This window comes from Abramis brama (assembly GCF_963993115.1).
Source record: "Abramis brama genome assembly, chromosome: 11".
NCBI lineage: Eukaryota > Metazoa > Chordata > Actinopteri > Cypriniformes > Leuciscidae > Abramis > Abramis brama.
In genome coordinates, this window is record NC_139973.1 from 39,974,782 (window position 1) to 40,046,870 (window position 72,089).

Sequence of the window (72,089 nt, forward strand, 5' to 3'; positions counted from 1 at the left end):
AATAATGACACAATGGCACAGAAAATGTGTGTAGACTGTGATCATGATTTGTTTCTTTCTAAAAGTACTGTACTTATTTCTACTCAGTAAAGACCATTTTGTTTTCTGGCAGATAGATAGAAAAACCCTGTTTACATTTACTCATAGAATCCAACCAATCAGAAGAGAGCTTGCCAGATCGAGTAAGTGCTAAACATTTTTGTTTGCAATATACATTGTATAGTTGAGGGAAATTATAGTGAAAAGAGCAGGAAGTGTTGAAATGGTCTGTAGTTCTCTCAAATGTGTTCAAATTCCCATTCATAGACTCTAAGACAGCCAAAGAGTAAACTCCAATTGTTTTAGTCAAATATATTGTTTTAGTCCTTGGAATCCTGTTAATTCTGAACTGTCATAAAAATCACGAACTATTTGATGCAAACTTAGGTTTTTAATTTGGCAGCAGATCTGGTTTACTGTCAGATCTTGACACATACAGTATTTATCAGGGCTGTTTCAAAAACATCAGAAAAATGCTGAATAAAGAGAAAAGACAAGAATAAAAAGGCAAAGGCCAGAGGAAGGGTGTGATACCGCAGGCAAGACAAGCATGCATTAATATGCTTTTCTGTTGGTATATCTATATATATAAATAATATAAGCGCATTTTGTGCACATAAATATATCACTCCCTTATAAACACAACTTTCATGTACACGCATGCAGACATGTTGTTGAGCAGAGGTTTATAGTTCTCAAGGTGTTCCACAGTGAGCACATCAAACCTTATAATGAAAGGAGACAGATTGAGGTCATTTTGACTCTCTCTTTGTTTCTAAGGGTTTGAGGGAAGAAATAGACACACTGAAGCATGAAAAAATCAGTATGACTAACAGAAAGAGTGACTAGATCTGTGTGTGTTTGAGATTGTGCGAAGGACGTGTTTGTGAGCGTCTTGGCAGTGAATGTGTTCACTGGGGAGAACATGCAAACACACTTAGATCTGTTATAACACATTTTTTGTTATTATTCATCTTTTTCCTCCTCGTGCCAAAATAATCTGCAAAAATCAAGCAAAACACTTTTCTGTTCTATCACACGTTTTGGAAAAACATCCACATATTTTTCACAATATCCAGTGCTGTTCTCTGACGGCACCTTATGCATGTGATAACTGCGCTGGAGAAAAATCATATTCTTCATCAGTGTTTTTGACGTGTTTTGTGGTGATAATGTACCAGACATTACACTTTGCAATAATGTTTCATTTGATAACATTTAACTAACAATGAACAATACAGCAATTTAATAACTAACATTAACTTTTAAAATCAAATGTTGTATCTGATAACTTTAATCCACTGTGAACTGAAACAATGAACAATTGTAATTTCTATTAACTAGCATTAACAAAGATTAATAAATGCGGCCTTATTATATAGTGTTACCAAGTTTCTAAACATCATTAAAACAAGAAAGTTGCTTTAAAGCAATTTTGAAAAATTTAAATCCTGATCAATGTGCAACATTTTGTTGTCTAATCCTTAACCATCAGAAGTGAACACTTGGCCAGTTCAGTGCAAATGCACCGTTGTGTTATGACAGTAACGCACTTCAGGACTGATAGATTCCTTCAAATGTCTGTCATTAAATCTGAGGTAGTGTTCATATTCACACGCTGCTATAACAGCAATTTGACAGTAGAAATCTCAAACTGAGAACATTTAATATTGAATTTATTATGAATAACGTTTTTTTTTTTTAAATCATCAACAGGCAAACCTCGCTCACATGATTGTGAGATATTGTAGGAAACATTTCAAGGTATTTCTGCATGTTTCTTACACAGCAGGCATGCTTAATTTTTTTTTTTCACGTTTTACTTGACCAACAGCGACCTCCAACTGTCTCCATTTTTTTCTCTGTAATTGTCCATCTCTCTTTCTTCTCTGTGTCTGTCACATTGGATCTGCATTTGCACAGATCTCCATCTGGGTTTGGGGTCCAGACTGCTGCTTTACTCAGACGGTTAACATCGACTGTTCCCCCCGACAGTGTGTCAATACTCACCAATTTACAAGCACATTAAAAATCGACCCCAGATAAAAGGCAATTTCTGCTGTTCTGCTAGAAATACATTTGAGCAGAGAAAGAAACTGAAAAAGGCGAAATGCCTTGAGTCTTGTTTTTTCTTTATAAGAAAGGTTTTTTAGCAGCACCAACTGTTTTGTTTGACAAACAGATTTCTTGTTGATTTGTGTATGCTGACTGAACATCACTGCGGACTCTAAAGCTAGTGAGATGCCTATGTAAGCAGCATTTTAAGGCATCGTAGGTGCACTGTCGAGAGATGCACTGCTTAGTTATTAGTGCAATAACTTCTTGAGGTCAAATTTAAGAAAGCATTGCATGCAGTCGCTGCGAGGGAAAACTGAGAATGCGTTGTAACAAGCTGAGTGAAAACATCCATCCAAGATGGTGGATGAGGCGAAAGAAATGTGAACTATAGAAACACTTATTCATTCGGTACTAAAAATATAGAAGTGTACTACTATTTTACACAATATTTAAGTGAATACAGTATATTAGGGTTCTCTTACGAGAGGTCTCTTGTACTTTTCCGCGAGATATTGAAGCCAAAAATTATCCTTAATTTTGTAATAATGTAAAACGCGTTGCGGCAGCATGCAGACATAGGCAATGTGCATGCCTATTGGCTGACCTGCGGCAACTGCAGCAGCCTATCGAGAGAGGCCTCTCGTGACGTCAGATCCAATGAGGGCGCTTCGCGCCCACTGCGTCACGTCCCGCCGAAACAGGCGTGGCTTAGGCTTATAAATACGCTCGACAGGCTGATATAATCTGATTTTTCATCTCTTCAGCGAAGCTCACGCATCGCTGGATCCGGAGAGAAAGAAGCTGCGCCGTCTGAGAAAGCTCTTCAGCGGGACGAGCCACTGCATCTGAAGCCGCTGGCCGCGCCGCCTTCAGTCGCCGTTCCTGCTGCGCTATCCGGCATTATATCCTTTTCTTTGCTACTGTGTTTTGTGTGTGTTCGCCGCCGCGACACACACTCTCATTGCACTAAAAGAGCCGGGCGTCTTTTTCAAGATGCCCCTTTCCTGTGGCTCGTGTCGAGCCCCACTCAGCGACGGGGATCGCCACGTGATCTGCGTTTCCTGCCTGGGTGAGGATCACGCAGCTCTCGCGCTCGCTGACGGCGGCTGCCCTCACTGCGAGCTACTGCCTATGGTGACTCTGAGGACTCGCCTGGCATCCTTCTCTGAGACTGCACCTCCGCCCGCCGCGGTACCGCACTGTAAAAGCGCCGTGCTCAATGGGTCCCGGAACCTCCCCCAACCCGCAAAAGCTCGCCGGTTCGTCCCGCCTGCTTCACCCGCTTCGCTAAAGTCTCTTCCTGATGGACAGCGGCCGCCGTCTGCCGCCACTTCCGTCGTGGATATCGACCAAGAAGTCGCGTCTGTGGGGGATGATACCTGCTCTCCCTCTGTTCGAGCCGCGCAAACTTGCGCCGTTCACAAGGGAGGTCAGAAGCGGACGGTCACGAGGCTAGTTTTCTTTACGTTACAAGTGTAGTGTTTTTAGTCCCGCCGAGGCCGGACCATTTCATATGCTATGTTACAGCATACCAAAGCTCTCCGGTCGCCACCATGTCGCGGCCAGAGCCCAGATCTCATTCAACCCCTAGCTATTCATGCAAGTGCATGGGCAAAGCTTCCTGGGGTATCAGAATGGGTGCTGAACACTATAAAAGAGGCTATTCGCTACAGTTCGCTCGACGTCCTCGCCGTTGCGCGGCGCAAATCGAAACTACGGTAGAAAAGGAAGTAGCACATCTACTTCGAGCCGAAATAGCGAAACTGTTGAGCAAAGGGGCCTTAGAGCCTTTATACAGTCTATACAGCAGATATTTTCTGGTACCAAAAAAAAAAAAAAAAAAAGAGACGGGGGTCTCAGACCCATTCTAGATATAAGACGACTGAACAAAGTGCTTTCGAAACGCTGGTTCAGAATGCTCACAACCAGGAAAATCCTCACGCAAATTCGCCAAGGGGACTGGTTTATGTCAATAGATTTGAAGGATGCGTATTTCCAAATACAAATAGCGTCACGTCACAGGCGATTTTTGAGATTCGCCTTCGAGGGCCAGACATATCAATACACAGTCCTGCTGTTCTGCCTGTCCCTAGCACCCCGTACATTTACAATGTGCATGGACGCGGAGCTTGCACCCCTGAAACTTCGGGGCATGCAAGTTTTGAACTACTTTGGCGATTGGCTGATTCTAGCTCGATCACACTCATAGCTCATAGAACACAGGACCATATTACTCGAACATCTCGAGAATATAGGTCTCAAAGTCAATTGGGCGAAGAGTTCACTGTCTCCCAGTCAGAGAATATCTTTTCTGGGCACAGAACTGGACTCGCTGTCTTTGACAGCACAACTATCGCCACAGCACAGACTGAATATTCAGCGCATGACGAAATCCTTCCGCTGCGGCACTATAGTCCCACTCAGAAAGTTTCAGAAAATGCTGGGTCTTATGGCCTCAGCATCATCAGTACTCCAGTTGGGTCTGCTTCGCATGCGCCCACTGCAGTTCTGGCTGAAAGCGCGAGTACCGCGTCGAGCGTGGACCTCCGGCCTTTTTTGCCTCAAGGTCGATCAGAAATGCGTCTCAGCTCTGAATCCTTGGAAAGCAACCGACTGGTACCAATCAAGTGTAAGCCTGGGGACTTCCTCGAGTGTGAAGGTGGTGTCTACGGATGCCTCCACCTCGGGATGGGGAGCGCTGCTCGAGGGCAGACCGTTCTTCGGCCAGTGGTCAGAACAGGAGAAGCTTCTGCATATAAACTGCCTGGAAATGTTGGCGGTAGACAACGTGCTAACGCGCTTTTGTCCCCAGATAAGAGGACACCACGTCTTGGTCCGCTCGGACAACATGTCAGTGGTAACTTATATAAATCGCCAGGGAGGTATCAGGTCCCGAAACCTTTACAGGCTGACGGAACGCCTCCTGGTATGGGCTCAGCACAATCTGCGCTCGCTGAGAGCAGCACACGTGCCAGGCCTTCTGAATACAGGACCAGACAGACTGTCCAGGAACAATGTTCCGACAGGAGAATGGTCTCTACACCCGCAGACAGTCCAACTGCTGTGGAAGAAGTTCGGCAGAGCGAAGGTAGACCTGTTTGCGTCTCAAGAAAACGCTCACTGTCCGGAGTTTTTCTCCAAGAGCAGGGATGCGCTGGCCCATGTCTGGCCCCGCTGCCTGCTCTATGCTTTTCCCCCCGGTTCTCTCCTTCCTACAAGAGCTGCTGGATAAGGGCAGGACCCCATCCACGCTCAAGGTTTACGTGGTGGCCATAGCAGCGTTTACTAAACCGGCGCTCGGCCAGTCACTTGGAAGGAACGATTTAGTCATCCGCTTCCTTAAGGGAGCTAAGAGGCTGAATCCTCTTAGACCTCCTTCAGTCCCCGTGTGGGGCCAGTCACTTGGAAGGAACGATTTAGTCATCCGCTTCCTTAAGGGAGCTAAGAGGCTGAATCCTCTTAGACCTCCTTCAGTCCCCGTGTGGGACCTTTCTACGGTTTTGGAAACCATGAAAGGTGCCCCATTCGAGCCAATCCAAACGATAGATATTAAACACTTGTCTTTCAAGACAGTGTTTCTTCTGGCTCTCGCTTCAGTGAAGCGCATAGGGACTTACAAGTGCTCTCAGTGAGCGTGACGTGTATGGAATTTGGGCCAAATGACTCGAAAGTCATACTCAAACCAAGGCACAGGTACGTTCCAAAATCCCTCAACACACCGTTTAGGGCGCAGGTGATTTCCCTGTCAGCCCTGCCGGTCTCTAATGAGGAGAGAGACGCGAGCTTCCTTTGCCCGGTCAGGGCATTAAGGGCTTATGTGTCTCGCTTGACTGTCTTCAGACAGACGGAGCAGCTCTTTGTTTCGTTCAGCGGACGTTCTAAGGGACTAGCCGCGTCGAAACAGAGTCTATCCAGATGGATAGTTGATGCTATAGCACTGGCTTACACTTCTAAGGGCCTGCAGTGCCCGTTAGGTGCCAGAGCGCACTCTACAAGAGGCATGGCCTCGTCGTGGGCCTGGTCCAGTGGGATTGCCTTGCAAGATATATGTATGGCGGCAGGCTGGGCCTCCCCGTCTACATTTATAAGGTTTTATAACCTAGAAGTTCCCACCTTACAGGCCAAGCTGCTGTCAGTCTAATAAATCAGTATTGTCTGTTCTGATGCTATCGGCTCAGAATACTGAAACTGCTGAGCGCTGCTCGCTGATCGACTGAATAACTCTATGGGCAGTGTGTAAGACCCACAATATTCATCAGTTCAGGCCGAGTCTTTCGCCCTGTCTGTATGGAATACTATTTATGTAATCTGCGCCTTATAGACCCTTTTACTGTTTGTACACAACGGTGACGTATGCGCGCACATATTGGCAACGGAAGTATGGCGAGAATCAGCAGCGTGTCAAGCTACGCGAGCGGATTAAACAACAGACGCGAGCATTTTTTATTATGTCCTCGCTCCAATCAGCACGTTTAATCGCCTGCAGCCACTATTCTGAAACGGCCGTGATCCTGTCGGAATCCTATAAAACTTAAGCCCCTTGGTGGAATATCGATTAGTGCAACCGTAAACGCAACAACCAGACATTTTGATGCTGGGAAACCGTTTTGATAAACTTTCGGAGGTGCCAACACGTTAGAGCCAGTGGGGAAAAACACCACTTCCGTTGCCAAAATGCGCGCGCAACTATTTGATCACGTGGGCTGTAAAAGGGTCTATAGGACGCTACTAAATCTGGGAAAAAATGCTGTTCTAGTTCTGTTCTTTTTTCCCAGACTCTGTGAGTTCCCTGGTGATCCTGCACTATATGAGCCCCGGGCACCTGCCCTTGGGACTTTGGTGTTGGATCTCAGCACGCACGGCGTTTTACATTGGGTTCCCCTAGCGTAAGATACTTAAGCAGTACGAGAGACCTCTCGTAAGAGAACGTACTCGGTTACTAACGTAACCTCGGTTCTCTCTAGAAGAGGGAACGATTACTGCGTATCTTAGCCGTGCATGCGACACGCTCTGGTTCGCTTCGGCGATGAAAAACCAGATTATATCAGCCTGTCGAGCGTATTTATAGGCCTAAGCCACACCTGTTTCGGCGGGACGTGACGCAGTGGGCGCGAAGTGCCCTCATTGGATCTGACGTCACGAGAGGCCTCTCTCGATAGGTTGCTGCAGTTGCCGCAGGTCAGCCAATAGGCACGCGAGCTGTCTTGCCTATGTCTGCATGCTGCCGCAACGCGTTTTACATTATTACAAAATTAAGGATAATTTTTGGCTTCAATATCTCGCGGAAAAGAGATTTTCCCCTAGCGTAAGATACTTACGCAGTACTCGTTCCCTATTCTAGAGAGAACCGAGGTTACGTTAGTAACCGAGTACGTTATTATAGTTAACAAAAACCATAGAACTTTCCTTACTTGAAATAAATATAAAAATATAAAACTTAAACTTATGTTATTTCAGTTAGTTGCCGACATTTCTCATTTTCATTTAGTTTAAGTTGATGTACTAAATTAATAAAAACTATATAGAAAACTATAAAACTATATAAAAACACAACAAAATTACTAAAATGAAAATGAAAACAGAAAATATCAAATTAAAACGCAAAGAAAAAGCAACATTTTGAACAAAAAAGTGAGAAAATTGTGTTTTTGTCAAAGACTTTGTCCGGACAGGATTCAGAGCGATGATCAGAACACAGATGGAGTCGATCGAGTCCATCACACCTCAAAGCTTCACAGTCGTTTCCTCTTCATGTGTTCAACATTTCATTCAATAACTATAGACAGTTTTGATTTATATGATGTTTAATGCACAGATTTATTTTTCATGTGTGTCAGCAATGCTTCTATCGCTTGTTTCTGTTTCTTCATCTGTGTTTTGATCCAGGGATTATGTATCTCTTTCAGAAGAGGAGTAATAGCGCCCCCTATTTTTTAAACTGAAAAAAAATGATTTTCAGAGAATTTCGTCAATAGCAGGGTAAGAAATAATTAAGCAAGTGGGACCCTGTTATCATCTGTTAACAATTATTTTATTTAACTTTTTTTTTATTCAGTTCAAATTCAAATTATAATTAATTGTAATTTTAAAATAAAATCAGTAGCTGATATTAATTTAAATATTTAATATTAAATAATATAAAAATATATATATATATATATTAATTTGTCCACCATAAATGGCTGGTCAAGTGGAGTGCATTGAAATGTGTTCTGGTTGTGTACTGCATATTTTGGCAATGTGGTAAGTAGGTCATTTGGGCATTTCATGTAGAAAATCATCATACTGTGTGCAGAATACATAATGCATTTCGCAAAAATAAGGAGTCAAGTAAATCTGAAGACCTCCCAATCCGCAGCTGACACCTTCATATGTGGCCTTCAGGATGCCTGAGAGCAAATCAGAGCTTTGCATGACCTCAATATTGCCTTTAGAAGGAGATCTGGGAATGTCTTCTGTGATGATTTATTGATCTGAATTTATATAATGAATTTTATATCTATATCAATATGTTTATAATGATTAATTCATTTACGACTGTGTTAATTATGCATGTGTCATGAGGGAAGGGTCTTGTCGTTAGGGGCAACGTTTTTGCTATGATCAGATGTGTTGGGGGTTGATGGAGTCTCTAAAGTGTGTGTGTGTGTGTGTGTGTGTGTGTGTGTGTGTGTGTGTGTGTGTGTGTGTGTGTGTGTGTGTGTGTGTGATGATTAATTTATGGCTCCTGAACCCTTGAGACCTCCTCTAGTCAGAGCAGAGCGAGTCTTAGTCAAATAAAGAACAACTCAGGAAGATGAAATTCTCCTCCAGAAAGAGCAGCGGGACTGTAGTGCGAGTCTGTGTGTTGGTCTCAGTCATTCCGGGATTACTTTTGATGATGGAAAGCCATTTTCTACGGGTTGTAATTTGGGTCACAAGTAATAGTAAATAGTTTTAATAACACAAAAAGTGCCATAGTGTTATTTCCCATTATTTTATTGTACCACTTGTAATATCATGGTTACTTTGAAGTATTTTGTAAGTAAACTATACATATAAAGCTAGACTCTTAGTGTAGTGTTTTACCTGGTGGCCACTAGTTAGGTGTTCTTCATTAACAGTTTACCAGTCACAAAAAACACATGTCTATAAAGCATATGTTTATACAACCAGCAGATTTTTTGCTCTGCATATTCAGTATAATAATGCCATATTAAGTATATTTTTTGCTTTGGAATATCAGACAGGTAGCAGTTTAATAAGAGACCGGGAACATGATCTGGAAGGAAATTAAAACATTTCTAAAGAGAAATTTGAAGAAGTTTGCAAGAATGTTTCAAGGTGCAATTCATGAAATTGTAATGTGCCTTGTGTTACAAAAAAAAAGTTTTTTTAAAGAGACTGTCTGAAGATTGAGCGTTCTGTTGAATTCATTTGTAAATTAGACCTCTTACTTTTGGGGATTTAAGACAAGCTGGAGGTTTTCTAACTTTAAGAGGTAATTTACGATGGTTTTTAAGAACATTCTTTTCAGAAATTCAAGTCTTCCTTATGTTTTGTCTTTAGAACAGTCTTACGACAAAAGGTGAAAAATATTTTCAAGAAATGTTTTTGGCAATATAAAATATTCTTGACTTTATTCTTAAGTTAAAAGATATGGCAGTTAAGAAGAATTCTGTTCTTAAGAATGTTTCATGAATCCGGCCCCTGGCTTTAATGAAACCTGTTTCTGTCTGATATTTAATGTAAGGAGTAAAATACATAGCAATCAAATCACATATATGATATGTTTAAAGAAAATCATTTTAATTCAGATGGAGAGGCAAAATAAAGTAGCTTGAGTGACTCTGCAGATTGCACTGTAAAAAATCCAACTTGCAAATTGTTTACTCACCTTAAGATTATAAGTTGAGTGGGCAAATGTTTGAGCGCAATGTTGAGTTAACTTATAAAAACTATTTAACTGCATGTTTACTACTATTTGTCCAATGAACACAAAAAAATAAGTTGAGAAAACTTAATGTTTTGATTTCTGTGCTGGAACGTTTAACTTCCCACCATCGCGCATGCGCAGTCTGTCTCTATGTACGTTACACGGGGTTTCCTCCTTCAACCACGCTATCGAAGGGACTGGATTCATCTCTGAGGTAAGTTTTATTTTGCTTTATGAATGAAAATAAGCTACATTGATTGCAGACATATGTTGGTAAAATATAGTATTATGTTAAAAGATATTTTCTGTGGAGACGATAAGTGTCTATTGTTAGAGATTATCCGCGTAGCACATGGTTAACTTACTTAACTATTGACACCTAGACTAACGTTAAAGTGAGGAAACATGCTTGAATGAGAAAAGACAAGAACGTGCACGAAGTTTAAAATGTTAAGCGCAGTAAGTCGTTAAAAAAGACTCAAATCTGGTGCTTGCGCTGATTGAGACAGAAGAGAGCTGTTTATCTCAGACAGAATGTGAGTGCGAATTCAGTTATCTTTCACGGCTTATTGCTAATTAATAGTGAAATAACGTTACACACAATTATTTAAAAAAACCCACTGTGTGTGTAGTATTCATGTAAATACAGTCGGCTATGTCTTAAGTGAACAAACAATGTTGTAAAATCCAGATGTTTCAGTATTAAATCTGTGCAATAGCTCTTAAAGTGACAGTAGTCTATTCGATTTAAATTCAATTTCAAGTTTATTTGTTATATAGGCCTATATACAAATGTCAGTGACAATTTGTACATGCTTAGGTTGAGGCTCAGGCATTCTACAGTAGTGCAATATAATTCAATATAATACAATTTAGAGGGGAAAAAATATAGGCCTATATATGCAAAACAAATGTTATGTTAAAAATACGCATGTTTGCTTTGTATATTAAATAATGTTTAAAGTGAAAATATGTTATCTGCCGCTGTCAGTGTCCTTCCTGTTAATCAATGAAAGACAAAATCGCTCACTGCTCTTTAATAACTTTTGTATTTTTAAGGAAAAAATGAATTTATTTTTTTTCACATTTGATTATTCCATTTCTGTAGTATTTTTACTATATGTAAATTAACCTACTGTAACTGTTTTTTTTAGTTTAATATGAATCTTTGTTATGTTGTATTTGTCCCTTTTAGACTAAAGAACATCAGTACAGCAACAAGAACCTCTGATGTGCTAAAACAGTGGCCTTTGTTTTTGAAAGATCAGGTGAGTTTATCATTTTTAGTTAGTAGAACTGAATTAACGTGTAGGCCTACACTTAATTCTTACTGTTTTAACAATGTTTTTTTTTTTTTTTTTCAGGGTCTGTGCTGAGTATTACAGGTTTACACAAACTAATCAGAAGAGCACCTTTTTCTCTTAGTTAGATGAATACACATCTAATTGTACAAAACAAGTGGTGGAGCGTATACGATGAGATGAAGATCCTCCTAGACCAACTTAATCATCAGGTAATTATTTTGCATGTGGTCATATCTCTCTGGTTAAAGGCTGAATTTTGCCATCTCCTTTTCAAGGTAATTCCCATGCTTCTCTTTGGATATAACTTGCATAGCTTGTTCCATATTTGTTTTCTGTCTTTCAGACACAGAAACTACAATGTGCTTGGTCAAAGAAAGGCTACAACTCTCAGAGCTCTACCTTTGTTTATGAGGGAAAAGTCAGGAAACATCCTGAAGACTTGCCTGGTAAGAAGATGTGTGTCACCAGCATATACACTCACACTTGATATAATTTCACCTGTTCACCAGATCCCCATGACGTTGTGCCACGTGTAACTATATTAAAGGAATAGTTCACCCAAAAATGAAAATTAGCCCATGATTTACTCACCCTGAAGTCATTAGGTGTATATGGCATTCTTCTTTCAGACAAATACATTTGGAGTTATATTAAAACGATTCCTGGCTCTTCCAAGCTTTATAAGGGCAGTGATATAGTGGCAGACTTGAGGGTGAGTAAATCATGGGCTAATTTTCATTTTTGGGTAAACTATCCCTTTAATACTGCATGGCATCTAACAGCACAGGTGCAGGAAATTGGGAGATGTATTCTGTTTATCAGTTTTAGTTCTATGGCTGAATTTGAACAAGCTTAAAAACATGACCACCTTTACTTTTCAAGTGAAGGTACATGAGCACATGTTTAGGGTCACTCTGTGGTGTAACGTAATTCAAAATAAAAAAAAGTTATGTCAATTTATTTTCTACTGCAGGACACAGAGCCAGAAGACATTCACAAGGGGAGAAGATGAGGATCTTAACTATCGTTGAAGATGATGTTGCAACTGTTCCACTCCAACCCAATTATAAGGTGCCTCTCTGTAGTACTATAAGAGCAGATTGGGCTAGATAATGTGCAAGAACTTTGCCACAGCTGTTACTCTCATCTTTGGCTTGATTTATACCCTCAATGTGAACTGTCCTAAACAATTAAAATACATAAAATACACTTTTGACTAAATTAAAAATTGTTTATTGGTCTTGACTTAAAGTGCTCAGCAAGAGTCCGGTCCTTCAAAAAATTATTGTTCAAGTAGCTGCAATCCATATGGATAATTGTAAGATTGAGCATTTATTTGTTCCAGTTTGTACTCTTATTTAGTGCATAGTCTTTTAATGGCTTCATTTCTTCTCTAGAACATAAAGATATAAATGTAAGCCATGTTTTATATAAATGTAACACATATGATTTAATCCATGTCTTCTGAATACAATCGGATATCAAGATTTAAAAAGAATTGTTAGTTTATTGTTTCTCCCAAAACTGTATTACTTCAGAAAATACAAATTACAGCTGCATGTCTTTGTGTCTTGCACAGAAGAAAATAAGTCCTATGAGTTTGAGACAGAAAAAAGTAAATAATTATGATTTTGGGGTAATATATTCCTTTGAATAAAAAAAGAAAATTCTTGTCATGATGACAGCTAATTGAAATGACATTTTTATTTGCCTTCAACATGCTTCTGAATAAATGTTTTGTTAACATTGACTCACTGTTTTCAGTTTTTGACTTGGGCAAAGTTATTGTAGTTTCCAGTCTTAACATATTATTACTTAGTACCAATTTCCTTTAGGATTTTTTTGTTCACTCAACTTCAGACATTCAGACAATTTTTTTTTAATTGGCTCAACTTAAAAAGGTTTGTTAAAAAATAGTTGCACCTCTCCAGAAAACTAACAATCTTAAGTTAACCCAATAAAAAAAAAATTGTAAGACTTACAACTTAATTTCAGTCAGTCTAACTGTTATTTACAAAAGTTGAGTAAACAAGAAAAAGCTGAAGGAAATTAGTACTAAGATTTTTTTTGTTGTACTGGCTTAAAATTTTTTACAGTGTGACTGACAAAAATACAAACAGGATATCTGTCAACTGGATAATTTTTGTGGGTGTGATGATACACTCATGTCATGATTCGATACAAATCGCGATACTGAACTCACGATACGATAATATCGCAAGATTTTAAGCCAAAATAAAGAAGAGATCAGATGATCAATGCAATCAATCACAGTTCAAATCGCAAGAAAGCATGTCAGAATGACTATTCCCAAACTGTAAATGGTTAGTTCATCCAAAAAATTTAATTCTGCATTTAGGCTATTCACTCTCATGTTGTTTTCGTGCGTCCGTGTTTAGTATACGTGTCATTGTAAATCTGTTCATCATCTAAAGCCATCGTGTCTCTTCAGAAGTCTTGGATTTGGATTAGACCACTCGATTGATTATTTTTATGATGCCTTCATGACATTTTTTGGATCTTTTAAGTTTTAGAGGAATGGACTTTAAATGGAGGGACAGAAATCTCTCAGGTTTCATTAAATATATCTTAATTTGTGTTTGGAAGTGGAACAAAAAACTTAAAGGTTTGAAACGAAATGAGGGTGAGAACATGATGACAGAATTTTACTTTTTGGGTAAATTATACCTCATAAATACAGTAAGCTGAGCCTTGGATGAAACTAACTCTACATCACAAATCATATTAAACCCCTAGTTATAACTCTTGAATGTTTTGGCCTAAAGTTGTGGTTGTGTTAGAAATTATATCTGAGAAGTGTAGGCTCATTAAATAAATAAAAAGATGAAATATACTTAATAAGTTGGCCTAACGTACGTGTGTTGTCTTTAGATTGCTTGGATCATGTGGAATGCAATCATGCCCATCTTTCTAATGTAGAAGGTAGTGCATGTCTACGGTTTAAAAAAGAAATTCCTCATATTTATTTTTATTTTTTTACTTTTTCTACAGATTTCATCAGATCTTTTAAAATTTTGGCTCAGATCATCTTCATACTGTGCTGGTCAAAAGCTATTAAAAGCTTTTCAGTGTACCACATGTTCACATGTCACGCATCAGTGAAGTCAGCATCAGGACACCAGACAGAATCTGAGCTTATTTCAGCAATGCTTTGGTGAACGGACACAAGATCTTTACACGTGCCTTGAGCACAATCTTCTGAAAATTACAAAGCACTTTGTGCCACCTATTGGTCAAAAGTCTCATTCATTTGTAACTTTACCAAAATCTGCAGGCCATCTTTGTCCTATTAAATGTACTTGTAGTGTTAATGACACTGAAGTGTTTTGTCCTGTAATTATAGCGATTATACTCGGAATATTTCTGATTGTCTACCAGCCAGATCACTCTCAATCACCTCTCTCTCTCTCTCTCTCTCTCTCTCTCTCTCTCTCTCTCTCTCTCTCCTTTATTCTCTCTCTTCTCTCTTTATGTGTGTGTGTGTGTGTGTGTGTATGCATCTTTCATCTCTCTCCTTGTTCATGTCATGTGTTCTGCAGATATTAGTATTGGCAGAGACAGAGAAATGAGTTGATCATCTCTCTGTCAGTCCCTGGTTAATCACCATCAATAGAGTGTAATGATCTCCAGAACTAGTTTCATTCCTTTAATGCACCATTTTCACAAATCACATGACCAGTATTTTTTGTTGTTTTCCAGCAAAATAACTGAACAATAATCCTTTTGTTTTCGCAGTGCATGTTGGAAAGAAAGTCATACAGGTTTGGAACAATATGAGAGTGAGTAAATGAACTATTCTTTTAAGTTTAAGTTGCTTTAGTCTTAGTAGTTTTTTACAGAGTGGAATACTGGAGGGGTTTTCATGATTCATTGATTTTATTTGACTTCAGGAAAATGATCTGTCAGTCTTCCTCATCATCTGTCAGTCTTCCTCATCACTGTGACTGGATGGACCGAGTTCCTGATCACTGATGTGTAAATGTGGATGTGTGTGTGTTGATGTGTTCGTCTGTGTGACGACATAAATTCATAACAAGTCCTTTCTGCTGTTTAGTTTAAATAAACGCACTGAAGCTTTGTCTTCTGAAAGTTACAGTATGTTTCATACACTGAACTCGTTTGTCTGAAAATATAAAGGAAAGTTTTGTTCCTCGTAATATGAGCTTGTTAAAGTTAAACAGCTGTACATTATTTTCTTTATGAAGAGCAGTCAAGTCCCAGTGTCCTCATGTCTAGTTAGGTGTGTGTGCGTGCGCGTGCGTGCGTGTGCGTGTGTGTGAGAGAGAGCAGGTTAAAATCATCTGAATGTGTGTTTGAAAGAGATAACTTTGACAGCTTAAGGTTATGTGGAAAGGCAGAGCTCATCTGAAGATGAAACACCTTTGATCACAGTACAAGGCAGAGAATACTCAGAGTCAGCAGTGTGTGTGTGTGTGTGTGTGTGTGTGTGTGTGTGTGTAAGAGAAAGCACTCTTGATATGAATTCCAGGGCATAGCGAATGAAATATAAGCATGTGTTATGGAAATGTTTGTTGCTTTCTCTGTTTTTTCTACTGGCCTTTTTTTGAATAATAAGTTTTGAATATTTTTTTTTAAATGTTTTTAAAAAGAAGTCTTATGTTCAGCAATGCTACATGTCCTTAATCAAAAATAGAAACAGAAATTTTATGAAATATTATTACAATTTAAAAGAACTGTTTTTTGTATGGTGGCAAAGTTGATTTGGTCCTTAAGAAAAAATTCTTGTCATTATTGACAGTTGCTGCTAAATTTATTTTTTCATAACAATAATTAAGCAAATCATCATATTAGAATGATTTCTGAAGGATCATGTGACACTGAAGACTGGAGTAATGATGCTGAAAATTCAGCTTTGATCACAGGAATAAGTTAGGCTATATTTAAAATGGATTTACATAGAAAACAACAATTTTAAACTAATATATCACATTATTACTCTTTTTACAGTATTTTAAATGAAATAAATAAAGGTGATTCTAATATTACTTATTTAAATATCTGCATATGATGTCTCTATCTATAACGTCTAAATCATTAGACAGTAATACGCTTTTGGTTATTAAGTTCAAACCAGATTTCTGTTCCACCTCCTTTATTACACTGACAGAATTGCTAACAATTCTGCAGTTTATATGGATCGTATCCCAGAGCTTGTGTCCAGGCCAAAAACTCTTGTGTGAAAGCGCCCCTTTATTTCAGAATGAGCTTCAGGATTCGGTCTATAGATGGTAGAAGTGTATAGATGGAAACAACTCTTCAGACTGAGACAGAATGAGAGCTCTGCAGTGAAATATTCCCCAGGCACTGAGAAGGGATACAATAATAATGCACTGAAAAGTATTTATGATCCGGAGCTGATAGAACACTTCGAGCAGATGATAAACTAAGACTTGCTCGATATATTCAGCACTCCATTAAAATGAGCAGCGATTTCTTACTCCATTTACCAGACAAATCACACCGTTGACTCTGGACCTTCTGTATGTGAACACTGTGAATGAGATCTTGGACTTATATTAATGATAGACTATGACAATAAATGTCAGAATCCCTGTTCCTTTAGTAAGTTTGACTAACAGTTTTATGGATTTATGTTTTTCCCATAGACTGTAAAAAAAGATGGACTCTGGTCTCTGCTTCCTTCCACTGTCGAAAAATTAATCCAAAATATCCCAATAATGGCCGTTGCCGATCATGTCATTCGGAGCCTGAGTTTGCACAGCAGTGATCATGATCATTCACAAGCACCGCTTAATCATGCTGATAACACCCGTTTTTATAGCATCAAAAAACTAACTAAAACTAAACTTGTTGGAAAAACTAACACCTGAACATAAGATCTGCCTAAAATAACAGACACCATCTTTGTCCCATTCGATTACATAGAGAAGTTGGGATTTATGACCTTTACTGGAGCCAGCCACCAGGGGGCGATCGAAGTGCTTTGGCTTCACTTTTCAGGACCTGTGCAGTACATTTGGGTTTTCCCCAATGAATTAGATGGACTGATGAGCTTAAAGGGTTAGTTCACCCAAAAATGAAAATTCTGTCAGTAATTACTCACCCTCATGTTGTTCCAACCGCGTAAGACCTTCGTTCATCTTCGGAACACAAATTAAGATATTTTTGATGAAATCTGAGTGCTGGATCACTTCTCCATAGGCTGCTAGGTGACCGAAACTTGCTGGCCCAGAAAAGTTATTAAAGAGATCGTTAATATAGTCCAAGTGACTACAGTGGCTCAATCTTAAGTATATCAAGCGACGAAAATACTTTTTGTGCACAAAAACAAACAAAAATAACGACTTTATTCCACTATTCATTTCCTTCTCTCTGGGCCTCGTAATGTTTTTGCGCAGCGCGTCTGTGTTACATGTCATCACGCATCACACACATGACCAGCGTCGGCCAATAGTGAGCCTACGTGGTGACGTATAACACAGACGCGCAGCGCAAAAACACTACGCGAACCAACTAGAGGCCCAGAGAGAAGGAAATTAATAGTGGAATAAAGTCGTTATTTTTGTTTGTTTTTGCGCACAAAAAGTATTTTCGTCGCTTGATATACTTAAGATTGAGCCACTGTAGTCACTTGGACTATATTAACGATCTCTTTAATAACTTTTCTGGGCCAGCAAGTTTCGGTCACCTAGCAGAGTTCATCAAAAATATCTTAATTTGTGTTCCGAAGATGAACGAAGGTCTTACGTGGTTGGAACAACATGAGGGTGAGTAATTACTGACAGAATTTTCATTTTTGGGTGAACTAACCCTTTAAAATGAACAGCTTCAGGGGTCGCCAGTGGTCAAAGTTTTGCTTTAATCAGTTCATCACCGGACATCCCTGCACCCTCAGCGTTTACCACGGCTTCATCCCAAAAGCCTCACGACTGCCTAATGCTGGCAGAGCATTTCTGTGTCTTGTAATGTAATGTTGTTTCAGCATGTTTCTGACCCGGGCCTGTTTCTGAGATCTCTTAATGATCGGTGTTTTGACCTATTGCTTTTCGATTATATGGATTTTGGAGTTCAACTTGATTTATTGATTCACAGATGTGGATTTACATGTTAAACTCAGAGACTGCATCCGTCATCAGGTCGAGTTCATTTCATTATGTTGTCATTGATTATGTTGCGGAAACACAACCTTAGTAAAGAGTACATGAGGTTTGATTATGTTCGGAAACAATGATAAACTCAAACCATTTCAGACCCTCACGGCTAGGCAGAAACAACAACAATTTTAGTTTTGTACGCTTAATATTTCTCTGTACCTCGAAGCCACAGAAGTCTATAAGTGTTGTTCTGGTCCAAACTCTCGTCTTTTGAAATGCTCATTGATTTGCACCGTGGGCCGAGTTCACAGTCTGGTACTCTCTAAAGGCCTGAGGATTATACAGTACGTGCATGTCTGACTGTCAGCTTCAACGGTGTGTGTCGCCTTGAGGACGCTTTATTTTTTATTACTTTGTCCACAGTTTTGCAGAATGGGGCAGTTTCATAAGCATAGCCACTGAATTAAGACTGTCTAAAGAACTAATCTAACGAACTAGCAAATATTATGGCTAATCTGGTTTACGTTTCAGATTCAAATTAGACCTTTTCCTGTAACTGAATTTAAAAAGTTATGACCAGTCTTGAAGAAGAAAATGAGATGACTGGCTTGTCTAAGCAGTTTATACAACCAGCCACAGGTATTCTTGAATCTGCTCTCTTTATAGAAAGATTGTGATAATATAAAACATAGATACAGTCTGCAACATATACTGGGTTTATGGCAACCAGAAGACAAATGTTAGTTACCCATTTATTTCTATGGAGACGTTTCTGAGAGATTTGGTCATTTCTGAAAGCAATCTGTGAGTAAATCAGTGGGTGACTGGCAACCTGTGGCTGGTTGCAAAAACTGCTTAGACTAGTCCTACAAGTTAGTCATGTCATTTATTCTAGTTCTTCAGACTGGCTTAGTGACTATGTTTATGCAACTTGCATTGCATTCAATGTATATTTTCATCAGTTCATGCTTTTACTGAAAATCAAACTCTTGACCTTATGTTTGAGCAACAGGAGCGCTACTATATACATTATCTACTGTAGTGAAGAGAATGACAAATGTATCTGAGATGATATAAACATGGGAAGACAGTAATATTGCTGATATTGTGATCGGTGGAGTGTGGAAGAGCGAGAGGAAAAATGGTCAGTAATTTCATGTTCTGAGATGAAATGTGACTCTTTAGTGGCCAAAAGTCTGTTCGCAAAAAGTTGTGAGAACATTACAGCTTATTAATGCAGAGCGGACCGGCGGACACCATCATATCACGAACAGTTGGTGAACAAACACTGACATGTCAAGATTGCCGTTTTAAGAGCTTTTTGCGTCTTCTGTTTTGCAGTGAAACGCTCATATTGTAGGCTATATAGTAATTTTTGTTCATGTTCAAGCCACATTGTTTAAATACAGATCTTTTTGCAAAAACATCAATCATCTGATAATTACAGGATAATCCCCTTCAGTTGCATCGTTATTTGCATTTTTTTTTTTTGTATTTTGTTGTGTAGGTAAATACTTTTTTCTTTTAAAATTGTAGTTTGTGGCTTGGCAAACTAGTTTCAACAACACTTTATCTGTTTCCATTTCATGTAGCATATCAGCATTTCTTATCTGAATTCTCACCATTATCTCTTCAATAATCCCACTCCTTTATATTTAATATCTGTGTTTCTTCATCTCTGTCTAGATGGAAAGGTTTCGGATGCACACTGAAGCGTATCCCTATGGAATTGAGTGAGGAAAGCTCAGGACGAGAGCAGGAGAATCTGCGGTTCTCAGATAACACCGTCCTGTCCTCTGATCCTGAGCCTTACACTGATGATTATGATTTCAGTTTGATCATCGCTGACTGTTTGTCTTTATGAGAGTGAAAATATAACACTGTGGCTCTTTAAAATAACTGGAGTTTTTGAACAAAGACAGTGTTTTTATGGCCATGTGTGTCTCTTAATTTTAGTTTAATGTTTTTTAAGAAGAAAATTAAATTAATTAGGAGCGGGTCTGATGAAGGACAGCTCAGAACAGCCACATGTGTAGCAGTGTCAGGCTTAATTAGCTATAATGAGTCATATCACATATGCAAATCTTGATTATTTCAACAGATTTAGTCATTTACACATCTAGAGCTCATGACCTTCCGTAATGCCCACTTAATTGTACCTGCTGTTCAACTGATTACATTAATATAGTATATAGTTCACTGTTAAAAACTAGACATTTAATTAGATTTTATTTTGTTGCATAATTGTTCTCAATAATTAATTTCATTAAGATGGAGGTGCCCAAATTTTTTACTAAGGGCCAAAAATCAAACTTGATTGAGGGCCAGGGAACGGAAATAATGTTGCGTTGTATCAAACAATATTTTGAAATGTTTTTTTTTGTTTTTTTTTCACTTATATTCTCTACATTTCAATGCAGAAATAAAACCATAAATGTAAAAACAAAAATATAAATTAAAGGAAATATATTCTTCAATGGCATGTTTTCCCCTTCTTGTGATATGCAGGAAAATACGGCCAAATTGAAGGACATTAAGAATTCTATAAATATCTCTTAATTTCCTTAAACATGCCGAAAACAACAATATATCCTGCAGAAAGTGTGAGACAAAGACAGAATGGGGAAGAGCAACTGCAAAATAGATGTACGTGATGAGTAGATTTGTAAGTCCACTTCCATGTTTATTCATTTGGATTTGTGTGTGTGTGTGTGTGTGTGTGTGTGTGTGTGTGTGTGTGTGTGTGTGTGTCTCCGTCATGTCCAGGTCTGCTCCCCAGTGTGCTTTTGCCAGTCTGTGCAAGCTGCCCACTGTGCCACCCCCAGAAGTGGGCATTAGTCCTCTAATTAAACTTCTTTATGGTTTGGGTGGCACAGAGAACAGGCACATGTCATGCCAAGCCTTGTTTAAACATGCCAGCCTCTGCTGTGCCCTGCCAAACTTTGCCTTCTGACAGTATGCCAACCTCTACATCTGAAGCCAGATCTACACCAGACTGTGCCAGTGAGGAAGGTCCATGCCAAGCAGTGTCACACAGTGTGCCAGCCATTACCATTTAATGCCAGTCTCACCAGTTCTTCTAAAGCTGCTGCTAATTAGCAGGGAACTTCATGAGTGTATTAAGAAACACAGGACCAATAAAAAAGCATTATTCTTATTCCTTTGTGTGTGTGTGTGTGTATACACACATACATATATACACACTATCAACAAGGCTGCATTTATCTGATAAAAAATACAGTAAAAAATTGTAATATTGTGAAATATTATTACAATTTACAATTTAGCTGTATTCTATGTGAATATATATGTTAAAATGTAATTTATTCCTGTGATTAAAGCTGAATTTTCAGCACCATTACTCCAGTCTTCAGTGTCACATGATCCTTCAGAAGTCATTCACATCAATGTTGAAAACAAGTTGAGCTGCTTCATACTTTTGTGGAAACTCTACCATTCAAAGGTTTGGCACCAGTAGTGTGTTTTTATTTTATTTTAAAGAAACTTATACTTTTGTTCAGCAACTACACATTAAACTGATCAAAAGTGTCAGTATAAAGGCATTTAATGTTACAAAATATTGCTATTTCAAATAAAGGCTGTTCTTTTGAACTTTCTATTCTATTCAATTTATTTAATTATTTATTTATTTTTTACTAGTGTGTGTGTATATATGCATTCACTATGTAGTTCTTGCAGATATATGGTAAATGTGGTGAATTTGAGCTCGAAAACATGCCAGACTGAGGTAAGCAAATATATTTATGCTCTTTTTAAATGCTCTTACAAAATGACTTGCTATGCTGAGAATGTATTTTCTTTTGTCTGACAGCGGTGGCTTAATACAAAGTTACCCACTGTTTTACTGTACTACAATAACTACAATCACTATGGCTTTGTTATTAATAGTCTGTTTTGTAACATGCTTTAGTCCTGTAGCTCGATTCCCAGGGAATGCATGAACTGATGAAATGTGTGGTTAGAAGGCCGTTCAAGTCACTTTGGATAAAGGGACATTGCCAAACGAGTCATGAAAAATTGAATTCCATAATTTCTTAAATTTATACATTCAGTTTCTGTTGCTCTTTCGTAGGTTATAGTATGCAAATTGAGAGCATGTTGGCTGAGGCTTTGAGATGGAAATGCAATGCAAAGGTAATCTAATGGTGACTTGTAATGAGACAATCCTGTTAAAGTGTCATCTTAACCAAGACACACCACAGGGCGGCTCCTATATTTGAACTGCTGCAAGTCAGAAAATAGTTTAAAAAAAGAAAAGTTAACACAGTGGACATGAATCATAACAGAGAGCTGATCCTAAATACAAAACCTGTTAAAACATTTCGCCTCCTCATCTGCAAGCTGTTTCCCCATTGGACCTGCAAGCTGTTCCCACAGCAGCCAGATGAGAGAAACACCCCAAGGGCTTGTGGGTAGTCCATGAGTGTTTTTAATACAAGACAAACAAGGACCAGAGGCTTGAGCGAAGCTTGGTTGAGGTATATGAATAAATATATTTTTGGATAATTAGATGTATTAAAATCAAATATTGTAACTGTGTGTTTGTAGACAGTGTACTAATGACAGTGTGTTTTAGTGTTAATATACTCATGCACTCCTGTCTTCCTCTTGTGTGAGTCTAAATATGGACACCAGAAAGATGCAAATCTACCATAGGTTTACATAGCTAGTTTGCATTAATATGCATTTCCTCCCATGTCATGTTTACTGGAGCAGGTGTTCAAACAGCCTGATGAATAATGAGATCTTTGCTGGTCTCCATCCAGATTTTAACATATGCTGGTATACAGCGGTCTTAAATCTACCTTATTTTTTCATCTGAACTATCACATTTTTCATTTGAGAGTTGTTATTAAAAACCACGCTGTGTATTGTAAATAATATAATGATATATATACTTCAAATATAGTGTAAGTATTAAAACAATACAGGAGGAGTCTCTCCTCCCCTGCCTCACAGTGCTTTGGTCCACTACTACCTGCTTTCCCGAGTTGCCAAGTGTGCTGTTTTCCCGTGGACTTGGGCTACTTTTACACTGGCCGCGGGTTAAAGCGACACCAATATATTTAGATATATTTAGTATTTACCCCCCGAAATGCAATTTTTACCAGGGGAACCATGCCAAAAAAAAAAAAAAAAAAAAAACCTCGGATTTTACCTCCGGAACGCGATTGGGCTAGTTTTGAGTAACAATTGGGTTTTGTTGTGAAAACCTGGCAACCCTTACCTCACTTATCGGGTGGAGAGAACAAAGTTCTTCAGGAGCTGTGGAACTCCAGTAAGTCGGCTGTCAAGGCTATTTTATTCACTTTTAACATCGGATAAAGTGATTTTTCCCTCTTTGATACAAATGATGCTGAGTCATTAATAAATTAGTCATGACAAAAAAAAAAAAAAAAAAAAAAAATAGATGATAATTATGTTTCCATGAGTCCCGCTGTTAGCGATTATAACGTTATTTAGCCTGTTTAGTAGCTTGTTGGATAGTAAGGCAAATGTACTGTTGTGTTGGGTTTTGCTCAATATGATGTTCGGTTGTAGTTCAGTGGACTGCAGTTAAATATCCAAGTAAGAGAAGCCCTCTGTCACAGACGACGGACGCAAGATAATTTAATAATTAGGGTGAATTGCCCTAAAGTGGAACACTGCCTACTGTGGGACATCTAAGGTCTAGTGTTTGTAGGTCCCCCATAAATATATGAATGCCAGTGAAACTAAGGGTTAGCCAAAGCTGTGGTGTCATGTGAAAAGAATCAAATGTCTAGTCATATGAGGGTGGAGCAATCATCAAAAAGGAAGCAACTAGTGTGAAGACCACCAAAGCTCAGTGACATAGAGTTTTGACAAACTTGATGTTAAGGAGTATAAATTAATTTTAAACAAAACAATCATGCTACTTTTTTTGGCCTAATGTGCTTTTGAAATGTTAAAAATAGTATAACTTTGTATGTATAGGCTATATATTTTATTTTATTTTTTTTATAAAATTTCCTAGTGTCCCACTTTAGGAAATGTGGTTTCGAAATGTGGTTAGCCTAATGTGGGACAGATCTTTAGTCAGTCAAAAATGTGTGGTAGGGCATGGTTTGTGTGACAAAAATGGTTATTTAAAGGGTTTTAGTGTTGTTTACGCAATATTAGAATGCTGTTACCGCAGATGTTTAAGGTTTAGGTTGTTGTTTTTAAGCAAGTTGCAAGATTTTATATTTTGCCTTTAAATAGGCCTAGGCCATGCCTATTGTGGTTGTATGGGTTTGTTGTTAAGTAAAACGAACTAGAGAACAGTCAGGAATTCTGACTGTGCATTTAACTCTTTTTCTATCTACATAACATAACATAGGCATAATAGTTGCTTAATGTCTTTATAATAAATGCATCAAAACTATCATATTGTATTATTTGTCTAATGATGTTCAATTGTCCATGTTCCATCCATCCATAACCAAGAGAATTACTAACTTTTACTAAGATTTTACTGTTCTACATGAATCAAGGTGATTTTGCCTTTTATCATAGACTTTTCAGTGTCCCACATTAGGGACACAACTATCCCACATTAGGAAGCTGCAGCTCGTCTCAGACGACTTGTACTAAGAACACTAATATGTCTATCATTTATTTTATGAATGTGTTATCTGCATTTTTGATTATTTTGATTTGATTAGGACACATGTTTTTTTTTTTTAAATGGTATTGGGTGTGGAGTTAATGTTTTGGCTACACATCGCAATATGTCACAGAAGTCTGAAATGCAAAAAATGTCCCATATTAGGGCAATTCACTTTCACCCTATATAATATGACCGCATGTACGGCTCATATATAAACAATCTATCGCTATCGCTTTGTGTTGTTTGTCACTGTACACATATCCTTACAAGTACACTTTTGGCTGTATTATTTGTGTCTCCTTCAAAATTTTGCTCTTGAGAAATTTTATGTTTATTGTCCCCCCCAACTGTTAGATGAAATTTACGCCCATGATCACAATATTATTTTACTAGTATTTAAATTTGTTCAGCTTTGATATTTAATTTTCAAATTGTTCAGGTATTGGTATTGAACACTAGACTTCATTTTCCAGTTATCTCAAAATTATGGTAACCAGGAAGGGCTATGTTTGGTTCACTTAGTTTTGTCGTGGCTGCAACATATTAATTACCTCGTGGGAACATGAAAATGGCTTTGCCTAATTTTGTGGCCATGCGATGTGAAGTGTGATCCTATGTTGATCCTATGTATGCTCATCCATCCATCATAAAAGTAATCCATACGGCCTTCTGAAGCAAAGCCATGTGTTTTTGTAAGAAAATATCCAGAATTATAACTTTATAATCTATAATCACTGACTTCGGGTAACGGCAGTATTATAAAAGAAAACACCGGTCACAAATTAGAAGTCTAAAATGAGAATTTTGAAGTGAAATGTCGAAGGATTTCATTATAAGGATGGCTTGAGGGTGAGTAAATTATGGGATAATTTTCATTTTTGGGTGAACTAACCCTTTAATAGGCTATATTAGAAAAATAAAAATAGATTTTGTCCTAAAAGTTACACTGGTACTACTATGCTGCTAATTCTTTAGGGTTTTTAGTGTGTATGGGTGTGTATGATTTGTTATCTGTATTTATTCATGATGAGTTATTATTTATGAGTGGTTTTAACCGGACCTCAGTATCTTATTTCGTTCCAGCTCATGTGTCATGTTTTGGAATGACAATAAAATTCTCTTGACTCTTGACTCTTAATATAATAATAATAATGCAAATTACATTTTAAAAAAGAAATGGTCAATGCATGGATTTATTTTTTCTTGTAGGCCTATATTATTTTATGTTCGAACACACAGGGATGGGCAACGCTGGTCCTGGAGAGCCGCTGTCCTGCAGAGTTCAGCTCTAACCCACCTGCCTGTAGCCTTAGTAACCCTGAAGATATTGATTAGCTTGTTCAGGTTCGTTTGATTAGGGTTGGAGCTAAGCTCTGCAGGACAGCGACACTCCAGGACCAATGTTTCCCATCCATGTTCTAACATATTCTTTTAACATTTATTGATAACAATCATTATTCAAATTCTGTCTGTAGGCAACATTGCACAAAGTATAATGTAATATAATAGTAGGCCTACAATTGTCACCATTCTGTTTAGTTTTGTTTTCATGGACTTCCAGTTTGTTTTCATTTGTCACGTGTCTTCTTTGTTCAGATTTTTACCAATTGTTAGTCTCCTTGGTTACTGTTATCATTAATTCATATGTGTCAGCTGTATGTGATTGTTGAATTTGTTCCTTCACCTGCACTCCTTGTCTGGTATTGTCTGTGCTCTAGCACACTGTCTCACATGTTGGCTGTTTGGATTATCAATAATAAATAATAAAAAATAATAAATCTTGTGTGCTATATTCCTCATCTTTATTGAACTTAAGCATTACAAAATACCGGACCCCAAAAAATGGCTACAAGAGTGCAATTCATTGCAGCGGCTTAGGACAGCGGCCAATCTCGTGGCCACGACAAAACTTAGTAAACCGAACATGTTCCCAAGTCTTTTCTGGTACAACTTTACTGTATTTCTGTACAATTCTTTTTCTTTTTTCTTTTTTACTGTATTCACTAAAAATTTGCTGTGTGTCTGAAAGGGCAATTCTACACATTAGCATTTGCTTTTGTGTTCCATAAAAGAAACATAAAATGAGTGTTTCCATTTTAAAATAAAGTTTTGATTATAAAAACTTTATTTGATTATGTAAAAATACAAATGTTTTTCATGAGGGTTAGGACAGAACATTTTATTCTAGTATCAAAACAATAGATGTTTAAGAGTATAAGAACAATAGAAGATGGAAAGACACAAACAATGCGTGTTTGTTTGCTTGACTGAATGTTTTCCTCTCACAGTTTAATCTCATCTGACTCCTGAAAAATGCAGTTCTGCAGAGAAACACCTGAGAAGGAAAGTGAAAGGAAGATCAGTGCTTTTGATTAACAAGGTGCCATTTCAGAGGACGACAAAGAAACATCCACAAATATTGTCATTATTCAAGGTAAGTTAGTAAATACTTTAAGTTACTGACCAATGTTTAATTTTAATGTTGAAGATTCAAGCATATTCATGAATTTTACACTGCTGAAACGAGGCATGTTTGTGTTTGATTAGTCTTTACAGTGGCATCCACTGAATAAAAGTTCTAGATCACGTCATTTACGAAACTCATAACTTTCAATGCTGTTGTTGGAAACTTCTTTTCCTTCATCGAAGCGAACAGGAGACGTTGGCATCGCGTTCAAACAGAAGTTATTCTTTATTGAGAACTTCGCTGTTCGTGGCTGCAGTACTTCCAACAATCTCTGACTGACGTAACTTTACATGGTATTTTATAGGCATTCAGTGGGCAGTCCTTAAAGGTGCTGACCTTACACACAGCCTTAGGGAAGACCACTAAATCTAATCATCTAAAGACAATAGAGGCAATTACCCCCAACTGAGATAATGGTACCCCCCAAATTGTATAAACACATGGTCACGAGAACTAAGACTAGGTAAACATTCACACACAGTTCAACTCTCAGTAGGAAGATCAAAGACTAACAAAACCCCTTCAAAGGAAACTATGTTAAATCTAATCAGTAAATGGATGCCCTCATGTTCACCTTGAATGCCCAATACAGTATAGTTCACCTTAGTTTTTTATGTGATGTTATATAAGGAAGCAAGATCAGCAGATCTAAAACATATTCTTAAATTTGTAATCCTACACTGTTTTATAGAATTTTTTTATTGAGTCTTCTGAAAATCACATATTTTGTGAGCTGAACAATCAGCATGTTGTTAAACATGGAACATGAAACATTGGATACACTGTATTTCTACATTATCACTCACAGCTTCAGTTTTTGTCAAACATTAAATAAGGCTATGTCCTCGAGATCTATGACACTAAAGCAATAAAAAAACAACTTCTCAACTTAACTTTTCTTACTTTATCTTTCATTTTCATTTCTTTCATTCAGTAATGATTCATTTTGACAAATTTATTTCTTTTTCAGCATCAAGGGTAACCAAACATCAAAACCATAAAGAAATGTTGTTTTGTAGACCTTCATTGCCTGTCTTTTTTTTTAGATTATCAAATAAATTTTGCACTCCAGTAAAAAGGAGAAAAAGGAGAAATAAGGCAATTATTCTAAAAACAACTCTTACAGATTATTCTCTCTCTCTCTCTCTCTCTCTCTCTCTCTCTCTGTCTGCTGACAGTCTGGTGCTCCAGAACTGGAATAACTGGATACTGGACAAATATTTTCCATTGCTCATAAACTTTAGAATGAATTGTTATCATTCACAATCACTGTTGTAATGTTTAGTATTTTCAATGTGACATTTTTCTTTTATTTATAGTCTGGTCTGAAAGTTTTCCAAAAAGACTAGGACAAAATGTGAAACTACGTCTTGAGTCTAATTGGCCCAAAATATTTTAAAGGCTGAACACCTTCAGCTGAATCTATTAGACCAAAATGTTCTACTAATGTGCACAGAATCTTAAATTGAAAAACAACCTGAAGATTTGTTAAAAGTTTTTAAAAAAATGTTTCATAATAATTTATCTAATCATAGAATCAATTCATTTTGCAAATTTATTTACACATATTGTATTGATGCCTACTATAAAAGTGCTACTATTTTAAGATTTTTTCTTTTCAAACAGTCCATGAAGGACGATGGCATCTGTTTTAGAGCTGCTGCTTCACACACTAGAAAACCTGGAAAAAGACGATCTGAAGAGATTTAAGTGGCACTTAAAACATGATAGACCCATTGGAGCTAGTAAACTGGAGGATGCTGGTGTCACTGATATAGTGGATATAATGATGGAGCATTTTAGAGAAGAAGAAGCAGCTGTGCAGATCACAGTGAACATCCTGAGGAAGATGAACCAGAATCAGCTGGCTGAAGATTTACAGAACAACTACACTGAAGGTAATAAAGGAAAAAATAGAGAGCATAGACTCATAGAAATGTGCATATTAAAGTCCGCGTGAACCGGAAGTTGCAAACGACTTTTCTCCAGTGTTGTGACGTATTTCCCAGTGAAAAGGAATATTGAACAGAGGGCAGGGTTTTACTCTAGCGCTCCTCCTCTCCATCTCTGCTCATAACAGACTAACGGTTTGAGGGAAGTGGTTAAGCGTTTCTCAACCCAAACCGTCAAACCTACATCATCAGAGAAGGAACGCCATTCCAGACCGGAAGTAACTTTTCAGACTTTGATTAAAGATTACGACAGCAAACTTTTTTTTCTGTGTATTAACTTGCACGGATTAATTTTTCACCACAAGACTAATAATATGCGCTAACAAAGTAAATAGGGTAAATTTTGATTTCAGTTGGACTTTAAGAGCCAGCCATGATACGTTTTTATTTTCAAAAAAGAATCTTATGTTCAAGGCTGCATTTATTTTATCAAAATAGTTAAAATATTGGGAAATATTATTGCAGTTTAAAAAAAACTGTTTTCTATTTGAATATCTTTTTTCTGTGATGGCAAAATTTACAGGAATTTACAGCATTTTTATAGCTGAATTTACAGCATCATTACTCCAGTCTCTTCAGTGTCACATTATTCTTCAGAAGTCATTCTAAGATGCTGATTTGCTGCTCAAGAAACATTTCTGATTTGAACAGTTTGTGATGCAGTGGATACTTTAATGTTTAATGAACTAAGTCCTATTCTTTTCTTTTTCTAACAGAAGCTGAGAAATACAAAAATAAACCAGGTGAATTAACCTTACACACGTCCTTAAAGTGGGACCAAAAACTATTTTAGCGTGTTTGATGTATACTAGGGGTGTAACGGTACACACACATGATGGTTCGGTACGAACCTCGATATTGAAGTCTCGGTTCAGTACGGGATTGGTACAACAGGGTGGAGAAAACTAAACACAAACTTGATTCTTTTTTCTTTTCTTTTTTAATTAAAGGCACAATATGTAGTTTTTCACTGCTAGAGGTCGCCTATTGAAAACAAAGGCGTAGCTTGATGAGACTGAGCGCGGAATCATGGGAGTTGTTGTCTTCACCTTACAGTAGGGCTGTGAGTGTGACGATAACCGCATCACCGCAATATCGCGTTAATGAGATGCCTACCGCGGTGTGAGGTCATCACCGCACTTTTTTTTTTTTTTTCTGCTGAAAGTTACAGGAGTGCATATGGTGTGTGATATGAACTATAAACACATTAATCTTTGCTTAGAATTTACTGTATTACGAGAGTCCTATGTTCAAGGGCTTCTGGAGAAAAAAAGAAACGCTTCCTGCGCAAGGGAGAGACAGTCCATTAAACATATGGGGGATTTATTTTTTGTGTGTGTCTGATTATTATTAATTAACTGCTAGGATTCAGTACTTGTGATGTTTACAGATAATGTTCAATTAAATACACACAAACACAGGCATAAAAGACAAAAGCATAACATAAACAGTTGGAGTTAGATTTTAATTGCAAGTAGCGATACTTCTCTTATGTGGTATAGGCAATAACAGTTGACGGCGCTAGCCGAATCCCGAATGACATTATTCAAAAAATGGCCACGAATCTAGTGTCTAAGCCAAATACTGTGTCGCCTATTTGGGCACATTTTGGCTTTGAGGCAGGTGACAAGGGGCAGCCGGTGAATTTGGACAAGGCAGTATGCCGTATTTGTCGCACAAAAGTATCCGTCTCGCGAGGAAATACCACTAATTTAAGATCACATCTTAGAATTAACTATCCTGTGGCGTTTGCCGGACTTGGGTGCAGCACACCTACCTTAGGTCACGTTAAGCCTACAACCTCAGGCCAGCAGCGACAGTTCGGAGTCTCCGAGGCCTTTGCGAGAGGTGCGAAGTACCAAAGAGGCAGCGATCAGTGGCGCGCACTTACTGACAGTTAAGTAACTGTCGATTCCCTCTTCTGTCGAAAGTTGCCAGAAAATATATGACTATATGCGCTACGAGCACTCCCTCGGAGCGTGTATTCAGTGCGGCTGGCAACACTGTCACTCCGTTAAGATCCTCGCTGAAACCAGACAAAGTTAACATGTTGGTTTTCCTGTCAAGAAACCTGAAAACCAAAAAATAAAGCAGCAGGACTTGTTGATTCACTTAATCGGCCCAACAGCCGAACACTTGTTCAGACTACTGCTCCATTATTTTGCACTTTAAAAAATGTTGTTTATGTTTAGCCCAATTAATAGTTAATTATTAATATTTACAATTTAATATAAATGTTAATTTGCTGTTAATAATAAAGAAAACTGCTTTATAATTATTATAATTATAACCGCCAAACCGCTAGATTTGTTGCTTCTTCACCACGGTAAGAAAAAATCCCATACCGTCACAGCCCTTCTTCACAGCGGTGGAAATTAATCCGACGGGACTCAGGCAGAAATAATAATAATGGATGAGATTATCAACTTTACTGTAGAATGAAGCAGAGCAGGGCTGATTGATGAGGGAGCAGATCAAGGCCACTGGAGCAATTGCTAATGAGAGACCAGCAGCGGAACTTTTATTATACCTTTAGCGCTTCCGCTTCTTCCGGTCAAGTGTATTTGGGGTAATGCAGCGCTGTTTTATCATTTACATTAGTCTGTTGAAAATTATGTTTTAAAGTTATTCTGTGCGTTCACTCGGCAGCTGCTATGAGACACTTGTTGCTCTTGTACACTCTTGTACTGCAGTAAGCTAGATCGATATTAGAATGTCATATTATTAAATGCTGGATGGCTTGTGTTGCTAAATGGCATGCAATTAATTTTAAAACATATTGTATGACAGAGAAAATGCTACATTTACTGTTACTAAAAATAAAGCTGCATCTGATTATGTTATGTTAGCCACTTGACAAAATAGTGTTTATCTCTGAGGCATGGTAAAAGCATAGTACTCGTGGAAAATCAAGAAACAAGCTATTCAAACAATAAGACTAACAGTGTTGAGCTATATAACAATGATTAGTTTTCTGTCTATCAATGTATCCAAACAGTTATTTGGATTTTTTTACCCTCGGAAATCGAGGGTAATGGCGTCAATGATAGGCGATGCAATGACATTGTCCGTGTCCTGATTAAAATTGCTTTTTTCTCTGGATTTAAACATTCTTGGAAACATCTGGGATACAAGTACACAATTCAACAAAATATATAAGAGTGTTCTAGTGGTTTTTGGATATTTTAATAAAAAAAAATCTTACATATTGTGCCTTTAAACTGTTTTATTTTTTAACAAATATGTATATGTGTTTAAATAAATTCTATTATAATTAAACATTTCTAAAGTATAAAAAATCTATCTTAGCTATATGGGGAGCCCCTAATTAATACTGAATGTTACAACTAAAAACAGAGCCCAAATTATTAAATTCAGTTGAAATTAAATTCAAATAAAAAGAAAAACTTCCCTTTCCCTTTAAAACCTCGCTTATCGGGCTTATGCTACTCTGAATAATGAACTTCGTATTTTGAGCACTTCTTGCGTTGTTTTTGCCTCTTCATGATGACTCGCTTAATTTAGTCCTAATTTGTAAGTCGCTTTGGATAAAAGCGTCTGCTAAATGACTAAATGTAAATGTAAGTTGCTATTTATTTTGAGATATAATAATCAACTCCTCAAATTAAAAAAAAGTACTGTAAATTGCACATAAGGCAAGTTTTGCAAAAACTTCTAAATCTATTTTTCAATTCAATTTTTTAAATATAATCATTTACACAGTGGCTGTCATAAGCTGTTTTCATGACAAATTTATTTAAATATACATTAAATAATCAAGACATAACTAACTGGTTAAGTAAATATAATGAATAGGCTAATATAGTGCATATATAGTTCTATGTGAGATATTATTCTCAAATTGTTTTATTGATATCTTTCCACAGTTGAAACACTGGTTGAGAAATGTAAACATATCAATTAATTGTCTCTTTTTCTGCGCTTTTTACTGGTTGCAAACAGCGTTGCATTGCCGCGTATTACCTTCTGGATTGGAGTGTGGATCACCTGTGACTGACTGTCCGTACCGAATGGTTTGGGACGAATACATGTACCGTTACACCCTAATGTATACTGATCTTAGCTATGAATTTAAATACAGTAAATGTTTTTTTTTACGAATTAACTGTAAGTTACTGTACCATATATGGTGAACAACTGTAAATGATTTAACATCACATTAATTTACTGTAAAAGACCATCAAATTGATGGTCTTTTCAAGTGAAAGCTATGAATTACTATGTAATTTATGGCTAAAAAAATGTAAAGGGACATTCCCAGAAGTCCCTGTTACACATCACATATATTTTTTAATTATGGTTTCTTCTTATTTCTGTTTTGTGTTACATTTTCTTATTTACTTAATGTCTATTGCATTATTTTAGTGTTGTGTGTTACTCAGATGGTGTTTTGTTTTTATGTGAATGATTCTGAGTTTTTTTGGTAACACTTTTTCTTTATATATATATATATATAATATATATACATACTTTTTTTATAACAGATTTATGGCTGCCGGAATTCTTGAAAACTCACAAAATTAACATGAAGGAGAAAGTAGAACACATTTTTGAGTGTAAAAAGAAAAATGAAGCAGATCTAAAGGATGTTTTCACAGAACTCTTTATTACGGAGGGGGATCTTAAAGAAGTTAATCAAGAACGTGAGATTCTGAAGATTGATGAAAATATTAAACCCCGTAAATCACAGAACCGTTCAATCAAATGCAATGATGTATTTAGTTTGAACAAAAGTGAAAAGAAAAAGATTGTTCTGACCAAAGGCATCGCTGGCATTGGAAAAACTGTCTTAGTGCACAAGTTCATTCTGGACTGGGCAGAAGGAAAAGCCAATCAGGATATAGACTGTGTTTTCCTGCTTCCATTCCGAAAGATTAACTGCATTAAAGACAGAGAGATCAGTTTGCATGAGTTTCTACAGAAATTTAATTCTGAACTGAAGGACCTGGAAAAAGCTAAGATAGATAAGATATATAGTTGTAAGCTTGCGTTTATCTTTGATGGACTGGATGAGAGTCGACTCCCTTTGGATTTTGACAGTGAAATTGAAAGGATTGTTGAGGAGCGATTATCTGTAGATCTGGACTCTGCTTCCATCAGCTTGCATCTGGGTGACCTCACGACCAGCAGCAGCCAATCAGATCCCTCCTGAGTTTGTGTTATTCACAGAGGTGCGAGGATTCACTGACCAGCAGAAGGACGAGTATTTAAAAAAAAAAATCAAAGATGAGACTCAGGCCTCCAGAATGATCTCACACATTAAGAAATCTCGAAGTCTCTACATCATGTGTTACATTCCCGTGTTCTGTTGGATCATAGCCACTGTTCTTCAGGACATCTCCATTGGGAACGATGCAGAGAACATCAACATGACACTCACTGAAATATACATCCACTTCCTGCTGATACAGATGAACATGAAGACCCAGAAGCATGACAGAAAAGCAGAAAGAGAACGTACCAAGCTTTTAGATTCCAATAAAGAAATGATTTTGAAGTTAGCCAAGCTAGCGTTTGAACAGCTGAAGAAAGAAAACATAGTGTTCAATGAGAAGGATCTGAAAGCATGTGGTATTGATGTGAGTAAAGACATTGAGTCCACAGGAATGCTCACTGAGATCTTTCAGCAAGAAGCTGGACTTCATGAGATGAAGGTCTTCTGCTTTGTGCATCTGAGTGTTCAAGAGTTCCTCGCTGCAGTGCATGTGTTCCTCTGCTACCTGAACAAGAACATGGACGAGCTGCAGTTTTTCTTTGAAGGAACACAAATTAGAGTCAGGCGCAAATGTCTGTTTCTTTGTCTTTGTAAAAGAGACAAAACCCACAAAAATATCCCCTTGCATGATTTACTAAAGAAGGCTGTTGAGAAAGCAATTCAAAGTCAGAAAGGACATTTAGACCTATTTTTACGGTTTCTGCTGGGCATTTCACTGGAATCAAATCAGAACATGCTCCGAGGCCTGTTCCCACACACTGAAGACAGCAAAGACAGCTTCACCAAAACAACCAAACACATTACAGAACAATTACAAAACGAGGACATCTCACCTGAAGCTTCAGTAAACCTGTTCTACTGCTTACTGGAGCTCAAAGACAATTCATTATATACAGAAATCCAGAGATACTTCAGATCATCTCCAGAAAGAACATTCTCATCTTCCATGTGCTCATTGATGGCTTACGTACTGCAGATGTCAGAGGAGGTGCTGGATGAGCTCGACATGAACATGTACACGACATCACAGGGAAGCCGAATGAATCTCCTGCCAGCTGTGAGATGCTGCAGAAAAGCCATGTAAGTAACTTGTTGACTGCTGTTTAATGATTTTTTTCTCTACTCTGAAACTTTAAGTGCAGTGATGAAGTTACAATGTAAATTATCATGTTTTTACTTCTTTTGGAGAGTAAAATATATTTACTACAATGCATTTACTAAACAATCATGTATAAACATATTTTTAAAAGTTGTAAAAGATGTTTTCACTTGGTTAATATACATGACATTAATATTGAATATTTCTGGAAAGCTTGATTGTTCACAGAGAACATTACATAACTTGTTAACAGTCAAACAAACACTGTTCCAACAAGATAAACACACAATATATGTATTGGTCAAATATCTGTTTTTACAGACTCTCCTCATGTGGACTTGATGACACCTGCTGTGAAACTATGGCTTTGGCCCTGCAAATACCAAACTCACCCCTGATAGAGCTGGACATCTCTCTCAATGACCTGTATGATTCAGGAGTGAAGCTGCTCTCTGATGGACTGAAGAGCCCAAACTGTCAACTGAAGATACTGAGGTTTGAAATTCAGATGTGTTTTATATGTTGATTTGATACAACATATAAACAAAGTATGATTACCCAAATCAAATAAATTATTGAATGTAATTATCTTATATACTAGTTTTGAGATTAAAGACAATGACAAAATAATCTGATTGTCTGAGCAACATTTTATAATATTACTGCATTAATAACAAAATTATTGCACCTCACATGACAAGACCACAAAATAAATAGAAATACATAGAAAATATGAATAACCTATTTAAATACATACCAATTCCATCATTCCATCTTGTGTTCAACTCCCAGCCTAACAAATGATTTATTTAGAAACCAAGTAAAAAAAGAGCCCAAGATGAAATGATGGACAGTTACTGTATGTGTGTCAGGCAATGGTAGGCAAGGTATATGTCTGATGAAGGTCATGAGACCAAAATGTTGCTAATAAAATTTTGATACTCGTATGCCAGTATTCATAGTGTGCAGGATTTCCTTGTTTTTTTGTTTGTTTTTTACCCGACTCATTTGGTCTTTTCTCCCACGCACCTATCACCTGCAGGTGTGCGATGGTGATTGCTTAATGTTTGTCAGGTAAAAAAAAAAATAGAATATGAATTTATCACAGAATATGATAAATAACATGAGAAATCCACTGCCAGATTTTCTTCTGTTAACTGTCTTTAAAGCGTGAAATGTGACTGGTTAGTATATAGTAAAATATAAGAGAGCCTGTAAGGTCTATCATGTTATTGTTCTCAACTTTAGATTAAGCTGTGAAGTAATTTAAAGGAACACGCCAACTTTTTGGGACTTTAGCTTATTCACCGTATCCCCCAGAGTTAGATAAGTCCCAACATACCTTTTTCATCTCCGTGCGTGCCGTAACTCTGTCTGACGCAACCACCGCTAGCCTATCTTAGCACAAAGACTGGAGGTAAACGGCTCCAGCTAGCACACTGCTCCCAATAAGTGACAAAATAACGCCAACATTTTCCTATTTACATGTTGTTATTTGTATAGTCACAGCGTGTATGAATAACAAGGTCACATGAGACACAACCATCTTCTAACCGTATACATACTGGGAACTATATTCTCAGAAGTTGAAGCACTGTGTCTGTGTCTCATGTGACCATGTTATTTGTACACGCTGTGACTCTACAAATCACAACATGTAAATAGGAAAATGTTGGCGTTATTTTGTCACTTATTGGGAGCAGTCGAGTAATTTTTTTTTTTTTACAGATCGGGCTTTGGTCGGACTCGGGCTCATTTAGCTTTTCTCCTTTCATCATGCCCATAATATACGTGCAGAGCGCAGGCTACTGTATGAAATATTGTTATATTGATAATATTATAAATATGCAACGCAATATGCGATTACGCAAGTAACGCAATGCGCATGCAATGCATTAGGTGACAGTTGACCATGGAGAGCATCAGGGAGAAGTTGGAGCATGGGGAGTTACTAAAAGTTCCCAATACTTCAGGAAAAGCTGCATTTTGAAAGAATTTTGATTTGATTACCACAACAAACAATGAGCCTGAAGCCTTCAACAGTGGATGCTATTCTTTTTCTTCACAACACTCGCGAATAAACAGTGAATGAGCCTACTCAGTTCAACGGAATTTTTTTTTCTTTATTATATTTTTATTATTATTTAACGTTAGCTAGTTGGCGAAGAGTTCTTTGAAACGTTCTTCAGTAAAATTACTTGACATCAAAAAAAGGTAGGCCGTAAATCTTTATTTACTGCTGGATCACATTTGGCTATATAATATTCTCTACTGCATGCTTAGGCTTTTCTGTAATGGACAGTCTGTATTAATATTTGTGGGCATAATTGTCGGTGGTGGTAGTTATGTTTGAGGAATATAATACAATTTTACCTAGTAGCGTGTGTGTATGTGTGTGCGTCTAGCAGAGACAGCACGCATCAGAGAGCGAAGTAATTTAATTTTACTAAAGTAATTTAGAGCTTTAAGTGATATTGATGTTGGTCTTGGGTCGGGTTTGGGCTGAAAAATTGCAGACGTTTTCGAGTTGGGGCCGGATTAGGGCTTGAACACCACGGGCCAGGTCTCGGTTAGGGCTGGATGTTTTGCCCTGTGCAGGGCTCTAGGCAGTATGCTAGCTGGAGCCATTTACCTCCAGTCTTTGTGCTAAACTAGGCTAGTGGTGGGTGCGTCAGACAGAGTTACAGCACGCACGGAGATGAAAATAGTATGTATGGACTATGTATCTAACTCTGGGGGATACGGTGAATAAGCTAAAGTCCTAAAAGGTTGGCGTGTTCCTTTAAATAAAAATTGATGTGTAATTATTATCCTGTTTTTCATTATGCTGTTCAGTTTGGCAGATTGTAAACTTACTGAAATCAGTGTGGCATCAGTTCTACAATCATCAAACTCCCATCTGATAGAGCTGGACATGAGTAGCAATGAACTGCAGGATTCAGGAGTGAAGCTGCTCTCTGATGGACTGATGAGCCCAAACTGTCAGCTGAAGAAACTGAGGTTTGAGAATGATTCATTCATTCAGTAGTCAAATCCATGCAGCGTCGTCTGCTAGTAGAGCTAAGGTAAAGCTGCTTTCAACAAGTACTGTGCAGTGATGTACACAGTAGCAGTTGAACTGCTGTTTCACATCACAGCTGTTACTAGATCACCACTGGAACACTGGATCAATCAGAAGGCAGGGTCAGAATTATAAGTTTATGCATTGAAAAATGTTTATTATAAAACAGATTGTTCCATTTCTGGATTATGATTGACTGATTCTTGTTCAAAGAAAAAAAAAACAACGCGCAGGTGTCGCTCATCAGTAATCACACCACTGGCTTGTCCTGCTCACCACATTGGCATTTGAAGAAATTTATACAAGACAAAATTTAAAAAGGCTTTAATAGTACTGTTAGTTCATGTTAACTTTTGTCTAGGATAGTGTTAATGCCTACACAACCTTATTAAAGTGATCCAGGTACATTAAATATACAATGCTTCCATGGAGAGACTACCCAAGAATATCATGCACTTTCCCAAATAATCCTAAACGAACTTTTTTTCACAGAATAGTAAGAAAGCCCTCTTTGTTCTCTTTATACGGAACATTTTTTTTATGATGATTCTGAAAGAAAACGCAACGGGGCTCCACTGTTGCTAAAGTAACAAACACAACTTTAATGCGCATCAGATTGATAGATGAACCGTGCGCTCTTATTTCAGTGTTAATGTTGTAGTTATTTCAGAAGTTTCCTTCGTACGTTCAGTTTAACAACATTAATTTAGATTTAATTTATCATTCATCAGAACTGTGCTTATGCATATTAGACACTTACATTGTGTTTGCTCTATCTATGCAATAAATGCATGCCCTTGAAAAAGCGGGGTTTTCCTTAAACTGCTTAGGTAATGTCAATGGTATGACCCATTTCTGTAAAACTTCAGTATTTTATCTTATAGAAAATAATGGTGACTTTTCCACGCTATGAAAGCATTTTATTTCAACAGTAGTGACCACGCAATGAATTGACAGCTTTATAAATGGCTTGAGTGGTTTGACTTGGGACTATTGCTGTCTCAATAGAGAGCTGTCATCTGCTCATGTGAATAGCAGTGGCCGTCCTGAGGAGAGCTCAAACGTGGGCTGCTCAAAAATGTGTCAATGAGAGCTACGGACGGAGCTTGAGAGCAATCCAGTAAAAGGCGGTAAAGACGCCAGTGAAAAAGAAATATACTTAAATTTATTTAAAACACATTTATTTTATGATAAGTATACAACAAATAAATTTACATATTTATGTACTTAAAATAAATACCCAGCAATTGTACTTTTGGTATACTAAATTGGAATACTTAAAGTCTGCTAAATTGGAACAACTAATTTTGTACTTAATGCACTTTAGTTAAATAGTGCTGAGGTCCAACATATTATTATATTAAAGATAATATACTTAAGCATATTTGATTGTGCTGAAGTGGAACTATTGCAAGTATACTTTAGGTACACTTTAAATAACCTGCACTTAAAGACAATGTCTCCATTAATTTGTGCATGTATTAATTTAATGTTTAAATATTTTAAAGCACTGAATCGCTATCAAATCGCGATTAATTTGATTCTTAGCATTTCATATCGATTATTGACCGAAAACAATGATTCATGATTCTAAAATACACAATTCAAGATCGATGCATATGCATAGTCAGGATTTATAATCGATGCATTGAAAAAACGAGGGAATCGTTTCACCCCTATTTATCATTAATTATAATGTTAATTATTCATATTTCCTTTTGGGCCAATTTGCTACTCCCATTTTTGTTGATCATTATTAAATGGATCTGATTGCGTCACAATCCTGATGCAGTGTTTTCCAAAGTAATTTTTAAGTTCAACCCATGGAAACTGGATCTCGATTATGGTGGGTAGGGACTGTAACGGTCACCAGCTGGAGTGCCTTCACGAGCCACCAGAGGCCACTCCACACTAGACTGTGATCACTCCTTCAAACACTACATTTCCCATAACGCACTGCCCGGACTCATCAGCACTCATCTCTTTCACCTGTTTCTCATCACCTTGTTTCACTCACACCATAAATACCTGGTTTTCACATTCACTCATCGCAAAGTCTTGTTGTACTGTTAGTCTGCATTTCTGAGCGTTTTTTCCCGTGTTTGTTTTCTGGTTTTGACCCTGGACTGTTTTTCGTTTTTGACTCTGTTCTGCCTGCCCCTATCTGGATTGTTTATTGGACTCTGTTTATTGCTGCCTGCCTTGACCACTGCCTGTTTACTGGATTATAGTGATGTATGTCTCGAGACCACTAGTCCGAGTGCTGACAGTGCAGCGTGTGCTCGAGCCACACGAGAAAACACTGTATTCGCGGCCACTGATCGCAGCGGCAACGAGCACTTTGATCACTTGGTTTAAAAAACACATATCAGTAACATGATGGGTTTTAACTTCATTCAGGAGTCATTCATTTTGGGTAACTGCACAACTACACAACTGACAGATGACTTTGAGCGCACCGCCAACTGTGTGTGTGTTGTGTGTGTGTGTAACCATAGCGACAAAACGACCAACTTTCGGATCCTGCACTTAAGCCTATAATTTCGTTTTTAAAAATGTAATTAAGTATTTAAAAGTTGCAGAATGGGTTCATTTGGAGTCTGAGACTCCGAAATCGGCAGAGATAGGCAGGCATTTGCTTAGATGAATTTGTGTCTTTGATATCTGTGTGTGTGTGTGTGTGTGTGTGTGTGTATGTTGTGTTGTTGGTGTTAGACTAAATAAATGGTCTTTTAAATATCATCTGCATATCTCCGTTGTGTTGACTAAACATTAGGCCTAATCCAAGTTTATAATTGTGTATCTTTAATTTGATGTTATACGTTTTCATCTACACATTAATTATAATTTCAATTGGTTACATATTTCTCATTCTTTAGACAGTTGTTGGAGGAGCAAGATGGTGTTGGAGGTGTTTGATGTTTTGTCAGATGAACCAGTCAGTACCAGTCATGTCAGTCCTCAACAGTACACAAAAGTTAAGGGAGTCTCAATCCTCTAATAGTGCAGTAACAGCCGTCATGCAATTGCTACACATAGTTGATCTCACCCAATCTGCAAAAACATTTACAGTGAGCTCACAGTCACACACATGACATGGTCTGTCTCTGTATTGTTCTGCCTGTGTAGTTGAAGTAATACCATCTAATATGCATTGAATGTAAACTACGGCTGAACCCTATGCTGCTGTTCTTGAATTCATACAAGTTATTGCTTAACTTCAACACTAGTCTGTTTTTTTCCCCTCCGGTCTCGACTTGGTCTCGGTCTTGGTCTCGACTTGGTCTTGGTCTTGACTTGGTCTGTCTTGGTCTTGGTCTTGGTCTTGTCTTGGTCTCGATACCCTCTGGTCTTGGTAGTGTCTTGGTCTCGGTTTAGGCGGTCTTGACTACAAGTCTACTGGATTACGAGTTTGGATTACCCTTATTTAATAAAGCTGCGTTTGGATCGATCTTCATGTCTCGGAGCATTCATAACAGAAGACTTCGCCTACTACAGATCCAGCAGCCAAGTAAGATCCAGACCTACCATGGATCCAATAATTCGTCTGTTCCGTCTCAGCCAAGGTGACCGCCCTATAGAGAGGTATGTGGAGGAGTTCTGTGAAGGAGGAGTTCTGGGCTCCGCCCAGTCCAGAGTTTCCCGAGTTGCTGGCTCCGCCCAGTCCAGAGTTTCCCGAGTTGCTGGCTCCGCCCAGCCCAGAGTTTCACGAGATGCTGGTCCCGTCCAGCCCAGAGTTTCATGAGATGCTGGTCCCGTCCAGCCCAGAGTTTCACGAGATGCTGGTCTCGTCCAGCCCAGAGTTTCACAAGATGGCCGCCGCCGAGCCAGTGTCTTCGGACAAGATGGCCGCCGCCGAGCCAGTGTCTTCAGACAAGATGGCCGCCGCCGAGCCAGTGTCTTCGGACTAGATGGCCGCCGCCGAGCCAGTGTCTCCGGACAAGATGGATGCTGCCCTGCTGTCTGTTCCTGAGCCGGTGTCTCTCCTCTCAGCCGGTCACGTCACGTCTGCCCAGCCAGAGGCTCTTCACGTCACGTCTACCCAGCCAGAGGCTCTTCACGTCACGTCTGCCCAGCCAGAGGCTCTTCACATCACGTCTGCCCAGACACAGACTCATCACACCACTTCTGTCCATCCACAGACTGCTCGCGTCACTTCTGCCCAGTCGAACCTTCACATCCTACCTGTCCAGTCGGATCTTCACGTCCAGTCGGATCTTCACGTCCAGCCGGATCTTCACGCCAGTCCAGCCGAGCCTGCACTTCATGCCAGTCCAGCCGAGCCTGCACTTCATCCATCGATAGCTCAGATTGACAGGTCATGATTTGCGGTTCACCATAGAATAGAAGTGGACAGCTGAAACAGTGCTGGAAGATAATCCAAAACTAAACCAAACTTGATTTTATGACCTGTCTTATATACTTTCTAATAGTCTTAATGTCAAGCATGAATAACCAAATAAATCAATAAATTGCATAACTTTTTTCTGGGGTTTTCTCAGCAGTGTTAACATAAGCACCTCCAAACATGATCAAGATCTTTTTTCATAAAAAATTTAAAGGTTTTCTTTCTATTAAATGAGACCATGTACTTGATACAACTTTTTTTTTGTAGAGTTACTAAAAGTAAGCCATTACTTTTAAGTATGCCACTTGAAATCATGTGAAATCAATAAAAATGCTTTTAGAGTGTAAGGGGTATAAAGTGACAGCCAACAGAGATCTTACATATCACTTGTATAAAGCTTTAACAATTGGGATTGGTATCAGCCAATCATGATGATAAGAAATCAGTAGTCGCTATCGGCTACATCATTTACTCAGAACCTAAAACCCAAACTTACTCAAACATGACTATTTCCTTCAGGAGATACAAATCTATTTGTTAGATGGCTGTATAGATTGACTGGGGATCAGAACCATATTCTCTATATTCTATTTATGAAATCAGAGAGATTCCACTTTTATCAGAATATATTAAATGGAAGTGCAATTATTCAGTTTTTTATTATTCTGTTCAGATTGGCAGACTGTAAACTCACTGGCCAGTGCTGTGAATACATGGCATTGGTTCTACAATCATCAGACTCCCGTCTGATAGAGCTGGACATGGGGGACAATGGCCTGCAGGATTCAGGAGTGGAGCTACTCTCTGTTGGACTGAATAGCCCAAATTGTCAGCTGAAGAAACTAAGGTTTGAGACTCATTCAATTAGTATATTGAAGCATTATAAATTGACTATATATTTAATTTTAGCAGGCTCTTTAATGCATGCATTTTGATATTCATGTATAAGAGTTATCTTCTCTAAAAGAAAAGAAGAATATCGTGTGCAAAAACAATTTGTCGTGTGTCAACAGCACAGTTTAAGGTGCCGCAGATGCATTTTATTCACTCAGAACCTAAAACCAAAACTTGAACACAGCTATTTCCTTCAGGAGATACAAATCTATTAGCTTATGATCCTCAGTATCTGGTAGATGGCTATATAGATCAAATGGTGATCAGAACCATATTCTCCTTTTAGCAGAACTTATAGTTTATTAACCCTCTGGGGATCAAAAACGCGCCCGCGCGTTTTGCTCGTTTTTTTTTTTTTTTAGCAATGTAAATTAAGTTCATAATGCTCTGTTAATTTTGAACTTTCATTTTCGTGTTATACATCAATCGATCATGTTCAGTTTCTATTTTTTTTCTGTGTATTCACAATAAAAATAAAGTGTTTTGCTTTTTGCCAAATAAAGAAAAATTAACATGATGCGAGTTCTGCACTCTCTCTGTCCGTGAACTCCAATTTGAAACGCGTTCGAAAATGATCTGTAACTCCGCGAAAATTCAGTCAAACAGGCAAACATACCCACGGGCATAAAGCTTGAGATCTCATCTTTTAAATGAAGTAATTTATATAAAAAACAAATATTGTCAGCTTCTGTAATCTGTATGAAAAGAGAGTGATTCCAGTCGAGCTCATTACGAGCTCATTCACTTTAATTCGTTCACGCCTACTCACAGAGCGCGCTATTCACAAGATAATGTGTTAAGCCATCTATGCAAAACAGGTAAACGCCCCCAAGCAAATGCATTAAACGCTTCAAGTTTCATCATTCAGTCACCTGCACGTTGGGAAGATGGCACGATACACCGGTACAGAAGCCCTTCAGCTCGCCCTGGATACTAGCGACGAAGAGTCCACATTTTCATCAGAAGAAGAGCGTGACTACTCTGATGACGACCATTTGTATTTTGAAGAGCGACTTGATCCAGCCGTGGATAGAATTTCGGATGAGTAAGTATTTAGTCTTACTTGCATTAGTTGACAAGCTATTCAATATAAACATAAAGCTTACATATTATACTGGGTGGACTATTTTCCACTTGCCATCCAGAGTATTGACATTTGATATCTACCTACAGCCTATTCAACACGATCTAATGAAAGTGCATATCTATACAATGAATTTAATATCTCGTACCATTTCAATTTTTTTTTAGTGCATATGCTACGCACTGTAAACCCCTTGGTTAGGAAATTTGTATTTGTATGTGTAAATGATATGTTTAGATCATTATGTATGAAAGCTAGAATTTAGAAATTATTTTAGAAAATAGGCCTAGGTGTTTAGATTATATTTTGACTAGTTTAAATGCTGCCTCATTATCATTAACGATGCATGCTCGCAAATATCAGTTGTAAATGTGTGTAAATGTGCTGAAATGTGTAAATATACCCAGTTAATGAAGTGCGCAAATGTTTGCGGTGTGCCTCTCCGGTAATGGCCCATTGACACGCATATAGGCTTATTGCACGCGTCTAAAATTATGTACATCAGTTATTCATTATAGACTAATGCTACTATAGTTATATTTATGTAATAATATTCTTCAACTTTTTTAATAGGAATGTAGCTTCATCACTACCTCCGCCTGCAACTCGGAGTGCGCTTAGCAACACAGTCAGAAATCAGAAAGAGTAAGTACATATTTACCCACTATTTTACAGATGTTAGTTCAATTTTGTTTATACTTAGTGTTAATACAATATGAGCCTGTATGACTTTATTATTTATTTTTGGAGATTGGTTGATGATGTTACATATGTTTTGTGTTATCAGCATTGTTAAATGTCCATCAGTTATGCATGTGCTGGAATATTACTCTGTAAAATATATGATAATAATAGTTTTTAACTTTTTTTAAAAGGAATGTAGCTTGTTCACTCTCGCCTTCCACTGCAATGAGGGCATGCAGCAACAAAAATCAAAAAGAGTAAGTATATATTTACCTACTATTTTACAGATGTTAGTTACATTTTGTTTATATACTTAGTGATGATACAAATGTATATGTGCCTGTGTGGCTTTGCAAAAAATGTGTTATGCATGCACTATATAACAATTATTGATTGGTAATGTTAATATAAAAGAGCTTATATTGTGTTGCTTTATCAGCATTGCTAAATGTCCATCAGTTATGCATGTGCTGGAATAGTACTCTGTAAAATATATGATAATAATAGTTTTTTACTTTTTTTAAAAGGAATGTAGCTTGTTCACTCTCGCCTTCCACTGCAACTCGCAGGACACGCAGCAACGGAAATCAAAAAGAGTAAGTAGATATTTATCTACTATTTTTTACCTACTACTGTGGCTTTGCAAAAAATGTGTTATGCATGCACAATATTACAATTATTGATTGGTAATGTTAATATAAAAGAGCTTATATATATTTTTTTTTATCAACATGCTGATTGCCCTGATATCCCTGACATGCTGATAGTACTTTGATCAACCTTTATTAACCTTTATTGATATTATTATTTTTATAGGAATGTGGCAAAGAGGGCCAAGACAAACATTCAGACGAGCAACAAGGAGTCCACTCTCTCATGGAAAACAGAGACTGACATTGATATGGTTCCACAGACTCTGAGATTCCTGCCTGCCCGGGAACTTTGACCACAGCTGAGTTTAAATTGCTTTGTTTATAGCCGACTGATTATTTTTTTATTTTGCTCACATTTAATTTGCTTAGAGCAACATTTAGAATTTAGAACATTTAGTTCCTCCACACAGAGGAATTACAATAAAACAGATTGAAAAACAAAACCTTTGAATGTCCTCTCATTCTTTCTTCAGGCTGCCTCACTTGATGGCCCATTAGCCACTGGGGGGGGGGGGGGGGGGTGTCTATGTCACACCCCTGGTCTGAATCTCATTAATATTGATAGGCCATTACCACTCCCATGCATAAACCTCTTCTGACAAAAAAACTGTCTTACAATGTTTAAATCAATGTATTGTTTTATGTGAACGATTAGGCAGGATGATTTTCACATCATTTTGAAGCCAGAACTCGAAGCGACAACATCCATTAGTCAAAAGTCTTGTGGACACATATTTAGTATGTGTTTTGTGGTCTTATTTCAGCAACTTTCATTTTTATTTTTTTCAATAACCACGCATAAACATTATTCTCTTAAAAATACAAACATGTACATACATGTTACTTACATATTATGGTAGCCCCGTTTGTGCTATATAGAGTGAATTTACACCTTTGCCATTAACATGTTTATAAATAACTGAAAAAAGCACAAATGTCAGGGCATGTCAAAACATCCCAAGGGCCCCAAAAACACCTTGGTCCCCAGAGGGTTAAATGAGAGAGATTCCACCTTTATTAGTATGTGTTAATATGGAAGTGTAATTATTCCGTTTTTGAATTATTCTGTACAGATTGGTAGCCTGTGAACTCACTGGTCAATGCTGTGAAACTGTGTCATCAATTCTACAATCATCAAACTCCCGTCTGATAGAGCTGGACATGAGTATCAATGAGCTGGAGGATTCAGGAGTGAAGCTGCTCTCTGATGGACTGAAGAGCCCAAACTGTCAGCTGGAGATACTGGGGTTTGAGATTCAATTGTGTTTGTTTGTTAATTTGTTACACATAAAGTATGTTTACAGAAACCAACACATTATTCAATTTAATTATCTTATTAATGAGTTTTGAAAATAAGGATATAGTCAACTGACTTTTTTTTTTATATTACTCCAGTTGCAATTGAGTTAAACATCATATGGCAAGACCAAAAAATAAATAGGAAAAGAAAACATAAATTACATATTTAAATAAAGACAAATTAGGGAAGCAAAATGTTTTATTACTAATCTATAACTTACAATGCTAAATGATTACCTCATTTAGGTCAAAAGATTTAACAAGCTTTTGTTGTGAGTTGGTTTCACAGACAGGGATTAGATTAAGCCAGGATTAGGCCTTAGTTAAATTAGGATATTTAAGTAGTTAAACGTGCCTTATAAAAAAACAGAACTAGTGTGCATCTTAAGACAAATCAATGGCACTGACATATTTTAAGAAAAGTCAGTGCAATTTACTTTCAGTTAAGACAACTCAAACATGCATTTTAGTCTGGGATTAGGTTTAAGACTTGTCTGTGAAACCATGGACTAATGTAAAATATATCTTCTTTGTTTCTGTGTGTCTGTGTAGATTATCTAACTGTGAGGTGACAGATGAAGGCTGCTGTTTTCTGGCTTCAGCTCTACGTTCAAACCCCTCACACCTGAGAGAGCTGGATCTTAGCAGCAATCGCACGGGTGAATCAGGAGGCAAGATGCTGTCTGATCTACTGAATGATCCAAACTGCACACTGAACAAACTTGAGTATGTTGAGCAATAAGATTCATTCTGTTCTGAGAATTTCTGTAGATGTATTTCAGCTTTACCAAGTGTAAAGTGGAGTAAAATGCCATTCAAAAGAGGCTGTAGAGCTACAAGATATGGAGGAAAAGAAAGTTTATTTAGTTTTTTTAAATAATTTGGTTACATGTCATTTTCAATTAAAAGGCTTCTTAAAGAGATATTTCAGCCAAAATGAAAACTTTATCATCTTTTACTCGTCTTCACATCATTCCAAACCTGTATGACTTTTTTTGTGAAATATAAAATATATTTTCTTCTCAGTGAAACATTCTTCAAGATATCTTTTGTGTTTGGCAGAAGAAGATCATACAAGTTTGATTATATTTAGGTGAATATTTTTAACATTTGGCTGAACTGTCTACTAATTATCAATTATCAGGTTTAGTCAGGTTTTAGTTGGCTGAAAAATCAGTAGATTGTTTCTTTGATTAAATAATTGTACTGTTTGGTTTGGTAAGAAGTTCAGATATAGCCATGCTGCTTGTGCTTGGACTGATGGTTTGTCAGATTTACTCTCTGGGTAGCTACACGTGATCTACTGTACAGGTTTTACAGCCACTTTTGAGTTTTCTTAATAGCGTTTAAAACCAAAATGCACTCATAAAAAGGGATCATTCTGATGAGCTGGGGTCTTTCACTCAGGGTTTTTTCATCTGTCTGCACTATTTCTTATAAACAAGCATTAAACAGGTGTCTCTGACCGTTGTGATGGCCTTTGTTATTTTTCCTACTCTTGCTTAATATTGTAGCAAATTAGCTTGAAAGGGAAATATGTATAATTAATTATAACAAATTATAATTAATTATAAATATTTGGATTAGTTTTAGAATTGACTGTAGCAGAATTAATAGTACAATTATTTAATCAGTTCATCCAACAAACAGACAGCATAATCAATTATCAATTTTCAGAAATAAATTATCTTCCTGGCCAAGAAAGAATAACATTTTTTTACTGTATAAAGTACTAACAGGGTAATAGCATATAGCTAGATCAAGATGTTTTAGTGACTTTGTATTTGTGAGCAGCAAAACACAGAGACAATAAATCGTAGATACAGTGCATCCGGAAAGTATTCACAGCGCTACACTTTTGCCACATTTTGTTGTGTTTACAGCCTTATTCCAAACTGGATTAAATTCATTATTTTTCTCAAAATTCTACAAACAATACCCCATAATGACAATGTGAAAGAAGTTTGTTTGACATCTTTGCAAATTTATTAAAAATAAAAAAAAACGAAAAAATCACATGTACATAAGTAGGTATTCACAGTCTGTTTCCATTGATAATCCTTGAGATGTTTCTACAACTTGATTTGGAGTCCACCTGTGGTAAATTCAGTTGATTGGACATGATTTGGAAAGGTACACACCTGTCTATATAAGGTCCCACAGTTGACAGTGCATGTCAGAGCACAAACCAAGCCATGAAGTGTTTGAAGAGAACTGGTTTTGTGACTCTTTGGGGCTGATGACTTAGATTGAACAGAAGGGGAGGGAAGGTTTTATGATGTCTAGAGAATTTTTATTACGTCCATTCGTTACAATATTGCTTAATTAGCTTTAAATATGAACCATAGATGTCTATGCTTTTCATTATTTAGTCAGGTAGGTAAACGTGGTTGTGTGAGACAAAAATTAGATAAATATAGGATGGTTATTTTTGTGTGGGTGGGTTTACTTGGCTATATTTTAGTCTAACAAAACCTCTCTTTGTTACATTCATAAATGCATTTGATTAAATGAAAATATTTATTTCTAAAATGCAACAAGTTTTCATTTATGGGAAGGGCTTGTTTTCGGGTAACATTAGCTTTTTTATAAAAACAATACAATTATATTTTATGCCCTCATTAAGATAACAAAGTAAACGTGTGTGTGTGTGTGTGTGTGTGTGTGTGTGTGTGTGTGTGTGTGTGTGTGTGTGTGTGTGTGTGTGTGTGTGTGTTTTGCATTGGGGATCATCGTAGAGATTCTTATGACTATGACACTTTGTTTTATGATGTTAAATGTTGTTTCTTCTTAGGTTAACACCTCTGTGGTCTCACACTGGATAAAAAAACACAGCAAACACTCGTCTCATTCTGTCTGAGAAGAACATCAAAGTTCACACATGTGAAGAGGATCAGTTCTATCATCATTTTCCAGAGAGATTTGATGAGGATCGACAGATTCTGTGTAGGCCGATTGGAATCACAGGTTGGCTGAAATATCACTCGCATATAAAACAATCAGCAGGAAGAAAACAAATAGACACTAAATTTGGATTTAACTATAATTTTCTTTCTTTTTTCCACTCTGGTTATTGTCTTTTTTCTTCTTTTTTTTATGTTTGTAGTAGTTATTCATAGATGGTGAGATATTTTATTCAGATTTAGGTAAACACAATCTAAAGTCTGTAAGATTCTGAAATTATTACTAATGAAAGTGATTGAAAAATATGTAAATTAGCTAAACAAACGTAATATTTGTCATCTAAAAATGATCTTGATAGAAATCTAATAGTCCAGTTTTGAAAATAACTGTCATAATGTAATTAGTATGATCTATTCTGTAGCATTAATATCAGTGGGCAATGCTCTCTTATTTCCAGAGGACTAATAAAGTATCTGAACTGGACCATTTGGCAAGTAAGGGTTCATCATCATCATCATCATCAAAACTTTATTACAGACTCAAGGTCCACATCTCACCATAACAATACATAAGTACAAACCCATAACACACATGCATACACACATACCTACACACACACACACAAAAAAAAATATATATATATATATAAATAACATAAAATAAATAAAACAATTTAAAAAGAAGATCATTGTTCTACCAGGAGACAATTATACCAGTGTTTCCACATACGGGATTGGTAGCGTATAGTACTTAGCCGCAGGGCTGTAGTACTCGAGTCCGGTCTTGGACTCGAGTCCGGACTCGAGACCGCTTTTCTATGGTCTCGGACTTGTCTCGGACTCGCTGGTATTCGGACTCGGACTTGTCTCGGTCTCGGCCACTGGTCTTGTCAAATATGGCTTTTGGTCTCGACCGAGTCCAGGTTTCTTTATTATGTTCCCAGTAATCACACATACGTCGCCACGATATTAAAACAAAATATTATTGGAGGGAAAGTGAAACACTGGCCACCTAATAACTATGGGCATTTCGGTTTTTTTTGTGAGCCGGCTCGTTTCAATCAGCTCACTGAAAGAGCCGGCTCTTTTGACTCATAAACGGCTCTTTAAAAAATAAATGTTTAAATAAACTCGCTGAAAGTCCACCGCTAGTGCAACGTGAATATTCATATTTTTAATTGTCCATAACACCCCGAAAACTAGCCTGCTTGCCTTGCACATCTAATTAATGGGCAAAGTTTTCCTACTTTTTTTCTTACCTTTCTTTCTTTGCCTATTCCACGAGTGGTATAGGCTCCAATGACTGGCTGTTTTAAAATATAGCTAATATCGAAACAAAATAACCCAGCTCATAACTTGCAGGTTTGCTTAGTGGCAAACTTTTTTCATTTGATTGCTTCAGCCGCCACCCGCCCGAATTTAATTAAAATATTATTTTTTTGTCACGTCATCCGCCTGATCCGCGGTTTATCCGCATCTCTTGTGTGTGTGTGTCTGTGAGTTGGCTCGGTCCTCCCTCATGCAGTTTAATTGGTTGACATCGCGTGTATGATTGACAGGAACAGAATGTAACGCTGATCAGACAGTCGAAACGAATGTGTAGTGCTCCTTTAGGCCTATATAATTTTTTTTTTTTTTGTTGTTCTTTGAATTAGTCAATTATTTTAAATAAAATTAAAATTATTCATTATTTCATTATTACATAATGATTGAATTTCTATAGGCTAGCCTATATTTTTTTAGCAGACTTTTTTTTTCCTGTCCTGGACTCGGTCTTGACTCGGACTCAAACCTTTTTGGACTCGGTCTTGACTCGGACTCGAACCTCTTTGGACTCGGTCTTGACTTGGACTCGACTAGTCCTGGTCTTGGACTTGTCTTGGACTCGACAAAGGTGGTCTTGACTACAGCCCTACTTAGCCGTATGTTAGTTAAGCCCATTATTATTTCATTTTGTGACCCATTAAGCCGGCACATGAATTTAAACATTAGGTTTCTTAAAACAGCATGAAAGGTCCTTACTCTTGCAACCACAAACATCTCACTTGCACTACACCATCTTGGTCTTGTGAGTAACATTCTCATCGCGTCGTTATATGCCACTTTCAATTTTAAAAGACTTGCCTTTCTATAATTTGACCACAAGTGTGCAGTATAGAACGGTGTGCAATATGCTTTAAACAGAGATATCTTCACACCAACCGTACATGCCCTAAATTTACGTAAAAGAATATTGGCTTGTGCATACATCATGCGACATTGCCTGTAAATATCTTCATCATCTGTCATTTTATCAGTGATAAAATGACCAAGGTATTTCACCTTATTACAGACACTAAGCTTATTATTAGCCAATTTAAAATCAGGGTAGTTCAAACATTTATCATCTTTAGTTCTACTGATCATGACGACACTCTTATTGGCGTTATATTTGATATCATGTTCCACACCATATACCGAACAGATTTTAAGAAGCTGCTGTAATCCAGCACTACTTGGACTAAAAATCACAAGGTCATCTGCATACATAATATGGTTCACTATTGAATTACCAATCATGCACCCAGTATTACAGGTTCTTAGCTGCCTGGACAGATCATCCATATAGAGATTAAAAAGAGCAGGTGACAAAATACCTCCTTGTCTGACTCCATTGCCAACCCCAAATAGAGCGGAGACACTATTGCCCCATTTCACTTGCATAGTCTGGTGGGCATACCAGTAAGCCAAAATTCTCACAATATACTTAGGCACCCCTCTTTGCCTTAATTTGTTAAACAATTTACCATGATTTATACGGTTAAATGCTTTAGAAGCATCAATAAAACACATAAGAACTGATGAGTTTTTATCTCTATATTTGTTCACAATTTCCTTTAGAGCATATATACACAAGTCAGTGCCATGTTTAGCTTTGAATCCAAATTAATTATCTGTGGTGTTAATAAATTCATTTAATCTGTCCAACAGAATTCTTTCTAGTACCTTTGATAATATGCTCGCTAAAGCTATAGGCCTGTAGTTATCTAGACTACCTACCTTCCCAGCCTTGTCCTTAATGACTGGAACTAATAGAACAACCAACATTGAGTCAGGCAATACACCATGTATCATAAAAACAGTAAAACAAATGGCGAGCAAGGGAGCTATTCTTATACTGGCATTTTTAAGATGTTCAGCAGAAATACAATCCAATCCACTAGCTTTTTTTATCAGAAAGCTTATGTATGGCTTGGTGTACCTCATGTGACATAATCACCATTGATTCCAATGAAGTATTACTCTCAATGTGTTCTACTTTATACAAATCAGTGTGAATACAGTTAAATAAGGTACTATAGTGCTGTCGCCATAACTCTGCAATTTTGTCTGATCCGGAGATACCTTCAACAGTGCATGGTAAAGATGTCTTGCAGTTATTAAGAACTCTCACTTCTTTCCAAAAATCATTAACATTGTTACCTATGAGCTTCTTTGCCATGGAATCAGCCCTCATGGCCTGCTCATTTTTACATATAAAGTGAATGGCATACTTATATCTTGCATTAGTGAGCTTCTTATGCTCAAACACAGGACCTTGTCGAGGTCTACCAGCAATAGCCCATGATTTAGTAGCCTCCCGTGCCTCCGTATGATATCCAGCTACATACTCCTTCCAACCAGGCTTGTTGTTATGGTTCTTATTTTTATATCTATAATAGGGCTTACTGCCTTCATACAGAGCATGAACTATGTCAATATACATGGAGCATATATCTCTCCTATGCTTCTCATCCTCACAGTTAATATCCCTACACAGGATTGCATCTAGAGGTAGTTGGATATTACCTAATGTCTTGTCTGTATGTACATAGTAGGCAGAAATGTCTTCCTTTTTAAGTGTTGACCAGTCTAATACTTTTGTATTGACACCATTTCCACATCTAGATAGCACAGGTATGTGTTCAGCATTTATCACCATAGCAAGAGGTATATGATCACACGTTGTTATCCCATACAATATGTTCATACACCCCATTGAGGCATGGGCATCAGCTGTACTAATACAGTGGTCCAGCCATGATGTAGTGTGCCAGGCCTCGCTAATGTAAGTATAACTATCAGACAATTGCAACAATTCTCTGCTTGACAATATATAATTATTATTTTCACAGAATTGAATTATATGTTTAGCAAATAGTGACTTCTTATCCGAAATATCCGCATTCATATCTCCAATGACATAAACGCAAGAGATATTACTGTTTTGTATAAAGGAACTGATGAAGGCAAGCCTATTTAAATATACATCCTCATTCTGACAGCATTCATATGGTGTATACACATTTAAGATAAGAAACTCCTTGTTATTGCAGACAAAACGCAGGGCTATACACCAATCTGCTTCAAGCCTAACCACATTTATTATTGAGTCTAGCTTCTTATTCCATAGGACAGCCACACCCCCTGATATCCTACCCCTAACTATTCCCATGCCAAGGTCAGTTGTAGACTCCCCAGCCCCATAAAAGTCATCATTGAGAGAGTTTAAACATTCCAAGTTTTGCTTTGCTTAAAAAGTCTCAGAGTATATCACAGTTCTCCAGAAGGTTGTCAACAACTAGGTGGCGCGCTTTATCTCCTGCGTTACATCAAGTACATCAAGTACATCAGATGGTAGTGTGTTTAATTGAGATCATTTGAGGATACAATATTCTGTTAGAATAAAAGCTAATAGTCCCTGTTTTGGGCTGGGTATATTTCATTTTTACAATCACAAACTTATATCCACACAGACTGCCTTTAATGACCTGAAAAGAAATATAATTGGAAGTGAATCGGTGTAAAGTGTCTGCATTCATTGTTTTTTTTCCTCATCAAGATTATATAGTCTATATGTTACTTTTTTGCTTTTCTTTCAAGGTTGAAAAACTTTATAAATGCATTTATATCCAATGTCATTCTTGATCTAAAAGAACAGCATTTCTTTGAAATAGGATCATTTTAAATGTCTTTACTGTCACTTTTGATCAATTGAATGCATCCTTGATGAATAAAATGTATTCTCTCTTTTGAATTTCTTTTGAAAGGCAGTAATTTTTATTCTATGTAATAATACATCCTGTTTGATGAAATGGGCTCTTTCAGCATCGAGTGGCTTTGAAACAATGCAGTCTTTATTCACATGTAACTATTTTGTTTCAAGGGAAGAACTCTATAAATAGATCTATGTTGTACTGTAAGTACATCATCCATTATAATAAATATAAACAATATAGTGTAAGCAGAAATTAAAGGCACAAGCACAGCACCAGACACACTGTAAATCAGTCATGATCCAGATTTGCAGGACAGCAGAACTAAGTAAGTTTAGGGGCCCTATTTTAACGAGCTGAAACACAAGTATCAAACGTGAAACACAAGTAACTTTGTGGGCAGGTCTTGGGCGCTGTTGCTATTATACCGGCGGGATAAATGACTCTTGCGCCCGACGCAAATCTAAAATGGGTTGGTCTGAAGTAGCTTCATTATTCATAGGTCTGGTTTGGGCGTAACGTGAAATAAACCAATCAGAGCGTCATCTCACATTCCCTTTAAGAGCAGACGCGCTTGTTCCATGGCGGCTTGCTATTATAACGGCGGATTTGCCAGGCGCACACCAGGAGCGGTTCACAGCCGAGGAGACCGACGTTCTTGTCAGGGCCGTAAAAGACAGTGAGACAGAAGTGACATTGTATGGGGATGGAGAAACCCACCCAAATTAATAATATTTATATATAATAATATATATAATATAATAATATCCTGAATAATTTGGGTAAATGTGTAAGCTAGATTTATGCCTATTTTTTCACATCTTCATGGACACCACAATGATTTCCCTCGTATGGAATATTTTTTCTTGTAATTATGTATGGTCTGCAAAAATGGGAACTGCTGCATCTGTGTGTAGATGAGAGAAGCAAAGTGTATGCGCATTGTACACACACTACATTATGGCCAAGCATGCGCCCTTAAAATAGCATCTGAATAACGCGCCACTGACTTTGGACTAGGTTTTTCCTGGTCTGTGGCGGAATTGTTTTCTGGAACTGCAAAATAGCACCAGGGAACACGCCGGGAATTGCGCCGGAACACGCCTCCTCTTTTCGCTGAACCGCCCCCGGGAGCGCAAGTTCATTCCCTAATTTACCGACGTGCGTCTGTGGAGGGAAAAGTCCGCTGTGTGTCGAGTGCAAAATAGGAATGATACATGCGTTGGTGTACAAAGTCAGTTGCGCTGGGTGCAAGATAGGACCCTAGATCTTTATTAATCCCCATGGGGCAATTAGTTTAAACTGTCATGGTGATCACATATAACACTTAACACATACATTCAAATACTCAAAACTACACAAAATACATAAAATAAATAAAAAATAAGTTTACAAGATCACACTGAATTGCATGGTCTCCCTTAAGAAATCAAGCTCTTAAAGGGGTGGCTCTTAAAGGGCCCTTTTCACAAGATGTAAAATAAGTCTTTGATGTCCCCATGTGAAGTTTTAGCTCAAAATACCGCACATATTTTTATATAGCATGTTAAAATTGTCCCTTTTTGAGGGTGAGCAAAGGATGAGGGTGTTGCTCACGGCACAGGGGGCGGAGCTTCAACAACTTGCACTCACACAGACATGCACTGAAAATATCTAAAACTTTTAGCCTTTTATGTTCAAACCGGATTCAGACAATGATGGGGAGATTCAAGAAGAAGTGACAACATGTAGAACGTAGGATGTTTCTGAATGGGTAGTTGATGAATTTAAGTATATAATTTAAGTATATATATATCAAGATTACTGGACACATCAGACCCACTTTAACTTTGTAGAAAATTTTATGCAGTACAGCTAGCCCACTTTAAATACTGATCCCATCTGATAATCTATTAAGAGACAGTGTGTGTTCTCGTTATTATTAATTAAAACTATTAAGACATTTTTTATTTTTTTATTTAAGTAAAGCTGAAATAAAATAATAAATATTAATTGAAAAACTTAAACTAAACGAAAATTAGAAATGTTGCCTTGGCAATACATGGAAATAAGTTTAAAGGCACACTATGTAATTTTTCACCACTAGAAGTTTTTTATTCAAAACAAAGGCGTAGCTTGATGACGCCTTGGTTTCGCGGAATCATAGGAGTTGTTGTCTTCACCTCTACATCTGGTGGAGAATATGACGGGTCTCGGGCAGAAATCATATTCATGGATGACCGGTAATGTATTAAAGATTTATTGACATTACGAAAGCTGTTGGACAACAGGTTGTGTGAATTGAGAGCCTGCTGGGTGGGGCTTTGAGATGGTAATACAGTGCAGTGTTAATCTGGTCATGGTGACCTGCAGGCAGTGGTGGAAAAAGTACCTTAAATTCACACTTGAGTAAAAGTATAGATATCTTAAAATATCAAATGACTTTGGTAGAAAATTAGACATATGATTATTGAAATTAGACATTATGTTTATTGTTTGTATACTCTCACACTTTATTTGCCTCTATTTTAGAACACTTGATTACAGTGGCGGCTGGTGCTAAAAAAATTGGGGGGGGCACAACAAACTGAATTATTAATTCAGGACTGAATGTAGGCTTATTGCTAAATAACAATTTAACAGTGATAATAATGTAGCTATCATTAGCCTAAAGTTTAGCTAAAACTTCAGCCGGTAGGGTTGGGAAATAGCCAATTGCCAAATAAATCTGAATTTTTGGGCTAAATGGCGATGTATGGTATAATCTGAGTATTTAATTATTATTTTTCTATTTGAATAAAAAAGCCCTGTATTTCATTTTTTTTTAAAAATATTTAATATCCTGATCAATATTGTCCTACAAACAATGTTCATATTGAAGGTTATAAAAACAAACATAGTGTAACCTTGCTGTCTATCTAGTGTAACCTATACTGCTCGTCCGACTATCTGTACTGTACTGTATTTTATTTTTTTATTTTTCTAAACACTCTATTTCTCGAAAGCACGTTAGTGCGAGCCCTCCCGGAACCCATAGAGAATGCATTGCAGTGCCTGCAGTTCGAAAAAAAAAATCTTTGAATGCAAGTCTATGGGAAGACTCTGGGCGATTCTCAGCCAGAGTGAAATCGCCCAAAAAGAGGCGGTACTCCACAGAACGTGACTTGGCGCTGATTGGACTATATCCAGAGGCAGAACAACAGTGAGTGACTGCTAGCGTAACTCTGTGGTTGAATGAGATAGTGATTGAAAAAGTCCCTTTCACACTTTGGTGGTGCGTCGCCCGATCGCCCTAATGAAGAAACCGCCGCTGCTTGATTATATAATGAAAAAATATGTATTACAATGAAGATAAAAAAATAACTGAAATCGAATTATCTTCTGATTTGTTATGTTTATCTTGGCTGCATGACGAGACAGTTTGCTTTCACCAGCTTTAAATTTTCAACTTTGCTGAATAGCGAATGCATAAAAGCAAACAAATGAATACAAACTAATGCAAATAGTTTGTAACAAGCGTGGCATTAAATATTTAGGTTGGACGTGTTTTTGTCGCATTGTTTTAATTGCTTGATGTACTAATGTTTGCATTCCCTCAGTCTCGATGGCAAACATACTGCTGTTCTCCACATCTAGACAACAAATGTACTAATGATACAAAAACATATACTGTATAACATATCGTTTCATTGTCTGTCTTAAAGCTATGGTCTACGATTTCAAAGATTGTTCATTATTAATAACCTCGTTTAGATGCTGGTTATGGTTCTACAGTACAATCCTAACAATATGAAGAGAAAAAAGAATGAAAAAAATCCATTCACTCTATTGGGTGTACAGCTGCAGAGAAGTTGACCAATGTAAGCTGTCCGGCCGGACAGCTTACATTGGTCAACTGCTCTCATCCAATCCCCCGCTCCACTTGAAACTCCACGTGGCGCTCGCGTCTCCACCGCACCCCGCCCCCCTCCTGCGACATGAAATTTCGCCGGAAAGCAGCTGACAGTCTATGGTAGCTAGCAAAGTAGCATCAGCTCAGCAGTGGAGATTTGGGACTGAAAACCGACGCTGACACGGCTGACTTTTTGTTGAGCAGGTAAGCATTTATTTATACTTTTATGGTGTGAGGTGTTACATAAATAGCTTTTTATCAGTCTGACAACATGCTCATGCTGCCGGTCGGCATTGGAATGTTGGCCATTTAGCATCGCCTATCACGGGTCAAAGTAATTATATTTCTTGAAGTGCTTGAATATATTTCAGTAGGCCTAGCGGGTTTCTGTTCGAGCCGATCGGAATTTGAACAAGATGCGCTGTTTACTACCGGTGATCACAGCTTGACTGAGTGACGTTGTTCAGGTCGTTTCCCGGTGGGAGGGATCAGGTAGCACAGAGGGGAGGGGTGTGTGTGTGGAGGGGCGGGATGAGTTTTTTAAAACTTCCCATCCGTCTCAGGCTTTCTCGACCGATTTTCAACATCGTAGACTACAGCTTTAAATCCGCATCTGAAGTGTCCCGCTCCGTGCAGCGTGCAGCCTCACGGATCAAAACAAACTCCACGAGGTGTCATGATGGTTTTTATTTCACCTCAAGAGGGCGCTCTCATGCAAGAACATGTTTGCACATGTGCAAAGGACCAGACCACTGATTTGTCAAACCTGCTTGCTTGCAGTCTGTGTTCATCCGACTTTATTTTGTTGTAAGTAACGTATATGCTTCAGGGAAATGTATCTGTATCAGAGTAAAAGTATATATTTTATTTAGGAAATGTGGTGGAGTAAAAGTGAAAGTTGACAGAAATATAAAAACTCAAGTAAAGTACAGATACACCCAAAAATACTTAAGTACTGTAACAAAGTATTATTACTTTGTTATATTATACCACTGCATCCAGGTTATGAGAGAATCCTGTTACCAGAGCTGTCTTAACCAGGACACCTACACCACAGGATGGCTCCTATGTCTGAACGGCTGCAAGTTAGAACATTTCTCTTGAACAGATATGAACACAGTGGACATGAAGCATAAGACAGAACAGAGAGCTAATGTTAATCATCTGGCTCTATCTCTCTCATCTGGCTCATCTCTCTCAATGGGGAAACATTAAGAGAGATGAGCCAGATGAGAGAGATACCCCAAGGGCTCATGTGTAGTCCACCTTTTTTTAATACAAGGCAAACAAGGGCCAGAGCTTATAAAAGCTTGTTTGAGGTATATGAATTAAGATATTTTTGGATAATTAGGTGTCTTACAGTCAAATATTGTGACTGTGTTTGTAGACACTGTAGGAATGACAGTGTTTTTAGTGCTAACACACTCATGCACTCCTGTCTTCTAGTGAGTCTAAATATGGATGCAGAAAGATGGAAATCTGCCATAAGTTTACATAGCTAATGTGCATTAATATGCATTTCCATCCATGCCATGTTTCCTGGAGCAGGTGTTCAAACATCCTGATGAATAATGAGATCTTTGCTGGTCTCCATTCAGATTTTAATATAATGTTTGCTAATATACAGCGGTCTCAAATCTACCAATACCCACCTTCAGTATTATCTGAACTGTCCTATATTAGCATATGCTTCTAGAACAATTCAAGTGTCTCACATTTGTCATAATAGTTGGTACTGATTTCTTTGAGATAACACAGGAAAAAGTAAGTCTAGTGGACTTTTTCCTGCGTTATTTCAAGGAAATCAGTCTGATACAGCTTTACTATGTCAGCATCTATTTAGAATAGTGAAATTTCTCATTTCACTGTAAAAGCTGTCTGAAATGGCAGTCAAAAAGAAGGTGTAGCAACAATGACATCTGCTTTTCACATTAAGTGAATCATCCTGTCTCCAAACACATCCTTCCTTGTCTCCTTAAACAACAGTCTGTGCATGGTGCCGCTAAGTCTACCATGAACAGTCAAAATTGCAATCTGTTGCTCCCCAGAGGGACATTTGAGTCACAAAAGGAACCCTGTTCTGGACAATCCCCTCTTCTCCGGCTCTTTCCTTTTCACCTCCTGCTGCCGCCCTTCCTCCTCTCCGGCGCAGCGTTTCTCCAGGAACATCTGAAGAAGGCCCTGGCCTTCTCTATCGAACGAACGCATGTTCGAGTCATAGATTTCCCTCTTAGAAGCCAAGATTTCCGGCCTCTCCCATCCCGGGAGACGAACTTTCTCGGTAACGTTACATTTCAGTGAGCCTTTTTAAACTTCCGCGGCACTGGAAGACGCAGCGGAAAACAGGACACCACCCTCGCTTCCTGCCTCAGCCTCGCCCGAACAGAGAACGAACGTGCAAGTAACTTTAAAACCCTCTCTGAAAGCTGCTTTCCAGGAGTCTCGTGAACTTAGGTTTCTGTATGTAATAATTACTAGCTTTTCCCTTCTCTCTATTTCTTTCTTTCTTTCTTTCATTTCATTTTATTCTGATCACGTATTTTCTTGTTTGGTTAAATGTGTGTTTGTTTTATTGTTTGTATTTTTACGTACGTTTGTATTTGTAGCTCATATAATCTCTAGTTTTACATTTATTAAAATCCATGTATACTTTAACTGTCTCTGTATTTGAAAGCCCACTTTTATAAAGTCAATGAAACAAAAGATCTAGCTACAAGCTCGATATATAGACTACTTGAGTAGTTTTAATTAATAAACTCAGAAAGTTTGATGTCCGTGGCCAGAACATAAACTTTCGTGGAGTTTGTAAAGAGATACCCCTTCTTAACTGTGATAATCTTACATTTATTCGCGGGACGAATAACGATCAGACCAGTTACAGAACAAGGTAATCTCTATAATTGATAAAATAAATGTACATGCGACTTATGAATTATGACCATGAGTCATAATTATTAATATTTCCAAAATTCCCTATATTCTTGAGCTAATTCAAATTAACCCAAAGTCGTATTTGTTACAAAGGGATTCTGCACACTAGCATTTGTCCTTTTGTTTTCACGTCCTTTTGTTGTCCATATGTTTTCACAATTTCACACAAGACAAACATTTAATGACACACTTGTCATTATAGCGGCGTGGGTATAAACGTTCCCACAGCGTCATTTCTCGATGCAGCGTCTTGTTCCCTTGAAAGGGAATGCCTTGGTTACGACTGTAAGACTGCATCGCCCAGCCTATTAGAAGCTAGCATTGCACTGTTTGGGCATTCTTTATAGTTTCATGGTCTGTGACGTCACCCGCCTCTGATGTCCTGTCACACCATTGGACTGATTTCATACGTGTTTCACAACGCAATTACACAGAGTGTTTTCCACACAAGAAACATAAAATGAGTGTTCCCATTTTAAATTATGGAGGAAAGTCAATAAGCATACTAAATCCAGAAGAAGCTGTAAAGATCACACTGAACATCCTGAGGAAGATGAGCAAGAACCGGCTGGCTAAAGAGTTACAGAACAACTACACTGAAGGTAATAAAGAAAAGAATAGAGAACGAGAGGCAGCATAGATTTATAGAAATGTTTATTCAGATATTATTTAGAGAAGAATCTTATGTTCACCAAGGCTACATTTATTTTATCAAAAACAGTTGAAATATTGTAAAATATTTTTACACTTTAAAATAACTGTTTTCTAATTTTATGGGCCCTATCTTGCACCCAGCGCAATTGACTTTGTACACTGACGCATGTATCATTCCTATTTTGCACCCGCGCAAAGCGCGTTTTTCCCTCCACAGAAGCACGTCGCTAAACTAGGGAATGAACTTGCGGTTCAGCGCAAAGAGGAGGCGTGTTCCGGCGCAAACGTTCCTTCATGCTATTTTGCAGATTTAGAAAACAATTGCGCCACTAACCAGGAAAAAATAGTTTAAAGTCAGTGGCGCGTTGCGCATGTTATTCATATGCTATTTTAAGGGCGCATGCTTGGCCATAATCAATGTAGCGTGTGCATTCTCATCTACACAGAAGCAGCAGTTTTCATTTTTGCAAATCATACATTATTACGATAGATAGATAGATAGATAGATAGATAGATAGATAGATAGATAGATAGACAATTTATTATAAAAGCATACATCTAGCTTACACATTTACCCAAATTATCATACGCCTTTTTAACCGAAGTTAATTTGGGTGGGTTTCTCCATCCCCAACGTCCCTGACAAGAGCGTTGCTCTCCTCGGCTGTGAACCGCTCCTGGCGCGCGCCTGGCAAATCCGCCGTTATAATAGGAATCCGCTTTAGAACAAAGCGCGTCTACTCTTAAAGGGAATGTGAGATGACGCGCTGATTGGTTTATTTCACGTTACGCCCAAACCACACCTATTGTTTCAAAGGGCTTTGTATTTAGCACTTAAGGTAATAGATTTATATTAGTAGGGTTTTCTTATTGAGAGTTGACAGATTCAATGACTATGGACTGTTAACGCCCCCTTGTGGAATAACGGAGTAATTGGAATATGCTGAAAAGGAAGTGCGTTGTTGTTATGAATCCGTAGAGTGTGGACTGCGGAGCTCACGAGAGTTTGCCTCATTTCAGAAAAGTGGTGTTATTAATCGTGTGCGTGCATCTAAAAGTAAGTTTCTATGTTTATGGATCTTATCAACATAGTTCTGTTTGTTAGGTTAAATAGGCCTTATTAAAGTCGGCTGTACGGCCGATCGATCTGCATATTATCTCATTGCATGTTAATAATTGTTTACACATTACGTTATTGTTGTTTATATCAAGCATTATTGTAATAGCCTTTAATTGGGTAGATTTATATTATTTGTTGACATTGCCGAGTATGCTAAGAAAGTGCTTCGTCATTCTGTTTTGCACGCGCTGTCGATGTGACGTCATTAACGCAACGGCCAGGGGTTCGTTCCCCAGTCTGACCAAAGTCAGATAAGATAACAAAGTGAATAATACGACTTCTGGATATGTTCGAATGCTTTCTAATTATTGAAATGTCTTTGTTATTGATTAACAATTATTTATGAATGTTAAGTATTGATATATTGTTTTCTATTTGTCTTATAGAACCACACATATACAAGTACACCCAATAAATCATCAACGAAACCTAAGTGCATCTTCATTGCGTCCTGACCAGACGTACCACAGTGATTCATTTAACCCGAGCCACATCGGTTACTACATAACAAATTGGTCCTTCGAGCCGGATTACGGTAATTGCTGTGGATGTGTCGAAGATGTTTTCAGACAAGACGACCAGAGAAGAACTGCCTGCTGACGTGCGTCCTAAGCGGCGAACACAGCCTCCAGCCTGGTTGGAGGATTATGAGGTTTCTCTCCCGCATTACGACCAACAGACCCCAGCTGCTGCTACATTCCTTCATCCCAGAGAGTTACGGGCAAGTCACACTGAAAGGGTAGCCGAGATGACCCCTCTCACATATCAGTCATCAAGCGACGAGGCCATGTGGGCAGACCGGAGAGCCATAAGTCGTTCACCACCCACTGGAACAAGATATGAAAGCACACCTGTATTGCAACCAGTTACAACGGAGGATGTATCAGAGATTCTGAAAATGATGAAGCAGCTTAAACAAGAAAATCAACAACTTCAATCTACAGTGCTAGATATGCAACAGCAAATGGCCATTAACAGGGTCTCCTCAACCCACCAAAGAGCAGTGCCTTTGCCACATGACAGAGCCCGGTTACCATCAAGGCAAGCCCCTTTAACAGAATATGAAGACTGGCCACTGCCACCTCCTCCAGTAGTGGATGATGACATCTTTCCCTCCACAGTGGATATACCACCACCACCACCTCCTAGACACAACATATCAGATTGGGTGGAGGAAATATCCACTAGCATGCGGAAATTAGGGAATAGAGGGCAATATCCCTCCTGCGCATCAACACCTGAGTACTATGAACCCGAGAGGTACCCTATGGCAACGACTCCACCACAGAGGGTGCGTTACTATCCACAGCCCAGGCATCCCCAAACAGCACCTACTGCCAGCATGCCATTCTATAGAGACACAGGACAGCATCCTAACCACACTCAGCAAGAGAAGGTATACCGAGGCCCTACACCTACAATCCCTGACTTCACCAAGGGAGACCCACGGGAATTTGCACGACTGAAGGTCTCATTAGACAATCTTCTACCTGAGGATGTGACGGAGAGATTTAAATATCAAATTCTCTTAGAACACTTGAAGTTTGAGGACGCTCTTCTCATCGCAGACTCTTATATCAATTCCAGTAGGCCCTATTCAGATACCATGGCAACTCTTGCTGAGCAATATGGGCAACCTCACCAATTAGCCTTGCGGCGGATTGCTGATTTAATGGATGACCCCACTATCCATAGTTATGATGCTGGTGGATTCAAAAGGTTTGCATTGAAAGTCAGAGCATTAGTAGGCATGCTGGACCAACTGGGAGATAGCGGCAGTGTTGAGCTCCAGTGCGGTTCACACGTAACCAGACTGATGTCGAAGCTGCCCCACGAACTGCGAGCTGAGTTCAAAAGGTACATGTACCCCTTAAATGTTCGCATTCCTACTCTTTTACACTTTGCAGACTGGCTTGAATATGAGCTAAAAATACAGGAAAGTGGTTTCGAGTTGCATGGCGGGAACAGAAAGGAGCAAACTACCCAGAAAAGGGATAGACGCAGAGACTTTAAGCCCACCAAGACAACGGCTATATTCCACAGTGCAGAGCCTGCTCTCAATACCACATCTGCAGAAGGATCCAGTTCGAGTGTGGCTACAACTCAGGACAAACCAAAAATGTTCTGCCCCTACTGCACAAATACCCAGCATTATTTGAATCAGTGTCATAATTTCAGCCAGCTCACCAAAGAACAGAAAACAAACTGGGTGAAAACCAATAAGAGATGCTGGCGTTGTGGTCGATCCCATCAGGCAGCGCAGTGCCGTTTGAAAACCATCTGTAAGGTATGTAAGGGCAAACATCTCGAGGCACTTCATGAGTTGAATGAGAGACCAGTCAATGAAAACACTTGTCTTGTCAACAACACCAATGAGGTCCTGTACCTAGACCGAACATTAGGCTGCAGTCAGGTCCTGTTAAAGGTCACAAAGGTAATCCTTCGGAATGGAGACCATGCCCTTGAGACATTTGCAATTTTAGACGATGGCTCAGAACGCACCATCCTTTTGCAAGCAGCTGCTCAGAAACTGAAGCTACATGGCAAACCAGAAGACCTTGCTTTGAGAACTGTTAGACAGGACATGCGAGTCATACAGGGTACTTCAGTGTCCTTCACCATCTCTCCAGCCTGTCAGCCTCAAAGAGTGTTTAAGATACACAGGGCATTTACTGCAGACCAATTGGGGCTAGCCGAACACACGTGTCCAGCTGCAACCTTACAGAATAAATATAGACACCTCAGAGGGTTGCCAATCCCTTCCTATGACAGTGTTCGGCCCCTCTTATTAATCGGCTCTGACTATCCACACTTAGTTACCCCAATTGAGCCTGTACGCTTGGGTCCTCCTGGTGGACCAGCAGCAGTGAAGACGAGACTAGGCTGGACAGTCCAAGGGCCAGCTAAGCTTGTGCAACATCCACTTCTCACCCAACAATGTTTTAACATATCAATTCGCTCCCCTTCCAATGAGCTATTCAGACATGTTGAAAAACTGTGGCAACTCGATGTACTGCCCTACAGGAGCGAGAAACTCGCCACCAGATCCAAACAAGATCAAGCCGCCATCGACCTACTAGAGGCAAAGACAACCCGAGTTGATATAAATGGGACCCAACGCTATGCTACGCCCCTCTTAAGAGTTAAGAATATGCCAAAATTACATGCCACAAAGCAATCTGTAATGCCTAATCTTCGCAGCACAGAGAATCGCCTGGCTAGGGATCCTGTGAAGTCAGAAGCTTACAGAGCTGAAATTCAGAGACTGGTACAGGCAGGCTATGTGGTTGCGATACCAGAGCAGAAACTGACTGGGGAAGAAGAATCATGGTTCATCCCCCACCACATGGTGAGGCATAATGAAAAAAACAGAGTTGTTTTCAATTGTTCTTTCTCATACAGAGGCGAAAACCTGAATGATCTGCTTCTGCCTGGACCAACTCTGGGGTCCTCCTTGCTCGGGGTGCTGCTACGATTCCGGGAGCATGCAGTAGCCTTTAGTAGTGATATAAAGGGCATGTTCCATCAAGTGAGACTACTACCAGAGGACAAGCCCCTCCTCCGATTCCTATGGCGTGATCTGAACAGAGAGGAACTCCCAAGCATCTACGAGTGGCAAGTGCTCCCATTTGGAACAACGTGTAGTCCGTGTTGTGCCACATACGCACTACAGAAGCACGTAATTGACCACAGTGAGCCAGGAGACAATGTCCGACACTCAATCGAAAGATGTTTCTATGTAGATAACTGTCTACAGAGTGTCGCTACATTTGAGGAGGCTAAAGGGCTAGTGAACACACTGAGGAATCTGTTAGCAGAAGGAGGATTTGAACTACGACAATGGGCATGCAATTCACCTAATGTCATCAATCATCTGCCAAAGGAAGCCAGATCTGAAAGCAGTGAGCTTTGGCTTAACCAAACCGAATCAGATCCTCAAGAACTTGCATTAGGATTGCGTTGGATGTGTCAATCTGATACTCTGGGATACCAAAGCCGCCTTGCTGACTGTTCAACCCCCACAATGAGAAACATATACAAGGTAGTAGCGAGCCAGTATGACCCCCTTGGGTTCCTTGTTCCCTATATCACTCGGGCCAAGATACTTATACAGAGTCTGTGGGCAAAACAGAGAGAGTGGGATGACCCACTACTGCCAAATGACATTCTTGAAACATGGCATGATTGGCAAAGAGAACTGCCACATCTAACTCAAATCAAATTACCTCGCTGCTATGTGAGCTCCCAGATGGACTCCCTTAATTGTAGTCGTCAAGTACATATATTCAGTGATGCCTCCGAACAGGCCTATGGGTCCGTAGCATACTTGCGCACAGAGGAGGCAAGGGGAAGTGTCGAGGTAGCTTTTCTCACAGCCAGGTCAAGAGTAGCCCCTAAACGCCAGTTATCTGTGCCTAGATTGGAACTGTGTGCAGCTCTTACGGGTGCGCAGTTAGCTTCGTTATTAGCTAAAGAGCTCACCCTGAACATTGAATCCTTCGTACTCTGGACCGACTCCACTACAGTCCTGACATGGCTTCAGTCAGAATCCTGTCGCTATAAAGTGTTTGTGGGAACCAGAATTGCCGAAATACAAGAACTCACAAGTGCTCACACATGGCGGTATGTGGAATCCACCAACAATCCAGCTGACTACATCACTCATGGGAAAACTCTAAAAGAGCTATCTACACACAAATTATGGAGTCAAGGACCAGAATTTCTCCTGCACTCACCCAGCTGCTGGCCGATGATTCCCAACATAAGTACATCTGACAATCCTGCTGAACTGAAGAAGACTACTTTCTGTAGTCACGTAACAGTTACTGATGTTCAGTCCTTGCCTGACCCACAACAGTTCAGCAGTTTTAAAGCTTTAGTGGAAGCTGCAGCACTTCTACGCCATGGGGTGGCAGGTAAAGAAGGGGATCCCTCAGCTGAGGATCATCAATTAGCAGAAAGAGACATTCTGAAGAAAGTTCAATATGATAGCTTCCCTGAGGACCTCCACTGTCTAGTAGAAGGTAAACCAGTACCGTATTCTAGCCGCCTAATAACTTTGGCACCTGAGTATGACCACACAGTGGGCCTCATTCGAGTTGGTGGGCGACTTCGCCGCAGTCAACAACTGGATGCAGATGTTATCCACCCAGTTGTCCTAGATCCATCCCACAAAATAACCCAACTACTCATTCAGGACATTGATAAAGAGCTTCATCACCCTGGCTCTGAACGGGTCTTTGCAGAGATCCGCCGTAAATATTGGATTTTACGCGGTAGAGAAGCCGTTAAACGGCAGCAATACTCCTGCCCAGACTGTCAAAGGTGGCGAGCTAAACCGACAGTGCCTCAAATGGCAGATCTCCCTCAGGCCAGACTGCAAATATTCAAACCCCCATTCTTCTCTACTGGAATGGACTGTTTTGGACCATTTACAGTTAAATTAGGTAGACGATGTGAGAAACGTTGGGGCATCTTGTTTAAATGCCTGACTACCCGTGCTGTCCACATCGACCTTTTAAGCAGCCTTGATACTGACTCATTCCTGATGGCTCTAAGACGCTTTACATCACGCCGAGGAAAACCTTCAGAATTGCTATCAGATCAAGGCACAAACTTTAAAGGTGGTGAAAGAGAGCTCCAAGAGTCATTCAAATCATTGGGTCCTACCCTGCAGACAGAGTTGGCCAAACAGCAAATACAATTCAGATTTAATCCTCCCAGTAGTCCCCATTTTGGAGGAGTTTGGGAACGTGAGATAAGATCAATCAAGTCTGCACTGTATGCCACTTTACAAGGGCAAAGCACGACTGAGGAGGTCCTGAACACGGTTCTCACTGAAATAGAAGGAATTCTGAATTCTAAACCTCTGGGTTACATTTCCACAGATATTGCTGACCCTAACCCGGTGACTCCAAACCTTCTTCTCATGGGGCGGCTGGATCCATCACTCCCACAGACCGTTTATCATGAAACAGAACTCTTAAGCCGCCGTAGATGGAGACACTCTCAAGTACTTGCCGATCAGTTCTGGACACACTTCACAAAGTACTACCTGCCCAACCTACAAACCCGTGCTAAATGGCAGAGGGACAAAGACCAGTTGAAATTGGACATGATTGTTATGATTGTGGACCCACAGTTACCCAGAGCACTCTGGCCTGTAGGAAAAATCACTAATGTTTTCCCCGGGACTGACGGACGAATCAGAACAGCAGAGGTGAAAATTAAAGACAGAACATATATCAGACCCGTAGCGCGCCTCATCAAACTACCAGCACTCCCAGACACAGATGTAGTTTCAAGCTCTTCTAAATAAGCAAATTTGACTGTGCAAATTTGGGGGCGGCTGTTTCAAAGGGCTTTGTATTTAGCACTTAAGGTAATAGATTTATATTAGTAGGGTTTTCTTATTGAGAGTTGACAGATTCAATGACTATGGACTGTTAACGCCCCCTTGTGGAATAACGGAGTAATTGGAATATGCTGAAAAGGAAGTGCGTTGTTGTTATGAATCCGTAGAGTGTGGACTGCGGAGCTCACGAGAGTTTGCCTCATTTCAGAAAAGTGGTGTTATTAATCGTGTGCGTGCATCTAAAAGTAAGTTTCTATGTTTATGGATCTTATCAACATAGTTCTGTTTGTTAGGTTAAATAGGCCTTATTAAAGTCGGCTGTACGGCCGATCGATCTGCATATTATCTCATTGCATGTTAATAATTGTTTACACATTACGTTATTGTTGTTTATATCAAGCATTATTGTAATAGCCTTTAATTGGGTAGATTTATATTATTTGTTGACATTGCCGAGTATGCTAAGAAAGTGCTTCGTCATTCTGTTTTGCACGCGCTGTCGATGTGACGTCATTAACGCAACGGCCAGGGGTTCGTTCCCCAGTCTGACCAAAGTCAGATAAGATAACAAAGTGAATAATACGACTTCTGGATATGTTCGAATGCTTTCTAATTATTGAAATGTCTTTGTTATTGATTAACAATTATTTATGAATGTTAAGTATTGATATATTGTTTTCTATTTGTCTTATAGAACCACACATATACAAGTACACCCAATAAATCATCAACGAAACCTAAGTGCATCTTCATTGCGTCCTGACCAGACGTACCACAGTGATTCATTTAACCCGAGCCACATCGGTTACTACATAACACCTATGAATAATGAAGCTACTTCAGACCAACCCATTTTAGATTTGCGCCTGGCGCAAGAGTCATTTATCCTGCTGGGAAAATAGCAACAGCGCCAAGACCCGCCCACAAAGTTACTTGCGCTTTGCGCTTTGACACTTGCGTTTCAGATCGTTAAAATAGGGCCCCAGATCTTTCATTTTCCTGTGATGGCAAAATGGAACCCAAATGGAGTGTTTTCAGGATACTTTGATGAACATAAAGTCTCGTTCTTTTCTCTCTCTTCACAGTCCAAAAATCATTAGAATTAGCTGAGAAACACACAAGAAAACAAGGTGAATTAAACACATCCTTACAGTGGGATCAGAAATGATTTTAGCATGTTTGATGTACATTGATCTCAGTACAGAACAGATCTGCATTTAGTACTATGAATTTAAATACCATATGTTTGCACCAGTTGATTTTGATGATAATCATTCTAATGTGAAAACCTATGTGTTTAAATATCTAGTGTTGTTTTGTTCACACCTGTTCCTATTTATTTATTTATTTGTTTGTTTATTTTTTATAACATGATTTCTGGCTGCAGGAATTTTTAAAAACTAACAAAATGAACATGAA

At 38.4% G+C, this 72,089-nt stretch overlaps 2 protein-coding genes across 3 annotated transcripts; both read left to right on the forward strand.

Moving 5' to 3' along the window:
* Positions 1-10,103: 10,103 nt before the first annotated feature.
* LOC311092602 (uncharacterized protein) lies at positions 10,104-13,066 on the forward strand. 2 transcript variants are annotated; one of them, XM_084129426.1, is made up of 6 exons: positions 10,104-10,226; positions 11,208-11,280; positions 11,377-11,525; positions 11,660-11,762; positions 11,946-12,028; positions 12,290-13,066. In XM_084129426.1, exons 3-6 carry the CDS (start codon positions 11,442-11,444, stop codon positions 12,326-12,328), a joined length of 309 nt encoding a protein of 102 aa, XP_083985552.1. In that variant the 5' UTR covers positions 10,104-10,226; positions 11,208-11,280; positions 11,377-11,441; the 3' UTR covers positions 12,329-13,066. The 2 variants fall into 2 exon arrangements, 1 of the variants encoding a protein (XP_083985552.1); XR_014608278.1 differs by lacking the exon at positions 11,946-12,028 and having other exon boundaries at positions 10,112-10,226.
* A 16,084-nt stretch (positions 13,067-29,150) lies between these two features.
* LOC311091859 (NACHT, LRR and PYD domains-containing protein 3) lies at positions 29,151-51,207 on the forward strand (the record flags this gene model as incomplete). The annotated part of the gene is given in 10 exon segments (XM_084127966.1): positions 29,151-29,409; positions 30,180-30,206; positions 33,969-34,566; positions 34,568-35,779; positions 36,120-36,293; positions 38,634-38,798; positions 43,881-44,054; positions 47,596-47,769; positions 48,374-48,547; positions 50,616-51,207. Coding segments are annotated over 10 exon segments (2,988 nt in total). The 3' UTR covers positions 50,647-51,207.
* Positions 51,208-72,089: the final 20,882 nt, after the last annotated feature.

Bases quoted from the DNA above. Each gene is read 5' to 3' on its own strand.
- LOC311092602 (XM_084129426.1), top strand. From the start codon at position 11,442: ATGAATACACATCTAATTGTACAAAACAAGTGGTGGAGCGTATACGAT. The intron at 11,763-11,945 runs GTAAGAAGATGT...TTCTTCTTTCAG, and splicing joins ACATCCTGAAGACTTGCCTG to ACAAATACATTTGGAGTTAT. The intron at 12,029-12,289 runs GTGAGTAAATCA...TTTCTACTGCAG, and splicing joins ATATAGTGGCAGACTTGAGG to GACACAGAGCCAGAAGACAT.